This window comes from Oratosquilla oratoria, chromosome 3 (genome assembly GCF_046742065.1).
Source record: "Oratosquilla oratoria isolate Oo_2021 chromosome 3, ASM4674206v1, whole genome shotgun sequence".
Lineage (NCBI taxonomy): Eukaryota > Metazoa > Arthropoda > Malacostraca > Stomatopoda > Squillidae > Oratosquilla > Oratosquilla oratoria.
In genome coordinates this window covers 15,417,918-15,490,006 of record NC_134779.1, presented here as the reverse complement: position 1 = coordinate 15,490,006, position 72,089 = coordinate 15,417,918, and the positions used below count along the sequence as shown (strand labels likewise).

The following is a 72,089-nucleotide window of genomic DNA, read 5'->3' as shown; positions in this document are numbered from 1 at the left end:
CGGAAGTGCTGTGTCTGTAGAATTCTGAGGTGCTCTTTAGTCACCTTGAAAACAATTTTAATAGGAAAATCCGGCCCTTTACATGGTTGTTGTTAGTTCATAAATTATTTCTTATATCCCTTTTTATAATGTATAATATATCCAGGGGGCAAGGGTTGATTACTACTGTGTTATCGTGTGTTATTCGGAATTGGCGATTGACCGCATTTATGTGTGCGTTCGTATGTCTGTGTGTGTATCTTGGTTCCGAGTGCTCGATAACTGCTAGGTCAGCTTTTCTGCGAAAGTGCTGGGTCAGCTTGTTAGGGCGGACGTGTCTGGCGACAGAATGTCTGGGTGATGATTGTGACACCGCTCACATGATTTGTGGGAATGGTGATGTGGTTATAGTGATGTATACACCATATATAACAACTCAATATCACATTAACTTAAACTACCTTAGACGATCACACCCAACAAAATGCACAGCTCAGTATATTCCACACAAACACACACACAAAAAAAAAAAAAAAAAAACTCCCGCCTCAAGGAAGACTAAAAGGCAGTCACCCAAAGCCAACACACAAGAAAAGAATATACATACATACATACATACATATACCAAGGCTTTTTACCCCTTACAAGGGGGGTAGCCAAAAAGAAAAAGGAATAAAATCATTCCCACCCATTCCATCCCTGAATACACTCCACACCCCTCCACCCTCCCTCTTATCTTAGCACCTCCTGAATGACGGGTCATCCCTGCACCTTGTCCACTGCCCTGGGTCAGAAGCAGTGTCGCAAGACACAGCACATCCACAGCAAGGCCGCTTCATTAAATCGGCGACCCCCCCTCTCCGTCCCCCCATTGCATAAAATGAGAGGACGGGGAGAAATCCCTTCGGGCTGCGTCAAATCTTACACAAAATTCAAGAATGACACATCCTTAAGATAAATTAACAAAACTTCCCATAAAAAATAGCCATTTATTATTTCATACCATAAACAATAATTGAAACCCATACACGAAAAGTAATACTTACCATCTCAAACATACATTGTTTTTAAATTAAAAAATCAACTTCATTGAACAGAGAACAAAACCCACAGATTTCCATAATCAATTTATAAGAGTGATGATACGTACAACAGCATAATTTACAAAAATTACAATTACATACACAAATAATATAGCCAATAATTATTCACAAAAATCGACATGACATCAACCTAACAAATACAAGTAACAAAATTATCGAATAGATAAACACATTTCATCCCACCAATTAATCATTACAGATATATTACAACAAACAAGCCAATCAATTTTGTGCAACATTATAATAGATGTTAGATACTTAAAACAGAAACAACAAAATACAGAAATAACTAGAGAAATCTATTAGAAATAATCCCAAACTCCTACACTATAGTCCTACCTGAACATTATGTAAAATAGAACATTTATATAATACACACACACTGAGATCTATATGTTCATTCGTAAAAATGTGAAATCTCCCTTTACAAAACGATGCATTTATATTTTATATTTTTAGATCACATTACAACAAACACATTCTTGTAGAAGCTTCACGAACAAACTAACAAATAGTGATATTTTTAGGATGTCTTACATTCATTAAACTAAGGTAATCAAGTGAAGTGCTCCCCTTTTCTCATAGAAATAATGTAAACGGAAACTGAACATCTCATTGAAAAGAAATCCCGAGCTACAGTGACATATTACCAATCGTTCTCATTGAAAAGAGAATATACGTGCAAAGTGAAATGTTTTCTTAGTGCAATTTTTCCATAGCTTAATGAATGCATTCCAAGATATACGTAAACCACCTCCCTTTCACTCATTATAATAATGAATTTGTACAAGTCAGTGTCTCCCACTAGTGACATGATGCATTATCTTATATTTTCCTTGCAATTTTGTATGCCAAACCCCACAGTCTCGACCTTAACCCAAAGTACGACGACATACCTCAAGAGGTCGAGGAGGCAATGTATTTCATATAGCATTACTAACATACTGATAGGTCACATGCCCCAACACGTAATCCACATACATGCAAGAAGGTACCCATCTTTACCAATATCTCCAATCTTGCTGACTACACAATTTCATAATAAAAGCATCTGGCTCAGAGAATGCGAACATATCACAACACCATCACACCATTGTCCAGCAAGGAACCGACACAAGTACCTAATGTCACCAGACAGTTCATTAACCTTTCCTTATACCTACCAAGCTACATAATTGTAACGACAGTCCATACACCATTTCATGACACATTAACGAACATAAATACAGTACTTAAAACCTGGGTCAGAAGCAATGTAACAAGACACAGCATGTCCACAGCAAGGCCACTTTACTTAATTGGCAACCCCCTCTCTCCATCCTCTCATGCAGAAAAAGAGAAGACGGGGAGAAATCACTTCGGGCTGCGTCAACTCTCCTAAAGAAAGTAAAACCTTTCTGCTGTATCCTCACCAGGCTATGTGACGTCTCTCGGCAGGTGGAACATTGGGGTCTCCCCCTGCACCCAGAATCAATCCACTATGAGATGATCATCTAGAGTCCTAGACAGTATAAGCTCTGAACAACAGTCATTGACTGTACTAACTTCTCGTCCCCCCACCCTCCCCATTTTTTCAGTGCTAGTGCAGCTTCAGACTAAAAATCCAATCCAAAAGTTCTATCATTCCTGCACCAACCTAACGCTTCAGTTCCACAAAGAGCACACCAGACCCTCATGGATCTGGCACATACACTCACCCAAGTCTCGGATCGCTCGATGACCCCTGACCTAATTGGAATAAATGCATACCAGTCAACCTCAAAATTAATTTATTGAATCCAGCCCTCCCCGATAAATACCAAGGACAACCCAGCCCCTCCACAGTACATTCTCAAACCCCTTCTCATGGAATACTGGCATGGTTTAGCCATATGGAAAGAATGAATGAAGACTAGATTAAAAATTGTGGGAGTAGAGGACGGGGCAAACTGATTAAATTTGTTTGTTAGAACAAGATTAAGGTGGAATGACGGAGTGATATGGGTATTCGATGCAAAAGGAATATCTGTCGAGCAGGGAAGGGAGAGGGCTAGAGACAGGTTTGAGTGAATAGATGTGAATGGACGAGGGAATGGCGTGGTTGAGTGTCGCCATGTAATGAAGTGATGGGGGTAAACCAGCTTTAGATCTCAGACCCTGCTATGAAGTGCTGTGTCTTGCTGCACTGCTTATGACCCAGGCTTGGAGCAAAAGTAGACCTCATCCACAAGGAGCTAAGATGAAAGTGACAACAAATGAATGGTGGATGGGTGAAGAGTGGGTGTATGATATGGCATGGTTATCCATCCACCCTCCTCCCTTTCTGAAGGGATTTTTATTTTGTTTTATTTTATTTATTTATTTATTTATTTTTATTATTATTATTATTATTTTACATGTAATAACCTAACCCTCCCTTCTTCACCAACCTAGGAAATGCCCAATAGTGTGTAGCCTTACAGGCTGCAGAGGCTGAGCTATAAGGTTCGAATATCTTAGGAGCCCGCCATTATACATTTCACCTTTTCCGGAAATGAGAAACATGGAATTTGGAAATAAAATGAACATAAAAATAAAAATGAAATGTTCCTGTAGTATTCATAATCAATTGAATTTAAGGATAAATGGGCCCCAATATACATGCCAAGCCCATAAAATATAAATACGTTTCTGGATATACCTTATTGGGGAAATGTCTTCGTTGTCCTTAGCCTGGCCTTCTCCTTTAGGGTGACAAGCATATTAGACTGCCAGCTAGAGCTTGGATTAGGTAATAATAATTTCTGTCTCTCAAACTGCTTCATAAAAAATCCATATTTTATAATGAATACTAGGTTGACATAATTTCTTCCATACGTTCAGTTAGTTCGTAATACACAAAAGCACAACCACCACAAAAAGAAGCCACTTCAAAAATAATTTGTCGACATTTGCAAGGATAACAAAAAATTGCCATTTCACACTGAATCTTGGAAGTGTAAAATATTAGCCCATATTGGAAAAATAGCTGATATCGAAAGTGTTTTCACTTCAGTTATTGGTAAAAATCATCCGAATATAATATTCAAACTACGACAAACATGGTGCTCTCAGGTGAGTACTAACCCAGCAATACTGTCGTTATTTTACGCCAGTATTATGTTTAATACAATTAATTTAGAAAATAAAGAAATGGAGTGACTACGGTCGAAAACCCGAAAGGTTAGCTCTCCAATGCCATAAAGTCGGGAATGGAACACAAGTGGTAACAATAAAATACAAAAGGTTTAGCAAAACTGCAGTATATTTTCATTTGTCTTGAGAAGGGAAAGGTGAGGAGCGGTGTAGTTTAAGACGTGTAGCCTTTAAATGGGAATGTGTAGGTGAATGGTGTGCCAGTTGAGCTTGCAAGCAGGCATTCGAATTGTTGGAGTTTCCTCAGTTTGGGATCAGCCCTCAACATTTCTCACCTGGTCGGCCACCAATTTGTAACACAATTAGTACTGGACCAGCATCCCAGCATTTAAATTTGACACGCCTGTATCATAGTTCTAATATGATATGTTTGATAGTAGATCTAATTTTGTGTAAGTTCGCGTCAGGGAATAATGAACGTGTCGTAGCGGGTATTGGTAATGTCTTGAATTTTGTTAGAGAGGGGCTTTCAACGACATGGGGTGATAAGGAGTTCCAAGAAGAACTTGAGAATCTCCTGCGAGCTTGTTTGATAGTAGATCTAATTTTGTGTAAGTTCGGGTCAGGGAATAATGAATATGTCGTAGTGGGTATTGGTAATGTCTTGAATTTTGTTAGAGAGGGGCTCTCAACGACATGGGGTGATAAGGAGTTCCGAGAATAATTCGGCAGAAGAATTTAAGAACCTCCTGCGAGCTTCGTTCAAATATTTTGTAGTTGTTTCCGTGGTGTCTTGAGTCGATGTAGCTGTCGGATTTGGTGTATAGATGTCTGGATTGGTGGGATACAGTAGTGGTTGCTGGATTGGTGTAGGTAAGAGGGGTGATTCGCTGTTTTTGTAGCTTTCAGCGAGCATTTTCTTTGACGAATCCTGTTTTGGGAGGGATTAGTGGTTTGAGGGAGCATGGGTTGGTGGTTCTGTGGGAAGGGGTTTGAGGCTGTACTGTGGAGGGGCTGGGATGTCCTTGGTATTTGTCAGGGAGGGCTGGATTCAGTAAATTAATTTTGAATTTGACTGGTATGTATTTATTCCAATTAGGTCAGGGGTCATCGAGAAATCAGAGACTTGGGTGAGTGTTTGTGCCAGATCCATGAGGGTCTGGTGTGCTCTTTGTGGAATTGGGCCATTGGGTTGGCGCAGGAATGAGAGAAGTTTTGCATTGGATTTCTTAGTCTGAAGCTGCACTAGCACTGAAAAAATGGGGAGGATAGGAGATGAGATGTTAGTGTTTGGAATGGGGCTGTGTGACTCAAAGAGAACCCTGTGTGAGTGTGGCTGCAGTTTGCTCATTTGGCAAAGTAAGGCAAAGAAAACGACGTGCATGGGCTGAACAGTGGATACATATGCCTACTGGATGGTGATGCTGTTCTTTGCTTTGAAACAGAAACGTGGACATGGGTCATACTCCCTTATATCATACTATATTGGATATTTGGTGTATAGGTGAATTGGAAGTGGGGATCTGTCAAAAGTCCATGTCTGTGTAAGGGCTAGGATATTTGCACCACTTACTCATTACTGTGTTTGGTATAGTCTTCTGATTCTTTGATCTGAGAGCTCTTTTAACAGTTCTGACTCTGGGTAGTGCTGCAATTGTAGGAGACTGAGTACTCCTGTACTTTTAATGTTGCATGTCACTCTTTCTGGACTGAGTCATTAGCAAGAGGTTTAAGGGATTGGAGTGATGCCATATTGGGTTCTTGATTTTTATTCCATTATTAAGGATCCATTTTCTTGCAGTCAAGTTTATTAGGATTTTCTGTGTGAAGTGACAGTCTCGATTCACTTCAAAGGGGTGCTGTGCAGCATGAAATGGACCACTGGCAATGTTTAGGACCAGGTCTTGGGAAATCCAAGGCAGGGTCTTCTTTGGGTTAATATGGGTCAAGATGGAGGTGGGTGGAGCAGGGCAAGTACAGTCAAAAAAAGGATTACAAAGGCAGAGCATGCCGACAGGAGACCTTTTGGTCCATATCAAGGTCGGATGCAAAAAAGATATAATAATAATAATACATACCAAGGCTTTTTCCACCTTACAAGGGAGGTAACCAAAAAGAAATAGGCATAAAATCATTCCCACCCATTCCATCCCTAAATACACTCCACTCCCCTCCACCCTCCCTCCCATCTTAGCACCTCCTGGATGACGGGTCATCCCTGCACCTTGTCCACTGCCCCCGGTCAGAGGCAGTGTCGCAAGGCACAGCACATCCACAGCAAGGCCGCTTCATTAAATCGGCAACCCCCCCCCCCTCTCCATCCCCCCATGCAGAAAAGGAGAAGATGGGGGAGAAATCCCTTCGGGCTGCGTCAAATTTTGCTCACACATACTACCTCACCCCCCATCCCACCCATTCCACCTCATGCATCACAACATCATCCATATACAACCATTCTCCATTCACCCCTCTTCTGTCCTCTCCCATCCTTCCTCAACAGACATTCTCCTCTTCCCCAAAGCCCCCTTCACCCCATCCATCCATCTCATCCTAGGACGTCCCCTCATGTTCACTCCCTCCACATCTGCCTTCCATACCTCTTTTACTAGTCTTTCTTCACTCATTCTTTCCATGTGTCCAAACCATCCTAATACTCTTTCAGCAACCCTATCTCCCAGCTCCCTTTCCACCTTTGTTCTCCTCCTCACCTCATTTCTCACTCTGTCTAGCTTACTAACCCCCATCATACTTCTCAGACACCTCATCTCAAACACATTCAAACTCCTTCTCTCTTCCTCTCTTATGTTCCATGTTTCTGCCCCATACAGTGCTGTTGGCACAATCAATCCTTCATACAGTCTCCTCTTAGCATCCATTCCCAAATGTCTAATCTTCATTACACTTTTTAATCCACCAAGGCATTTACTCACTTCTCTCAATCTACATTCTACCTCCACCTCCACTCCACCTTTTCCTGCCACATTTGCACCCAAGTATCTAAAACTATCCACTTCCTCCAGTCACTCTCCCTTTATGCTCACTTCCAGACTGCTGCCACTTTCACCCCTTGTACATCTCATCACCTTTTACCCACATTTTTCTTCAGCTTTCTTCTATCACACACTCTCCCAAACTCTGTCACCAACTTCCTCAATCCCTCCGATCCTGCCACAAGCGCAGTGTCGTCCGCAAACAACAGCTGGCTCACCTCCCACTTTTCTCTATTTTCTTTAACCATCTCCAATCCCTGACCCACCACCCTTGCATTTACCTCTCGCACCACCCCATCCATGTACAAGTTGAACAGCTAGAGCGACATAATGCATCCCTGACGAAGTCCCACCTTTACTTCGAACCACTTACTCTCTCCATTTCTAATCCTGACACATGCTCTACTACTTTCGTAAAAACTCTTGACAACTCCTAGAAGCTTTCCTCCTATCCCATATATCCGCAAAACCTCCCATAGTGCCTTCCTGTCTACCCTGTCGTAAGCCTTTTCCAGATCCATAAAAGCCCAAAAAACATCCTTCCCATTTCCTATAGCTTTCTCACATATCTGTCTTACCACAAAAATCTGATCTACAGAACCTCTACCCGTCTTAAATCCACACTGTTCCTCACCAATTACTCCCTCTGTTCCTCTCCTAATCCTCTCAATCAAAATCCCATAACCCTTCCCAACTACACTTAACAGGCTAATCCCTCTGAAACTACTACACTCACACTTGTCCCCTTTTCCCTTGTAAAGTGGAACTATACAGGCACTCCTCTAGTCCTCCGGTACTCTACCCTCTCTCCATCAAACATTAAATAACCTCACCAGCCAGTCCACCATCACTGTACCTCCTTTTTTTAGACGTTCTGCATGGCATCCATCCAGACCAGGTGCCTTACCTGCTTTCATCATCTTAACAACTGCCTTCACTTCATCCTTCCTTATTTCTCCTCCATTTTCCTCACTCATCACGGTCATTTTCTTAGCATTTCCCACTGCAACTATCTTTCCCTCCCTATCCTCCTTCACATTTAGCAACTCCCTAAAATATTCTGCCCATCTTCCCCTTACTGCCTTCTCTTCCATTATCATCTCTCCATCTGCACCTTTTACCTTTTCTTCTCTACTTGATTCGCATCCTCTTCCTCTCTTAATTTCTTTCCAAAACATCTTTTTATTACTTTCAAAAATTTCTGTCATAATCTTACCCCATTTCACATCTGCTCTCCTCTTTGCCTCCTTTACCTTGTGCTTTACTTCTCTTTTCTTTTCTTTGTACCTCTCATATGACTCCCTCGTCCTATTTTGTAACCAATCTGTGAAAGCTCGCTTCTTCTCTTCTACAACCTTCTTTGTTTCCTCATCCCACCATTCACTACCCTTCCTTCTATTTCTTCTTGTCCTTCTTGTTCCACACACCATCTTTGTACACCTTGTGACTCCCTCCTTGAACCATCCCCATTCCTCCTCCACTCCTAGCTCTACTCTATCCTTCACTCCCTCTCACTCCTCTCTTAGCTTCTTCTTGTAGTCCTTTACATTTTCATTTAGAGTTCACTCTAAGCACCTCCCTACCTTTTGTTCTTTTCCTCTTTCTCCATCTATCCTTCACTCTCAACTTACCTTCCACCAAAAAATGATCTGATATTCCCCCACTCTCTCCCCTTAGCACATGTAAATCCTTAACTCTTCCTATTATACTCCTATCTACCACTACATAGTTCATTAATGCTCTATCTACCACCCTTCCATCCACCAACCTCTCCCATGTGTACTTATGCTCGACTTTCTTCCAAAACACTGTATTTGCCATCATCAACTCTCTTGACACATCACCATCAACTCTCCACGACGATTCTTTCTTGGAACTCCACATTTCCCAATCACTCCGTCAATTGGTTCATTTCCTACCCTAGCATTAAGGTCTCCCAGAGAAAGGGTGGCTATACTAGTACCGGTAAGTGAAGAGATAGGTAAACGTGTAGTGGAATGGAAGGAGGTTTCCTCAAGGATAATGTGGATGAAGGTGAAACTGGGAAAGGAGATGTGGGTTTTTGTAAGTGCATATGGGCCTGGTAGTGAGAAGAGTGTAGAAGAAAGGGAGGCTTTTTGGATAGATTTAAATGAGTGCATAAAGGGATTAGGGAGAAATGTCAATGTAATAATAAATGAATAAATAAAAACTATAATAATATAAATAAAATACATAAATGCATAGGTATAGTTAAATAATAAACAAGCAGGTAAATAGTAAATAATAATAAATTGACATATAACTAATAATAAATGAGAATCAAATAGACAAATGATAACAAAACAAAAATAATATAAAATAAATTATAATCATTACAGCATCTTCCTTAGGTGTGTATCTAAATGATTTTTAAAGCTTCGAACTGAACTACATTGCACTGCCTCTGCAGGAAGTTTATTCCATTCATTAACTACATGGTTGGTGAAGTTGTTTCTACCCACTTCCAAATTGAATCTATTTCTGGATAGTTTGAGACCATTGGTTCTTGTCTGATTCTCATTCAGTGTGAAAATTTTGTCACTTTTGATGTTGTCAATTCCCTTTAGAATTTTAAAGACCTGTATCAAGTCACCTCTGAGTCTACACTTTTTTAGGGAAAACAGATTCATATATTTTAGTAGATTTTCGTATGATTTATTTTTTATACTGTATTTGGAATTAGTCTTATGGCTCGCCGTTGCGTTGTACTTTTTCCAGTCTGTCAATGTCTATAATGAGATTCGGTGACCATACGGAAACAGCATATTCCAAATGTGGATGAACTAACGATTTATATAGCTTGTTAATGAGTGATGGACTTTTGAAGTCAAAAGATCATGCAATCAGTCCTAGAATCTTATATGCTTTCTCAGAGGCTGAAATATACTGTGTAGATGATCATCTCATAGACATAGTGGATTGATTCTGGGTGCAGGGGGAGACCCCAATGTTCCACCTGTCGAGAGACGTCACATAACCTGGTGAGGATACAGCAGAAAGGTTTTACTTTCTTTAGGGGACTTGATGCAGCCCAAAGTGATTTCTCCCCATCTTCTCTTTTTATGCATGAGAGGATGGAGAAAGTGAGTTGCCAATTAAGTAGTGTCCTTGCTGTCTTGTTACATTGCTTCTGACCCAGGCCAGTTCGTGAGAAACCTGAATGCCCCCTCATCCATGAGGAGCTACGATGAGAGGGAAGAGAGGTGTAGCAGTATTTGGTTGGGGTTACAATGGAAGTGCCAGTGGGGTCTCTTCAGATGAGCGTGGGTACTCTTGGACTGCCACTGCCGGCAAATGTAACAGGTTGGCTACATAAAGTGGCTTAGCGGGTAATGTAAACTTTCTTCGGTTTTCTAGGTTTTATTTGTAAAGATGATCTGGGATTACAGCTTGGGGTATAATCTTCCAAAGGTGAGGCTAGGGAGAGTTTCTCCCCTAGCTCCTCTCCTAATTTCCTCACCTAGGCTACCCTCTCTGGCAAGTGTGGTCGCTGTAAAGTATTCATTAGTTACATCAGTGTTTTTGTGTGGGGTTGCCTATACTTATCTTCTATAGTAACACAAGTGGATTAGTTGTATTGCAGTGGAGGTTTTAAGTACTGTATTTATGTTCGTTAATGTGTCATGAAATGGTGGATTGATTGTCATTACAATTATGTAACTTGGTAGGTATAAGGAAAGGTTAATGAACAGTCTGGTGACATTAGGTACTTGTGTCGGTTTCTTGCTGGATGATGGTGTGATGGTGTTGTTATGATATGTTTGTATTCTCCGAGTCAGTTTTGATTAGGAAATTGTGTAGTCAGCAAGCTTGGAGTATTGGTAAAGATGGGTACCTTCTTGCATGCATGTGGATCACATGTGAGCTATCAGTATGTTAGTAATGGTATATGGATACAGAGGGTGGTGGATGGGAGTGTAATGGGTACTTGCCTTTTTACTTGGTTACCTCCCTTGTAAGGGAAGAAAAGCCCTTGGCATATAGATAGGAGGGTTGCTGATATCTCCTCATTTTGATTTCTTCTCAGTTTATGTAGCAGCTAAATTGACCTTGCTGAGGGTGACTCCCCATATTTTGAAAGAAGCTATGTTTAAGGCATCCCCTCAAGCCCCTTCCCCATATGGGGCAACCAGAGTGGATTTTGAAATAGGGCTGCTCAGTCATGCAGGCTGCTGCCAAAATGTACTACCTTTTCAGTCTTTGTACTGTACACCTAGGTCTCTTAATCCAGCACTTGCTAACCACCACTTCTGTGGACGTTTGGACCCAAGACTTAAACTCACCTCAGGAATTGGTGTTTTATGGCCTGGACCAATTCCCAAAGTGGGCTTCTGTCCTGGGCCCAAACATCCACACAAGTTTGGCAAGTGTTGCATTAAGAGACCTAGGTGTACAGGGTGACTACTAGGCCTGCCCTTGGTGCTTCTGGAAATCCCCATCTCCTGCCACCAGTATAATGTATCTTTGCTGGAGGACTGAGTTAGGAATAGGAAGAATGACATTATTATTAGATAGTTGGAGGAAAGTTTTGACACAAAGTTAATATACCTCACACATAGCATCAATTTCTGTCATGTTAAGCACCATAGGGAGGTAGTAATGTAGCACTTTTCCTCAAGGAAGGAAGATCTGGAGGAGGAAAACCTAGCCCCCTTCATCATTGGTTTATAAGGACTACATACTCCAGTAATCCCTCCATTCCTTATTTGCAAGTAGGAATAAAATTTTGCTAAGAAACACTACCTAAAGTAAGAAAAATTATATAGATAAGTTATTAATATTTAAATATGTATACCATAAGCTGTATCATAGCTACGGTACACATATATGAACAGAAAAGGTGATAGGAAAGCTTGGGCTAGTATTCTTGATGTTTCAACTACATTTGTGGAAATGTCAGTAACTAGTGTTCCTGATCCAACATGGGCTTTCCTACATGCACACACACAAGTCTCACCTTTATACAAATCCACATATGCAAAGGTTAATAATATGGTTGAATTAAGCATCAAAATTATATGATTTTTTATTTCAAAAAGGACAATGCAAAAAACAAAAAACAAATAACATTATCCATTTACATCTGCTGATAATACCCCTCCTTATACCTGTTCAGATGTTACTACAAATTTACAATACTTACAGTGTAATACCATTTCCCTTTCCCAGTAAGTGTGAGCCTAAAATAATAAATCTTTTTCCTCCCTTAACTGTTTATCTTCCATAGACTTTATGTTGAAATTATCTTTTCCTGACAGTGAGAAATTAAAGAATAAATAAATAAAAATGAGAGAAAATTGGGGGAGACTTGTCCCTCTGGGCTGTTTGCTCCTGTGATAATGTGCATCCCAGGCCAACAGCACCTATCTTTTTAACATTCACCCAGCAACTATGTGCACTAATGTATCTTACATACACTGGAAGCAAGGGAGAAGGCTTTAGCTCCCAATAGATAATGGGCAGCAAAATATTATAACAATGAAATCTAATTTTTTGCCAAAGTAGCACTTGTACTCATGTTACACTCGTTCAATAAACCATTACCCACAATGTGAGGTGGCTAGGAACAGGATAGGAACATTCTCATACCTTTCACTCCCATTGCATATATACCTTTCATTTGTTCATAGCAAAACAAATGTAAATATTGCACCCCACCACTTGCCCAGCAATGCTGCTGGTTCATCCCTGGTGAGATTAGTAACAGGTACCTGCAAGTGGTGGTCCTTCAGAAGAATGGTCTCCCTGCTGCTCGTCTTCAAAAACTCATCAACACCCTCGTCTCCATCTGGAGATGCAGCCCTGAAGAGCCAACATTTGGTCTCTGGATCAAGCCCATGATCTTCCTTTATTACATATATTTCCTCCACCTTACAAAGAGAGTTGAGAGCTGGTGACCACACCCTCCTCCTAGCACTATAGGTTATGACATCAAAATGGTTCCACAATAATACAACAGTCAAACATTTCATCCCATGGATCTACTGGAGGGCCTAAGAACTATTGATTGCTGTCCATACTGGGACTGGGTGTCCAGTCATTGAGGCTTGGTGCACCCTTCTCATGGATAGGATCATTGCCTTAGTTACTTTCTACATCCATGATACTATGTTTTTCCTTTCCCCCCCTCCTTTTCTATCATCTCCATTTTATTTTGTAAACTCTTGATGATTTCCCAACCTTGTCTGTCCCATCACTCTCCTTCCTGTTCAAAATTTTCTTGTTTGCCTTGATATTTCTTCACATTCTATAATTATGCTTTTGAATTTTACCCATTCTCCTTCAACATTACATTCTCGCCCCTTTTAATTTGTTTTCAAACTTTTTGACATTTTCTATAAGCCATCTCTTCCTTATTGAAATCTAACATCACTTTCAGTATTGCCTTCCCTTTCTGATCCCCACACAAAGTTGGATTTAGATTTCACCCATAATCTCTACAAAGCACACTGAAATCCATGATTCTTTTCATTACTCATCAAGTCATTACTATACTCATAAACCAATTACTCAAACCAATAATTTTCTCTCTCTTCATGGTGCTAGCAGGTTTTCATTTACCAGTACCTCTCCTTCTCTTTAAAATAATCTCAATGTTATCCTTGTCTCCTTTCAGTATAATATTCTAATGTCTTTTATTTTCAATCACAGAAGCCACTCTGCCAGGTCTTAAATACATTCACCACTCCCGTGTACCTCTAGTATTTAACATTTTGCTGGCAATAACCAGCACTTCTATCTTTGAGGACAATATTGTGCTGAAGGTGTGGAGTCATAAATTTGAGGAGGGCAGTAGAAAGAAGGTAAAGTAGAAGTTAAAAGTGAGCAACATTCTTCTTTCAGTGGATATTAGTTTCCACTAATAAAAGAAAGTTGTGTGACTTTGGTCTATGAGGATGTCACTAAACTTACTTGCACAGTCAGTATCCTAGATGGGGGTTCAACATAGAGTATTTACATAAATAAATCTAACAAATCTGTAATTATGAGTTTGTGCTACATGTAAGCTCAATGGTATTGTGCAAATGTATATCAACCATTAAATAATCAAACATGCACAAAATAACAAATGTGCTCCACTCAATCAAATGTATGTATATGCATACCTATATATACCAATACGTTATCAGTGTATCCATAAACACACTTGGGCTCTGTATGTACAAGTGTTATGTTCAAGGTACATTAATAACTATCCTGGTTTCAGAATTCCAAAATATACAAAACACATCCTATCAAAAAATCTGTACATAATATAGGTTGTCAACACACACACACATACACAAGTCTTCACAATTTGCTCCTTGTTTTCCAATATCATCCACATGACTGACTTCCCTTAATCCAGCTCACAACTAATGACAATATTTCCCTTCTGTTCCTTCTCTAAATTAGTTGTGTTCATTTTAGTTTCTAACTTAATTTTCTTGTTCTTGGTAGGTGCCATGATGTAATCTGTTCATATTTTGCTAGAAACACTTCCACCATGCAATAATAATGAAACACATCACTGTTCTTTACTGTGCCAGATTGAAAAGTAGCAGCACATCACTGCTTTAAGAAAGAAAAATTTTTGAGTTGCATATCCATTTTCACAAACTAGGTAAATTTAGCAATGTTTAAGAATTTAATTTTTCTGGTAGATCTCACATAGTAGGTGGATTGCAGGCAGTGTAAATTTGTGAAATACAAGGTCCTGTTTCTTATAATTAAGTCAATATAATTAGGTAGACATACACCACAAGCATAGCTCTTCTCCTGTACAGTATACTACAATTTAGGTAAACACTGGATAAATACATCATATTGGCTCCCAGCCTTACATATAGAACTTGTGAAGAGAGGTCAAGAATACTGGGCATACCAGTGTTGAAGGGAAAAAGTTAGACAATAATGCAAGTAGAAAAAATTGATGTAAGGGCTCTTCATTTCGAATGGGAGACTAGAGTATCATGAGGTCATGGGAACAAATTAAAGAAGTACTGGAGGGTGTTACAAAAATATATATATAATTTTCCATGAAGATGTTTCCCTCTCACTAAAAGAGAAACAATGGGTGACAGATAAGAGTGGGATGGGTGCATGCCTTAGCTGGCTACCTGTCTTGTAAGGGGGAAAAAGGCTTTAATATATAGATTGGATATAAAGATGTACCATCTCTATGAATAGCTTTAAAGATTTCCAAGTGAAACCCATAAGACAAATTGAAAAGTATGATAGTTGGAGAAAAAGTGAAAAGACTCCAGAGGCATTTACCTAATTGTATTTGGATGCTTGCTGGTTAAGTGGCTAAGAGTGTTGCTATCTGTGGTGGAGGTTGAGGTGACAGCAATTCAAACACTACCACCAGCAAGTTGGACCAAGGGCATGGTTAATTAAATTCCATGCTACAAAGTCCTCTGCCAGAGGCACCATCGAAGCCTCCTGATAGGGGGAGTTTGTGACATCAAACTGAATCATCATCATCAGTGAGCAGGAAAGGAGCTCTGCTCTTTGGGTTCCTGGTTTTCTTAAAAAAAAGTTAATGCCTCTATACAAAAGACTGTATCATGTCATCCTTCTGGCATATGGTTATCTTCAATTTGTTCTCATGATCTCATGATGCCTTTCCATTACAAACTGTGTATACCTATAAATTGTGGTACTTTCTTGTATTTTCTGAAAATGTGAATTAAGTACACTTTATGCAAATTCACACCAAAATTTCCTAGACCTCATATGTTACATGTATATAAGGACTGGTGTAAATATGGACCATTAATGTGTACCTGCCCATCATCTTGTGAGATGAACATCCATATACACAGATATTAATACAGCATCGGCTCTCCCACATATTGCAATATAGAGAAACAAAGAAAAAACCCTTGAAACATTTCTTTGCCCGATAGTGTCTCAGAAGCAAATGTGTATAATAAAAACAATGAAAGATGGACAAACAGAGCTACACTGAGAAAATGAAATGGCTTAAGCTTCTTGTAAGTGGTGTTGAATTGTTGAGAGATGATAATAATAATAGAAATAATGAAAGTTGTTGCCTCAAGACTGAAAACCCACATCCTGAGAGTGGCTGGCATGTTCCATGGGTCCTCTCATAGATTTCTCTGGGAAGAAACAATGGACTGTTGTATTTACCTAACTGGAAATGTAGGAAAGGAGTTACACACATTGTCCCATCACTTTTTCTCCATTGATCAGATTTGGTTTTAAAATGGTTTGTGGTTTTAGACTGGATTATGACCTTTAATTCCAAAAACTGACACACCTATACAGTAAACTATTAGTGTGAAACTGTTTCTATGTTGTTGGCTTGTAGTAGTAAGCAATAACCAGGTATGAACATTCCTTAATCCTAAAGGTAAAATATAATTTTAAGTTGGTGCATAATGAGAACTTCATTGCAGTCTGAGACTTAGTGCCAGTCCCTTGGAGCTGCACCTCAAGGTGGAAGTGAAGATGTTGACAGGTTTTGAAGATGGACACAAGGGAGATTGTTTTCTCTTACGTTCATCTCACAGGACCACCACTTGCAGATACCCATCACTGGTCCCTGTCCAGAGACGTGGAGAAGTAGAAGCAAGAGCTTCATAAAGAATTAGGACTAGCTCATAAGCAACTATGATAAAGGATGGTTTCACCAGTTCAAACATCATCACTGCATAGTTTCAAGAAGTATGTAGTGGAAAATATTCAGCAGAAATGGAAGCCACAGTGCATTTGTTGATGAATTCACAAAGTAGTTTGTTATGAAAAATTAAGCTCCATTATATATACATAATCATGCAAATAACAATTGTTGCCCCAAGTTAACGACTGGAAGCTGACAGCCCCACAGCAACTGGCAACAGCAGACCCTTCCATCAATGTTGTTTTAGTATAATATTGTTTCTACATCATTGGCTTGTAATAGGTGGAAAGACATCTTAAGTAAGCAGAGAAAATATGTGCACAGTCCAGAGATTGAGCATCAGCCCCTTGGGGCTGCACCTCTAGATGGAATCAGGATGTTAATGGCTTTGAAGATGAGCACCAGAGAAAATATTTTTTGACATCCAACTTGCTGGACTAAGACCTGTTGGTACCCATCATTGGTCCCTACATGTAATAACAACTTATCTTGAGTTTCACTGATTGGAAACCCACAGCTCCATAGTGGCTGGCAACAGGCCTTGGGCCCTCCCTCTCTGGGAGAAAATGCTGGACAGTTGTGTTGTATTAGTGTAAGACTTGTTACCAGTTTAGAGGTGAAAGAGGGGAGCAGTTACTGGTTGCCTATTCACCTTGTGTGAAATAGTGGAGGAAATGAAGTCAAAGTCAAAAGAGAATTTGGACCAAACCAGAGACCAAGTGCCAGCCCTTTGTGGTTGCACCTCTAGATAGAGGTGTGGAGATTGACAGGTTTTGAAGATGGATGGCAGGAAGGACCACCTCTTGTATGCATCTGTATCAAGAGCCTTTTCCCCTTTGTAATGTAAGAGGGGTGGCCAAGTCAAAGTCTCAACTCTTCACAGAAGAAAAATACCGAGAGGGGATCCCCAGTCCCCTAACTCTATCCCCAATGAGTCGTCTTTAATGACATATGGGAACAAGATGGTGGCATTCTTATCTCTTCCAGAGCTGCAGTAAGGCAAATACAGATTGTGTGTATATGTGTGACCCTTAGATATTTTTCCACTCTCCAAACATGTATTACATTCCTCAGATTGCATATCTCAACTGCATTCACCTTGTTTCAGCTGCTAACACCCAAACTGACCCTTTATATCATTGACAATGTTTACCCCATCTTGACATTCTTTGGTGCTCTTGCTTTTTTGAAATCAGTAGTCTCTAATTTTCTTCCCAGCATTATTCTACCTCCATATCCAGTCCAAACTATTTTCATTTTAACTTAATTTTTTGAGTCTCTCATAACTCTTTCTCCATCCTCATCACTACTGATATTTATTCTCGGCTTCCTCCTTTAAGAGCTCATCAAGGATTGCTGCCAATTCTGGTGCCTCTTTCAATATTTCCCATCAGTACATCTTCATATATACATATGAATATACACAATTAAGTAAATACAATTACATACATACATGTCTTTTCATGCAATTGACTTTTGCCTCTCTGAAAGACATCGCTTGTGCCATCTCCACAATTGTGAAGCTTGTCCTCAAAGCCTTAATGGTAAAGGGAGGCCAGAACTAATTTTGTCATGTTACTCTTTGGTAGAACATGAATATGAAACTGATTACAATGAATGAGTACAATGATAACCCACGAGTTCACAGTTAGGCTGGATTGAAAACAATAAATAGGTGAAAGAACACATTAATAATGAAACGCACAAATGACTATGTTAGCTCAGCAACAAATGTTGCAATGTGTCATTTAGACATTTATCTACAACTTTATACTATCTATGAAGAAAGTTTATGCCCTTAAATACTTGCTTGGTGAAGTTGTTTCTACCTACTTCTAAATTAAATCTATGTCCTGAGAACTTGAGGCCTCTTGTTTCTCATCTGATCTGTATTCAGTGAGAAAAAATTATGCGAGACTATCAATTCCCTTCAGATTTTCTATCATGGCGATGCCCAGGTGACATACTTGGTATGTTTTATTTTGGCTCGTGTCACAGTTTTATCCAAAATAAGGTTCTGAAAGTTTAAGACTCAACTTATCATCACTGCCAGTCATCCTAGTATTAATCAGAATAAATCTGTATTAAAATCTTGTACCTCCATCACATCCCCAAATCTCCACTATTTTAGAGAAAACATGCATCAATATTTTGAGCAGTTTTCACATAATTTGTCTCCAATATTTGGCATCTGTTTAGTAGCTTGCAGCTATATCCTTTCAGTCTGTTTTTGTTTTTAACAAGATTTGGAGACCATTCAGAAATAGCATATTCCAAATATGGACGGACTAATCTACATAGTTGTTAATGACAACTGGACTTTTAAATCAAAAGTTCTTGAATCTTCAGCTTTGCTGAGGCAGAAATGAAGTTATTAGGTAATTTAAGACATTTACACAAAGATTCTTTCCACTCTCAACTTTAGTTTTCCCGAGCACTGAAATTTTTACCTATGTGTACAGTACTAAGAGTCAAATTTCATTACCCACGTTTTAGAGTAAGTTTGTGTTTCTGCATATTATATATACAATTGACTTGAATGGTCATTTGTTATTCTGCATAGTTTTGTATCATGTACAAATTTGGATGCAGTAGATTTCTGTCTTATGACTTGTTGGTTTTTATGTAGAGTGCACATACCTGAACATTGGCTCAAGAATGAAAGCCTGAGTAATCCAGTCATACCATCCTTCCAGCCAGAGGTTTTGCCATTCAGAATAATGCACTGTTATCTAATTCTAATTCAAGAAAGTACGTTTTTTTTAATGCCAAGCATTGCAAGTTTAGTTAGTTATCTCTTTGAGACAGTATAAAAAGATTTTTCAAAATCTATATGTAATCTATAATGTTCCTTTCATGATAGCTTAAGGTACCTAAGGTACCTACATTGTAAAATTCAAGTACTGGAGAGATAGTTATGAAGAAGGGGAGGGGGAGGAAGTCTGGTGGTGAAGCGATGAAATGAAGTAATGGTATGGGATCTCAGGAGGTTGTGAAAGAGGAACAGAATTTAACTATGTTTTCGATATCCTTCTCAAGAGGGATAAAGGACAATGGGTTTCTGCATATGTTATTTCTACATGACAGGTATCTGGAAGGATCCTCACCTTGCATCTTGTCTATGAAATACATCAACATCCTCACCTCATCCTTGAAGGACAAGCACTCCATGTCCACACAGGGTCTATGAGTTCCCTAACACATGAAATTTCTATTCTTCTTCCACTGCACTTTTCACATATGAAGAACAGACAACCAGTGGCTGTTCTCCACCACTTAACTACTGACACAGAAACAGCCCCAAACAACATGGTAATATATTTCTTGGAGACCTATGGGAAGCCAAGGAGATTAGCTGCAATGGGGGCATAGGTTTCTGGTAGGAGAAATATAAGGCAATAGTAAGAGTGGAAAGGGACAAGGAAAATAATATTAACCTCCCCTGTTCCTTTAGTTTGGGGAACAAGTAAATGCACTAGTTATGGTAGGGGGTTGGTGATCTCGCCTCTTTGTGTGATGAGGTGTACATGGTCAATGGATTAGTTCTAATCCCCTTTTCCCCAGTTCTGGCCTCCCTTTCTCCAAAGAGCTGAAAAAAATATGAATGTCTGGACAGTCCAGTCCAATCACCCAGCCTTATTCCAATCCTGGTTCTAACAAACTTCTAGCTATGGGGGTTCCAACACTTTGGTTTATGGGTGTGGGTGTGTATACACACACACATACACATATGCATATAGTACATAAAACTTAAGTATTCTTTTATCACAAAAAATTCTTCAGCCCAATATAAATGTGGAAAGCCAAGTTAATATAATTTTTATTTCTAAATTGTGCAACCTATATATATATATATATTTTTTTTTATGAATGTATGAATATTTCATTCATGAGATATAATTCAAGGGTTTTGATTGCATAAATTATTCGACTACGATATGTTGAACTGATGACTGATCTAAAGTTCAACTAAACACTAGATTCCCTTTCCAAAAGGGCGAGCCTCCTGACATCATACTGCAAGACCTCCTCCTGTTGCCCTAATGGTGGTGGTGATTGTTGCCATGGTGATTTCTCAGGGTCGTCTTCTGCTGATGGAGAAAGAAGGGAAATATAAGTCTGAATGTTTTGGTTTCACACTGATCAGTACAGCAAATGAACAACAGCTGGGTCTCCAAAACTTAAAATCCATTGTATAGCTCCTTAGACTGACAAGAACATTAAAAAATGTACAAGAAAAAAGTAAAAAGAAACCTTGCAAAAGCCAACTGGATGTTATGCAGCACACTTAGGAACAAAGAGAAAGGGTATTTGTGATGAAAGCAACACACATCAGATCAAGCAAGTTTTTGTGCAGACATACATGAACAGTGACTTGCACAGTGAACAACCAGTAACAAACAATTTTATGCAAGGCGCTGAAAATTATGCTGCCAGAATAATAGGTCATACAAATGCCACACTTATGCTGGGCTGAAGGGCACAACCTTCTACGCTTACCCTTTCTTCCCATCCCCCTTTGTAATGCTGCAATTGAAAAAAAAATATAAATGGAAGAAAAAATCACTCTTGAATAATGGTTTGAAAAAAATATTTCAGAAGTTAAAAGTTTAATTTCTTCCCTCTTGCTCCTTACGTAACAATTCTAAAAATACGTTGGGTTACTGGGACAAAACCTATGTATAAACAGGTCCAACCATTGCCAAACAAACCAAATTAGCACACAGTGCACAACAAACTTTTCCATCCACCAAATATGAAGTGATACCACTGCAATGTACTTTTAGGAGACAAGTAAAATATATCAGTATGAAATATATAATATAAATCATACTACTTCTGAAGGCACAATGGGTTGTACTGGTATCACTGGAAAGTATACTGTATAGATGTGTACAGAAGTCTGATGAAATAATAAGTTGTCAGCTTTCTTACAAATATTACTGTTTGTTCTTGTATGTAACTGGCTACATATTCTTATTTGGATCTAGATAAATTGTCTTTTTCTCCTTTAACCTTTAATTAAAGGAGAAGTTAGTATACGCTAACATGTTTAAACTTAAAATATCGAGCCATGCAGTAGTAGCTCACAGCTAGAAGAAATTGGGGGAGTGCAAATATATACTACACAATAACAAAACACATCAAAGGGAGCTAGTGATTGGGAAATATCTTGTGTGTTGACATTGTGTTGCACATATTTGCAGTCCCTACATTTCACATCATCATGAGCCACTACCAGAACTAAGATATGTTGCATTATTACTTTGTTGTACTCTTCTTACCAAAAGGGTACCGCACAGCTAAATGAAATTGTCGGGTATGAGCCATAGTAAAATGACAAATATCCCTCAAAATATAAAGGGCTCATCAAAGTCAAGTTCAAACCTTTGTTCCTACAATAGGAATACCTTAAAGCAGAACAAAATTACCATTAACCTAAACAGAATGTCAAATACCATTTGAAAAAGGAGTTAAGACACATCAATAAAACAGCAGTACCTAAAGCCTAAATAAATGGAATAAATTGGTATTACCCAGAATAAGAGAGAGAGAAGTATATAAAAGTATCTGGCATACAGTGTCTGTCATAAAAGAGGTTACCAGATTATCAGCTATAAAAGGGGCACAACTTCTGATTGAAACTATTCCTTAAAAAACCAAGATGGAGTCCTACATCTTTGCATAATATGAATACAGTGGAAATAATTTTGCATCCTTCATGATATAGATGGGATAGACATTTGGCTATCTGTGTACTTGCCAAGGGAAAGTTTGATTCTTTTAGGTGAAAGGTTACCTGGTTCACAATTTGAGATAATCTTGTTCAGACTGGCTACTGTAAAATTCTCTTCTACAGAGACTACTTCAAGTAGTATTGGAATATGGTAGTCCTGCACAGCATAGCTTGCTCTCATGTAAAAACTAGGCCCATTTGTGATATTTCATATTTCTTCCAAATATTATCACTTCACCCTAAGCTGCAGAACATCCCTTAAAATTATACTTTTATTCACATCACATACCACTGGCTTTTTCCCCTTTACGTGGGAGGTAGCCAAAGTCAAAAGGCATATACCCACTCCCACTTACCACCCCTCCACTTTTATTCACAATTTCTATAAAACAAAATCCAGTCTGCCCACATAAATAAAGAGCACACAAAGATCCCCATTTTAGCAGACAGACCATACATGGAAAGATCCAAAGTATTGAAATAACAATAATTATTGTCTTAAGCTTCACTGACTGGAAACCCACAGCTTCACAGTGGCTGGCATCCTCTGGCCATCCCATCGATCTCTCTGGGAAGAAACTTTGGACTGTAGTCTGTATTGTAAATTTATTAGTGTGGGACTGTTTCTTTGTCACTGGCTGAAAGAAGCACAATTGATACTCAGAAAGCACTGTTACATTCCAAGAGAGGCTGCCTTATTCAAAACTCTTATTTAAACATAATTTCCTCATAAGAAACAATAGTAATAGGGGAGGGTGACATTTCTGCACTTTGAGATAATTTACTTAATCTGGAACTTGTGCTACTCTAACTAGGTCATACAAACAAAAACACACGCTCGTCGTCGCTGTCGTCGCGCGACCAAGAAGAAGAGGATTTACGACGAAAAAGGAAAACCTGGTTTGTACTGTAGGGGTGGGGAGTGAACGTGAGTGCCCGAAATGGTATCTATGCAGTGCTAGTTAATTGTGTTAACTCGAAATTAGCAAAAATGAATGAAAACGACTCGAAAGCCAGTTGCGAATCAGAGCCATCTGGCGGCAATCCACTGAACCGCGATGTAAACAATAACAAAAGAACGTATTATGACAATGATTTCTTAGGGTTTGGTAAGTACGAAAGAAAGAACTTAAGTAGATTATTAGAGATAGAGAGAGAGATGAGCAAAAATAGGACTCGGTGGGAAAATGAAATCATGGACTTAAGAAAAGAGGTCATTGGTTTAATTGATTGTTTATCTAAGACTAACCATGAAATTTCTGACCTGAAAAAAGCTAACTTGGATCTTACAAACGAAATTAAAGAAATGAAAAGAGACATAAATGAACTGAAGAATGATAATGAAAAGAAAACTAATGATAATAATAGCGAAAATCTAAAGCAGGAAGTGAACAACAAATTACAAGAATTGACACAAAAGATCGAAGAAAACTTAGGTGGGGACAGTATCCAGGAAATTAAGAAGTGGAAAGAAAATATTGAAAATAAAGAAATTGCTTTCAAAGAAATAGTCAAGCAGCAAATGCAAGATAATGCAAAAGACACAATCATTCAAGTGATTAACGAAAAAGCAAATTGGGTCAGGGACACAGTAGATAGGAAGAAATGTATTGTGGTTTATGGGCTTAAAGAAAAACAAGGATTGGCGAGGTACATGAGAGAAAAAGAAGAAAAAGAGACAGCAGTAGAAATCCTTAATGAAATTCAGGGGGGAGATAGTGATTCAGGCACAGACTTAGAAGAGACTTACAGAATTGGTCGCTATACTAAGGATAGGAATCGACCTCTAAAGATAAAACTAAGGTCACAAGTGGTAGTAGAAGACATATTTGAAAAAGTAGGTAACTTGGCAAAGAGTGAAAAATACAATAAGATATGGATAAAAAGAGAAATGAGTACCGAGGAATTAGAAAAAGAAAGGGCGCTAAGAGAAGAAGCAAAGGAAAAAAACTTGAAAAGATCGGAGACAGAATGCAAAGAATTCCAGTGGAGAGTAATAGACTTGAGATTAAGACAATGGCGCTTCAAAACGAACAAAACAAGGGAAGAAGAAACCAGGGAGAAGGAAGAAAATTAAAAGTGGCCTATACCAACATTGACGGACTAATTTTGGGACTGAACGAACTCAATGATTATCTGTTAGAAGCAAAACCAGACATAATGGGAATTGTAGAGACTAAACTAAGAGGTGAAATACCATCCACTGTTATCGGACAAGGTTTATACAACTACTGGATAAAAAACAGGGACAAGAAACAGGGAGGGGGAATCATGTTCTTGGCCAAGAAAGACCTAAAGGTGACAAAAATTGCAGAGGGCAAAGGTAATGCTGAATTGATCATGATAAAAGTCGAAGGCAAGAATATGAAAAGTAGAAAGTTTGTGGTGACTTATGTGCCTCCAAAAACAAGCGCTTGGAAAGAAATTGAACATACAAAAATGCTAGATGACACAAGAAAATCACTCAATGAGATACTAATGGGTAAGGGTAATCTGGTAGTTATGGGGGACTTCAATTGCAAAGAAATTTGTTGGGACAGCATGACAGTGCAAGGAGGAGATGACTCGTGGGGCAATGTACTGCTAGATATGACCATGGAGTACACAATGACCCAATGGGTCCGTGAAAACACAAGGTACAGAAATAATGAAGAGCCATCGAAACTAGATCTAATATTTACAACAGAGCCTGAAATAGTGCATAAAGTCCAGTATGAGACACCAATTGGAAAGAGTGACCATGTACTCATCGAAACTATACTAAAGGAAGAAATAGACATAGAGAGGAACGAAAAGCATAGGAAAGGAAGACTGAGGTACAACAAAACAGACTTTACAAAACTAAAGACATTCTTCCGGAATGCAAACTGGGAAATATTTTACAGGGAAGAAACAGCAGTGGAAGAGAAATGGAATATATTGATGGAAAACTACAATGAAGGGGTAAACAGGCATGTACCAAGACAAAAGCGAGAGAGAGAGTACATTAAATGTTGGTTCAACAAAAGATGCAGTGAGGCAAAAGACAGAAGGGACAAAGCTTGGAAAAAGTGGAGAAAAGACAAAAAACAAAGCAAATGGCAAATTTATGTTAACTATAGAAATGAGTATGTTAATGTGAGAAGAGAGGAGAAAAGGAACCATGAGAAGGATATTATAGACAAATGCAAAGAGCAACCCAAACTATTCTATCGGTATGTGAATGGTAAACTTAAAAACAAACAGGAATTGGTGAAACTATGCCAAGGAAACATAGAATACACAGAAGATTTAGAGATGGCCGAAGTCATGAACAATCACTTTAAATCTGTTTTCACCAGAGAGAAAATACCGAATTGTGACATAGACAAAAACAAGAAATCTCCCCTCATGAATGAGTTTACAGCATCACTAAAGGAAATATCAGAACATTTATCAAGGCTGGATGTCAGAAAATCACATGGCCCGGACGGTATTGCAAATTGGATTCTAAAGGAGTGCAAAGAAGAACTAACAGACAAAATACACATCTTAATAAACAGCTCACTCAAAGAAGGAAAGATACCCGAGGACTGGAAAAACGCTAACATTGTACCAATACACAAAGGAGGAAACAAAGAAGAACCCACCAACTATAGGCCAGTATCACTAACAAGCACCATAGCCAAAATTTGTGAGAAAATCAAGAATAGATGGGTAAAACATCTGGAAGACAATGACATATTAAACCCAAGACAATTCGGATTCAGACAAGGAAGATCATGCTCCACAAACTTAATATGCTTTTACTCAAGACTAATAGACATAGTGCAAGAAAGAAATGGATGGGCTGATTGTGCATTCCTAGACTTGCAAAAAGCCTTTGACAATGTACCACACAGAAAACTACTAAAAAAACTGGAACACATAGGAGGAATACAGGGAAACCTACTAAAATGGATAGAGGACTTTCTGACTGGTAGAAAGATGAGAGTAGTGCTCAGAGAAAAATATTCAGACTGGAAAGAGGTGATCAGTGGAGTACCGCAAGGATCTGTGCTGGCACCAATAATGTTTGCTATCTATATGAATGACATGGATGAGGACGTGAACTGCTACATGAGCTTCTTTGCCGATGACGCCAAACTGCTAAGGAAAATAGAAACTGATGAGGACTGTGAAGCACTGCAAGAAGACCTAAATAGGGTATGGAACTGGAGTCAGAAATGGGAAGTGGACTTTAATACTAAGAAGTGTAGCATAATGGAGTTTGGAAAAAGCAAAAACAGAATATCAGGAAAATATAAAATTGGAACCAAAGAAGTAAAGAAAGTAGGATCCGAAAAAGATTTGGGAGTAATTATCACGAACGACTTGTCCTATGATATACAGATTAACAAAATTGTCGGGGAGACTTACAACTTGCTAAGATCAATAAAAGTGGCGTTTACATACTTGGACGAAGACATGATGAAAAAAATATTGGTTACATTGATAAGGCCTAGATTAGAGTATGCAGCGACATTGTGGTCCCCCAGTACCAAAAAGAATATAAAGAAAATAGAAAGAATCCAAAGAGCAGCTACAAAAATGGCACCTGCACTTGCAAACCTATCATACGAAGAGAGATTGGCTAAACTGGAGTTACCGACACTGGAGCAAAGAAGAGAGAGAGGTGACCTATTGACCATCTACAGAATCATGAAAGGCACAGAGGTACTCGATAGTGAGAACTTACTTAACTGGGACAAAAGAAACACAAGAGGACATGGAAAGAAAATAAAAAAACATAGCTATAGAAGAGAACTGAAGAAAAACAGTTTTCCTCATAGAGTTTTGGACACTTGGAACAAACTGGACAATGAAATAGTATGCGCAAAAACCATTCATGAGTTTAAAAACAAACTAGACACTGCAAGATACAAAGGCGGGACAACACGAGCATAGCTCCCCTTCCCGCAAAATACAACTAGGTAAATACAACTAGGTAAAATACACATCTTCACTTTATTTACACTATATTGGAAGACATCATTGACCATTTGGAGCTACTGCAGGTTGAAGTTCTGGCTCTCATTGCACTGCTGTCCTTCTTGTGCTGTCTCTGATCATTGATTTGCCATACTTCCTCTTCTGACTTCCATGCTACTGGTGACACAGACAACACCCTTAAAGTCTGTCTTCTATAAAATTGTTCCAACTTCATTGATGTACAAGCAAGAGCACTAGCATAATCTGGTCTTCATTACTCCTGATGACACAAAATGTGCTCTCACTAAGACCCATGGTATGGGCAATGATGGAGGTTTTCTCTTATCTTAGCATTCCAAAACTTCTATCTTCTTATTTGTAAGAATCTTCCTGTTCTTTTTGACAGAATTATTATTATTTTTTTTTTTTTTCATTTTTTTCCCAGATGAGGTGGAGAAATGCTTGGGTGCCACTGTAATAGATAATATCTGTGCCATACCAAAAAACTTGGGTTAAAAGAACACTAACACTACTCAAAATGCTCTAATCATAGTGCATCCTCACTTCAAACTGATGCTCCCACCGAGGTGGTGTGGGTGTAATGTTGCTTTGTGAACACTACCCAGCTTAGGTTAGTCCATGGCACATTGCTGATTTGGAAATAATCCACAATAACAGGTTTCAATGCCTCCCCCCCCCACTCTTTTGACCAGTATTGCCTCACATTTTTTGACCTGCAGTGTAGTAGTCTCATCAAACTTGAAGTAATTGGGGTGTCTGACAAATCCTCCAATTTTCTCTCTTGAATATGGTGCAACATCAAATCAAATGCCTCTCCTCTGGGACCAGTACAAATGGTCTTCCAAGATAGACACTAAACTCATTCTTCTAATGAATATACATTTGGTTGTGAATCCTACCTGTCAGTTGTTCCCTACATTCTTCAAGTATCCAGTATTCCTATCAGACCCTGAAGCTTTCCTCACATTCATGTTTCCAATAGTTAATAAACTTCATTTGCTTTTTTCATACCTTTTAACCCAACATTCCTGTTTCTATCCTTCTCATTTGGATACTTGGAAACTTTCATTGTCTCAACTAATGCAGATGCCCATTCACTGACCTCATCTTCCAGGTTTAGATTAGGGATTACTTTCATCATGTCTAAAGTCTATCATTGACATACTCGTATCTGTAGAATAGTTCAAGTTGATCTTTAAATTATTGATATTATCTTCTCCAAAGTTCTTTCCTTCCTCTATCTGGACTCTTCTGCATTTATTTGTAGCTGTTATGTATTCATCATTTATTATATTGCTTCTTTCCTTTTTACATTTTCTCCAAGCTGCCTCACATTTTTTGTTAAACAAGTCCTCTATCCAACTCTATTTCCATTAATCCTTGGCATATACTTGCTTCCACCTGAGTTGCACTGATTTAGAAAGATATCCCACTCCACTTCAGTTTCTTTTATTCATCAATTCACTCCAGTCTTGGGCTTTCTCCTTTGTAAGGGTATACAAAACCTTCCAGTCTACCTATTAAAAAAAGTGTCTTCAACCCTGCAAAATTCATTCTACCAATTTTGTATCTACTTTGTTTATATGATTCATGTTTTGGTTTGAGTCTCCATTCAGCAACTGAAATTCAAGAGCTACATGATTACTGGTACATTTTCCTATGGAGTGTGAATACATACATGCTATGTCAGCCACTCCAAACATGCACACATATTGCACATAAATGAAAGCACATCCACATGAATATGACTCTAAATGTCCTCAAGCATGAAATGATTAAAAATCCTGAGAGCTCAAAACTAATTCTTTTCCTTTCCTATCAAATAAAAGAATGTTGATCACTTCAATTTTACTACCTCTCCTTCACCATCTCTATCACTTCACCACTTCAGTGTGATACTGTCCCCAAGGTTAAAATTCAGGGAACTTAAAAGAAAAGCTTTATATCTGTTACCACCATAACTATTCTTTCTAGTGGTGAATTTTTGTTAAGTCTCTCCAAAACTCCTTGAGTTATGTTCGTGAGAAGTGTTCTGGTTGTGTGGGCATCCTTGAATCCATGTTGGTTTGGGAAGGTGGGCAGGTTAGTTATGTTTTTCCTGAGGTCATTCTTCCATCAGCTTGTATGTGGTAGATAGTAATGAAATGGTTTTGTATGATGATGAGTTTTCTGGGTTTGTTAGGTTTTGGTACAGGAATCATTATGTACTATTTCCCAGATCGTTAGAATTTTGTTGCACAATGTACCAACAATGGATACTTGCAAGTGGTGATCCTGCAAGGTGGACATCAAAGAGTATGATCTCTCTGGTTATCATCAAACCAGTCAACATCTTTACCTCTGTCTGGAGGTGCAGCACTGAGGCTATCTGTATATATCAAGGGCTTCTCCATTATGAGAGATGTAATCAAGTCCAAAGGCATGTACATACTCCTACCCATTCCACTCCCATCCATCACCCTTTCCTCCCTCTCTTACCTTAGCTCCTTGTGGAGCCTTTATTTTCCAGATGTGGGGACGTCAATTAAGTGAATCGGCCTTGCTGAGGATTTACTATGTCTTGCTGCATTGCTTCTGACCAAGGGCAGTGGGCAAGAGCCAGGGATGACCCATCACTCATGAGGATCCATGAGCCCTGTGGCACTGATACATAATCTTACTCAGCTTAGAATCTCTATCAATTTCAACTGTATTTCTTCCATCTTTTCACAACTAGTGATTACTCTCTTCCTCCTAACTGCTACTACTACAAGCCAGTGACACAGTCAAATTATTTCTTCTAGAGAAATCTGTGGGAATGCCTGAGGATCATTCCCAGCCATGTTGGGGATGTGGGACTTCTGCCAGTAATATTTGAAGCAACAATTATCAATGTGGCCACAGATTGGGTAACCTTACTGGGAGTAGCTCTCTAGCCTACCCTTCTTTCACCTGTGTTAGTGCAGCCCATTATTATTTTATACCTTTATTTTGAGTCGTCTTTTTCTTAATTGTTGGATTCTATGCTGTGGGTGCATAGGTGTACTTCTTTTAGGGTTTTTTTTTATTTGCAGTGAGAAATATTCCTACTGTCCAAATGTATTTACTCAATTATAATATAAAGGAAGGGAGCTATGCTCATGGGGTCCTATCTTATATTTGCCAATTAATTGTCAAAGGGCCTTTTTTTTTTATATATTTATTTATTTATTATTTTTTTTTTTTTTTAAGGGGGTTGCCAAATCAAAGCATACACATCTCAAACCAACTCTGCACATATCCCACACCCAATCAAAACTTGTTCATTATCCCTCTCCCGTCTTAGCTCCTCATGAAGGAGCTAAGATAAAAGGGAAGCAAATGGATACTGGGTGCATGCCTTGGCTGACTAATTCCCTTACAATTGGAAGAAAACTTTTGGCATAGATACACTCTGCTTCAACATTCGTAATTTATACAGCAGTCTCTCTTCAATTATGTACTTTGTATTTTGACATGGACTGAAGGGATTTCTCCCCGTCTTCTCTTTTTCTGCATGAGGGGACAGAGGGGGATCACTGATTATATGGAGCTGCCTTGCTGTGGATGTGCTGTGTCTTACTGCATTACTTCTGACCCTGAGCAGTGGGGAAAATGCAGGGATGACCCATCATCCAGGAGAAACCACAAAAAGAGGGAGGGATAGATGATGAATGAAAGTGGAGTATGTGGGGATGAAATGGGTGAGAGGAGATTTATGTCTTTTGACTTTGGCTACCTCCCTTATTAGGGGGAAAAAGCCTTTGGTATATGTATGTATGCATCTCTTAAAAACTCAGAATCCAGATCCTTCCTTCCTTTTACTTCAGTCTTTACTGCTGAACTTTCTGCTATCTTTGCTATTTTACACCTTATTCATAACTCCCCTCCTTCACCCAAAATAATCATCTCTGACTAGCACAGAATCTTGCAAGCACTCTCAACCATCAACTCCACTAGAGCAGAACCCACTTATGTACATTTAAAAGGAAGATAATGGGAGAGAGAATAAACTTATCTATGTATATATAAATGGCAGATGGGAGAGAGATTATTGTCAGATAATAATGACTGGTATTTGGTTCTTGATAATGTGGCTATTACAAAGGAGGGGCATATTGGAAGTAACTAGGTGATTTGGGTAGGTGTTGTGATTAGAAGGACATTGTCATACCACATGGACAAGTGCAGTGCATGCATCTGTCTAATTATTGAAAGCTTGAAGGGCTTACAAAGAGTGTGAAAGACTGGGGTAGTTAGAGAACTCCTGTGAGGCAGCTGCCAAGGATCAAACCCAGAAATGGATTCTCTTTGAACAGTTGGAGGAGTGTTACCCAATCTTATTGATGGAGTGTCCTTGCAGCAGCAGAAGCAAGATCTACAGAAGTGCACAGACTTATTTTCAGGCTAAAAAACAGAACTGTGGCCTTCAGCTTACTGGTTTATAGGGAATACAGTTCTTTGTCAGTGTGAATAGTGTGGACCAGGTAGGTCCCATTGCAGAATACAGCTAGATCATCAATGCAAGCTGATGGTCATTTTTTTTTTCCAGAATATATTTGGTTAGCCCAGTGGATACCATGTTAAAACTTGTGAGTTTGATTCCTGGGACCCATTATGGGCTCTGTTGCATTAGTTTCCAACACACCCGGCAAGACTAGACAGGGAGGAGACCCAAATTCACCCCCCCCCCCCAAACCAGGGTTTCCCATTTCCCACTGCATGGGCTGGATGGCGAGTTTAGAGTATATTGTTCATTGCTATGGTGAAAAAGAGGATGCTGAGGACACTTCCTCAAAGGACTTTGTTGGATATTTAGAAGGGATAAATATTTTCATAAGTGTATGGCTTGATGGGACAGGAATTTGGGATTGCAGATAGGCAAAGCTCCACAGAAACCTAGGATGAGTTTATGCTGATTCCATTATTTCCAGGTCATGCCATATCCCCTTTCTATGTCAAAGAATACAGCATGGACATACTGTTTGTTTGCAAATGCAGTAGGAAATATGATTTCTTAATATTTTATTTAGAATGAGGCATCAGCAAGGGCTAAAAGGAATAGGACTTTGTCATTTTGGGTTCTTGATTCCAGTTCCACTATTAGGTGTCCATTTCCTTGGGGCCTTATTTGGTGGGATTTCCTGCACATGTTGATAGTCTTCATTTATTTTAAAGGGCGACTTGGCTGCAAGAGATGGTTCACTGGTAATATTCAGGACCAAGAATCTCAAGTAATCCAACTCAGGATCAACTGGTAACTAGTAGGGTGGGGCAAACTCTGGAATGCAGTTTCACTTGCCTCCTCCCCATAGGTCCCGAGATCAGATCCTTTATAGGGCAGCTTACTTGTGCAGACTGGTACCAAGTTGTACTCCCTCTCCTAGTATGGGACCACTGGGCCTGCACTACCTGCCATGTAGACCAAAGGCTTCCAGATATCACCCTCTCCTTCCCCCATCATCATGCTCCATCACCAAAAGACTTTGGACTGATAATGGGAAGACTGAAGGTACTGTTCTAGTTGGAGGAAAAGTTTTACAGCGATCAAGTATACTGTCAGTCGCTGCCTTCCACTAAGTATCCACCTCCTTGATCCCAGAGGCCACCACAGGATGATGAGGCTTGGGTTTCCTCCAAATATCTTATCTCTGACTTTCATTTAAAAAGTTTGCTACCCTCTTCCTAGCGTATGGCAAAGAGAACAGTGAAATTCAAAACAGATACGAGACACTAGAGCAAGTGATGTTCAAAATCTTATGTGGGTCAGATAACCTAAAAGTATGAACTTTCTTTACAATAGAAATAAACATATTTACAGTAAAAGATACACAAAAATGGCTGTATACCGGTTGATTTCTGGATGGCAAATTTAGGAATTTTGGAAAACATGTATCATATGACATGCTGAAAAACCATAATCCATATTGGGGCCAGATACAGAATAATAAACATAGGAAAAAAGAAACAGGTGAATAAAACACAAAAACTGGGAAGTAAATAGATAAAGAGACATTACAGCATACTGCTTTGGTGTTTATTCAACTGAATCTTGGAACTTCTAACTTGTTATATGTCACCACCTCTGTAGAGAGTTCTTTCTGTTCACTGACTATGCAGTTTGGATAGTTGTTCCTGCCTACTTCTAAGTACAGTGCTTACTGCTTGAGGCCAATGTTTCTCAGGTAGTTAGCATTCTGTGTGAAGATATCCTTAGTTGTGTTAACAATTCCTTCCAAAATATCTAACTCTATAGGGATGCATAATACCATCAATTGATACTCTGAATTTTGCCTCCTTTAAGGAAGGATAGGAAACAAACTAGGAAGGTTTCAAATGACTGTAAAGCTATTTGGCACATGTCAAATATTTGACACATTGCTAGCCTCTCCCCTTATTCCCTTAACTCCCTTCCCCACTTTCCTTAGATTCAATGAGACTCTGTTTCAGTTTGACATAATAGTCTATCATGGTACTACCTTCCTGTGTACCAATCACCATAGAACTATTCTGTACTATAGAATGATATGCATGGTGGCCACACTTTAGGAACTTTTATGAAGCACCCTTAAGGAACAAATCTACACATTTGTCTACATTAAAGAAGAAGGGGAAAAATTGTTCACAGAAGATTTATGAACCCCGCCCCCCCTCCTTTATTTATTTATTTTTTTCCTTCTTTACTATCACTGCCCCTCCTGTTGCATCTCTGACTTTATCCTTTACCACTTCAAAGTCTCTATCTCTTCCTTTTTCTATGCTCCTGTGATGGGAAGAAGAATGCCACCATGTTCCCATGATTGTACAAGGCAATTAAATGGGGCAGAGTGAAGGGACTAGAAATCCCCTTCTCTGTATTTTTCACCAGCAAAGAGTCCAGGAAGAAGAGAGTTTGGATGGAAGACTTCAACCAAAACCCTTGTAATTGAGTCACTGAATATATGTGGATGAGGAGATGATTGATATGTCTGTGAGAAGATGGATGCGTTAGCCATGAGTGAAACTAAACTGAAAGGGAGAGGTGAGTTGGAGTTTAGAATATTAATAAGAAAGGTATCAAGAGTAAAGAGAGGATGAGGGAAAGAGTGGCATTGTTGGTAAATGATGAAATTTGTGTGGCTGAATGAAAATGAGTGTTCGTGAATGCAGTGTGTAGGATGAGGGGGATGGGTGGACACAGAAGAAACATCAGTGAATGGTGGAATGGAAAGAGATGGGCAGTGATGGCAGAATTTATGCTTAATATAAGGAATAGTTGTGAAGAAGGAATGAGGAACCATAAGAGGTATAAAGTACAGAGGGTGGAAGTAAAAGCACAAGATGAAGCCACAAGAAAGTTTATGTGGAGTAGGTGTTTGAAAAAGAATTTTGAGAATAAAAATATTTTTTGAAATGTAGTGATAAGTCTAAAGAGCAGAGTCCAGCAAAGAGAAGGAAAAGGGTGCATATAGACAGCTTTTAATGAAAGGGAAGGCAAGTGAAAGATGAAGCAGAGTATTTCAAGTTGTTGGATGTAGAGGAGGATAGGGATGTTTTAACTATTGTCAGTGATTGATGCCAGGAGAATGAATGTTATGGGAGAGGAGAATGATAAATATGAAAGACCAGTAGTAGTAAGAGAAGTGAAAACTGGGGAGAAACTTGATTTTGATGGTTGTTATGTGGAATGTCAGTCAGGTTGACTATTATTGTGGAATGGCTAGTGAGACTGTTTTGTGTGTCTTAAAGAAGGAAGTGTACCAATAGATTGGAGATGTACATGTGTAGCTCCAATATACAAGGGGATGGGAGACAAGTATGAATGCAGCAAAATTTTTGCAGTCAATACCCCATACATATTACCATTATGTAAATATACACTACTTTCTCTCCCCAAATCAGTGCAACATTGATCCTCTCACATGTGCAAATGGCCCAACAATAACACAACATTAGTAGTACAAGATAGCTGCCAAAACACTCATACTTCACAGAGCTGGAAGTAATGATCGACACAAAATGGAGTGCCTGTTTACCCTCACATTTTTCCAATATGGGTCACCACAAAGTGCCATGAATCAATAAACCACCAGCAGTCAAACTCAGAAATACTTACATACATATACCAAAGGCTTTTTTCCCCCTTACAAGGGAGGTAGCCAAAAAACAAAGGCATAAATACCATTCCCACCCATTCCATCCCTAATACACTCCACTTCCCTCCACCCCTTACCCTCCCTCTTATCTTGGCACCTCCTGGATGACGGGTCATCCATGCATCTTCTCCACTGCCCTGGGTCAGTAGCAGTGTCACCTTGGCTCCACATTTAAAATAAGTACAACCTTCATGCCCCACAGAAAAGCCCTCACAGGTAAGGCAACTAAATTTACAATACTAAATATACTCAGAAGACTTGCTATCACATGATTTGGACAACAAAGAAATACTCATCAATGTACAAACAGCTTGAGAACAACATAACTATGCTTCTGCATTTCTGACACCCAACAATAAAGAAAACAAAGAAAAACCTCAAACAATACAAAACAAAATCTCAACAATAAAAGCTATATACATAACAAAAGACCTTTTTCCCCTTGCAAAGGGGGTGGCTGAGTCAAAACATAAACCAATCCTACATGCTTTGACCAAAACAACTCCAACAAGTATCTCTACTTCAATACCTAATTTCTCCCCCATGAAGCAGCATATGAGAATAATGGCTACAAGATTTATACTGGACCCCTCAACAAGTGTCTCCACACAGTGGTCTTGTGAGATGGACCTCAGCATGTCATCTCTGCCATCAATCAATCTGTTGCCCCTGGTCTCTCTTGCAGAAGACCCGTGGTTTCATCCCTCTCTCCTTGCCACAAAACACATCAGTATCCTCAGCCCTATCAGAAGGTGCAGCCCCAACTGAGCCCAAAATTTCTCTGTCAACTTCTATATTTACTCCATATTTTCACACAGGAGTGTTGACAACCACCAGTGACTGCTCCCCTCCTCCAACTACTACATACCTGTGATGAAGAAACAGCCCCAAACTAATACAATGTAGACAGATACTGTGGGTTTCCAGTAAGAGAAACTCAAGGCAACTATTATTATCTTCAACCATACACATTCAACCTTATCCAATTTTTAATATCTCCACACTCAATTGTCCAGTCCCACTACTTTCCCATATTTCAACTTTGTCATTGCTTCCATCACTTCTTTTTCACCAATTTCTGCCCACTCATTCAACTACTCTTCATTCTACATTTCATCACTGATATTTCAACTCCCCTACCCTCTATCACATTTAACCCTTCTTCACAGTACTAATCTGCAGCATTTTATTCTATTAAACCATTTCTATTCTTGTCTCTCATCTGACCCTACATTGTGTCCTTGGGTTTCATACATCATTCATCTGCTTCCAAAATAATGTTTTACTCTCTTTAAAATTTTGAAATACCCTATTACACCTTTTAGAAAATATTAAGTAATATTTCTATGGAAAAAGTTATATATATTAAACAGCAGTGGCTTGGCTCTATTCTCTAGCCTTGACTATGTTAGTAATACCATTACCAACCAATCACACTTAAGTATCACAAACTTGCATAGCGACTAAATTTAGGTCACTAGGAAGACGGACAACAGCAAGACTGCCTCTAGGAGTACATGAAATGAAAGGTAAATTTCTGCATAAACTACAAATAAAAGGGTCTAGTCGTTTGGACTGAATTTCACAATGTTTTGAGGAACTAAGCAAATGGACTGTTAGATCCTTAGGGTCTTAAGCTAAAGGCAGAGGAGTGAGATTATGAAAAGGAAAAGTAGCAGAAATGGTAGGGTAAAAAGGAGGAGGTAACACACAACATGTAAACATGGGAAGATGAAGCATTTGATTTTAAGTATGCAGGACACCAAGACTACATCACCCCCATGTCATGTTCAACATCCACAGGCCACTGAATACAAAAATTTCATACAGTTAACACTAATCAATTTTCTGAATTTTATTTGGCACAATATGCTGAATAATATATTTGTTTCCATTTGATGTGAATATAATAAAACATTAAAACGTGTGGATGCAGACATAGCATGGCAAACCCAAACATACATAATAATTCTCCCTAATATCTAATTGCATCTGGCTAACCTTTTACCTACGTCTATTTCATCTACACTCCGCTCTGCTTTTCATCTGAAAGTGTTTATTGGAAAACAAAGGTTAGAAACAAGAGGAGGAAGAACTTGCAATGAGAGAAGTAAGACATGCAATGGCTCATAATGTGTATGCATTTCACAATAGGAAAATGTACCATTACCAAAAAAAAGAAGAAAAGAAATAAAAGGATTCTGATGATTTTGTTAAAGCTAGTTACACAGAATCATTACATACAAGACTACAAATCCAAGTGCTGTACATGGCAGACTTTGGATTTATAAAATACTGTACTTTAACTACAACAAGGATGACTGCAAATTAACTCATCTTTCCTATCACCGAATTGCTGTCAGCCAAAGACGAAGTTATGTTCATCCCCCAAACCCAAATACTCACCTGCCATGAGGTTCTGAGTCTCACGGGGCTCCTCTGTTGTTGCCACAGTTGCATTGTTCTGCTTTTCTGTAGGTTCTCTTAGTGGTGATCCAGGAGTTCCCTTATGGACAAATGAGACAATTGGGTTAAAGATTGTACCAACAGTACAAATACAAGTCAAGTTTGGCACTCATCAGAACAAATTTAATTTTTAATTATAATATGGAAGGAAGGAATTATGCTTGTGGGGCTCCATTTCTTCCTTTCCCCATCTATATACATACATAACAAAGGGCCCTTTCTCCTTTATAAAGAGGGGTGGCCAAGCAAAACATGCACATACCCTTTTGTTGACCCTCTTATCTTAGCCCCCGATGAATAAAGGACCATTCCTGCCCCACACCAAACAAACAAACATTGGAAAGAATACTATACAGGTTTGAAGTGTTTGTGGCTAAGATAGGACAACAAATGGATGAATCCAGGATGGGCATCAGGTGGGTGTATGCATTGACTTATCCAATTCCCATGTGAGAGAAAGGCTTTTTGGTACATATATGCATGTGTGTACATAACCTTTTATTCAATCAATTGATCAATCAATTGCCCCAGGTCTCTAAGAATATGATAACAACCTCCAATCGGGACCATAAATCACTTAGAGACAAGATATTGTGTTATTCTCTGTGTATAGTCAATGTCCCTTACTCAAACTGATACAAACAAAAGGACCAAAGATGGGCACTTGTCAGTGACAGTCCTGCATGACATGTGTCTGAGAAAATCATGTCAACACCTCCTCTGCCTATCTCCAAAACCCATCAACACTCGCCTCCATCTGGAGGGACAAGATCTCTTTTTATCAACCTCAATTACTCCTACGCTAACATCTTCACATAAGAAATTATATCTTGTGACTGCTTCCCCACCCTTCCTTCTCCTGGCCATTGGAACATATACATAGCACACCCAAACTATTCTAACATGATCATTGGTAGATTTATAGGAAGGGCCAAAGACTGCTGTCAGTTTCCAGTCAAAGAAAACAACAGTAACACTATTACAGCAAACAATAATAATATACATACATACTGTACACACCAAAATACGTCTTTCCTCCCATGGGGATGGCTGGGCCAAAGGGGCATTTACCCACCCTTCAACCATCCCACACCCATTTGTTGTTCATTCTATCCTAGCTTCTTGTGGATAAAAGATCATCCCTGTCCCTGTCCCCTCAGGTTAGAGGAAATCGATCAGTTGTTGCCTTGAGTTTCACCTACAGCCCCACAGTTGCCAGCAATGGTCTTTGGAACCTCCCACAGATCTCTCTGGGAAGAAACTTTGGACTGTTGTCAGCTCTTCATGTGTGAAAAAAAAAAAAAAAAAAAAAAAAATGCAAGTAATATAGCTTAAGTTGATAGAGAAAGATCTTGGGCCCAGTTCCGAGATCGAGAGTCAGCCCTTCAAGGCTGCACTTCTTGAGAGAAGTGTGGGGATGGATGGGTTTAAAATGGATAGATTTGCTGTCCATCTTACAGGACCACCTGTCACTGGTCCTGGTCAGAGGCAATGTAGTATCACAAATATCTATGTAACTGAGAGATTAAATTATAGATTTAAGAGACAATGATGAGATTTTAGAATGGAGTCAAGATATAAGGGAGGGAGGGAAGGAGGTGGATGGGAGTGGAGTATCTGGGGATGGAATGAGTGGGAGTGGTTTTTATGCCACCTCCCTTGTACATGCATACATACATACATATACCAAAGTTTTTTTTCACCCTTATAAGGGAAATAGCAAAAAAACAAAGGTATAAAAGCCACTCCCATGCATTCCATTCCTAACATACTCTACTCCCCTCCACCCTCTTATCTTGGCTCCTTCTTGATAATGGGTCATCCCTGCATCTTGCCCACTGCCCTGGGTCAGAAGCAGTGTTGCAAGACACAGCACATCCACAGTGAGGGGGAAAAAGCCTTTGGTATATGTATGTATGATAACTGAGGGGACAAAGAGGGGGGTTGCTGATTAAATGAAACAGCCTTGCTGTGGATGTGTTGGTCTTGCTACACTGCTTCTGACCCAGGGCAGTGAACAAGATGCAGGGATGATCCATCATCCAGAAGGAGCCAAGATAAGAGGGAGGAAGGGAGGAGGGTGAATGGGAATGGTGTACGTAGGGATGGAATGGGTGGGAGTGGATTTTATGCCTTTGTTTTCTTGGCTACCTCCCTTGTAAGGGGGGAACAGCCATTGGTATATGTATGTATGATAATGGTAAGATTAGTAAAAGAGGTGTGGAAGGAGTGAACATGAGGATGAGATGGATGGATGGGGTAAAAGGGGCATTGGGAAAGAGGGGAATGTCTGTTGAGGAAGGAAGGAAGAAGACAGAAGATAGGGGTGAATGGAGGATGGTTGTGCATGGATGGGAGTGGGTGGGGGATTGGGGGAGTATGTGTGAATGATATTTTGAAGCAGCCCAAAGGGATTTCTCCCCATCTTCTCTTTTTCTGCATGAAGGGATGGAAAGGGGGACTCGCTGTGGATGTGCTGTGTCTTGCGATACTGCTTCTGACCCAGGGCAATGGGTGAGATGCAGGGATGACCCATCATCCAGGAGGAGCCAAGATAAGAGGTGAGGAAGGATGGTGAATGGGAGTGGAATATGTGGAGATTGAATGGGTAGGAGTGGATTTTATGCCTTTGTTTTTTTGACTACCTCCCTTGTAAGGGGGAAATAGCCATTGGTATATGTAAGTATGATAACTGTGTGAGTGGAAAACAATTAAGAGACATTTCAATTGAATGCTGATTTGGGAACAAAGTAAGGTTTGGTGGATTCATGAATGGACGAGGATACAGATAGATTTTTTTGGAGAAAAGTAGAACTCGCCAACCTGAGGTGAGAACGGCTAAAAGGTAATATCTTTGAGTCATGTATCACTGGTGACGGAGGATAAATCGGGTCAGACCATGGAAAATGTAGTTGGAGGGAGGTATATGAAACCAAAAGAGTTCATGGTCAAGATGTTAAACAAGCTAAAATATGTATGGATGAGAGTTGAGAAAAAATGACTACATACATATACCAAGGCTTTTTCCCCCTTACAAGGTAGGTAGCCAAAAAGGAAAAGGCATAAAATCATTCCCACCCATTTCATCCCTGAATACACTCCACACCCCTCCCTCTAATCTTAGCACCTCCTGGATGACGGGTCATCCCTGCACCTTGTCCACTGCCCTGGGTCAGAAGCAGTGTCGCAAGACACAGCACATCCATAGCAAGGCCGCTTCATTAAATCAGCGACCCCCCCTCTCCGTCCCCCCATTGCATAAAAGGAGAAGACGGGGAGAAATCCCCTCAGGCTGCGTCAAATTTTGCTCACACATACTACCTCACTCCCCATCCCCTCGCCCATTCCACCTCATGCATCACAACATCATCCATATACAACCATTCTCCATTCACCCCTGTCTTCTGTCCTCTCCCGTCCTTCCTCAACAGACATTCCTTCTGTCCTCTCCCGTCCTTCCTCAACAGACATTCCCCTCTTCCCCAAAGCCCCCTTCACCCCATCCATCCACCTCATCCTAGGACGTCCCCTCATGTTCACTCCCTCCACATCCGCCTTCCATACCTTTTACTAGTCTTTCTTCACTCATTCTTTCCATGTGTCCAAACCCTAATACTCTTTCATCAACCCTATCTCCCAACTCCCTTTCCACCCCCGTTCTTCTCCTCACCTCCTCATTTCTCACTCTATCTAGCCTAGTAACCCCCATCATACTTCTCAGACACCTCATCTCAAACACATTCAAACTCCTTCTCTCTTCCTCTCTTATGTTCCATGTTTCTGCCCCATACAGTGCTGTTGGCACAATCACTCCTTCATACAGTCTCCTCTTAGCATCCATTCCCAAATGTCTATTCCTCATTACACTCTTTAATCCACCAAGGCATTTACTCACTTCTCTCAATCTACAATCTACCTCCACCTTCACTCCACCTTTTCCTGTCACATTTGCACCCAAGTATCTAAAACTATCCACTTCCTCCAGTCGCTCTCCCTTAATGCTCACTTCCAGTCTACTGCCACTTTCACCCCTTGTACATCTCATCACCTTAATTTTACCCACATTTATCTTTAGCTTTCTTCTATCACATACTCTCCCAAACTGTCACCAACTTCCTCTGTCCCTCCTCCGATCCTGCCACAAGCGCAGTGTCGTCAGCAAACAACAGCTGGCTCACCTCTCACTTTTCTCCATTTTCTTTAACCATCTCCAATCCCTGACCCACTACCCTTGCATTTACCTCTCGCACTACCCCATCCATGTATAAGTTGAACAGCCAGGGCAACATAACGCATCCTTGATGAAGTCCCACCTTTACCTCGAACCACTCACTCTCTCCATTTCTAATCCTGACAAAAGCTCTACTACTCTCATAAAAACTCTTGACAGCTCCCAAAAGCTTTCCTCCAATCCCATAATATCTGCATAACCTCCCACAGTGCCTTTCTGTCTACCCTATTGTAAGCCTTTTCCAGATCCATAAAAGCCCAAAAAACATCCTTCCCCTTTCCTATAACTTTCTCACATATTTGTCTTGCCACAAAGATCTGATCTACAGAACCTCTACCCATCCTAAATCCACACTGTTCGTCCCCAGTTACTCCTGTTCCTCTCAATCAAGATCCTCCCATAAGCCTTCCCAACTACACTTAACAAGCTAATCCCTCTGAAACTACTACATTCACACTTGTCCCCTTTTCCCTTGTAAAGTGGAGCTATACAAGCACTCCTCCAGTCCTCCGGCACTTTACCCTCTCTCCAGCAAACATTAAATAACCTCACCAGCCAGTCCACCATCACTGTACCTCCTTTTTTTTAGACATTCTGCATGGCATTCATCCAGACCAGGTGCCTTACCTGCTTTCATCATCTTAACAACTGCCTTCACTTCATCCTTCCTTATTTCTCCTCCATTTTCCTCACTCATCACGGTCATTTTCTTCGCATTTCCCACTGCAACTATTTTTTCCTCCCTATCCTCCTTCACATTTAGCAACTCCCTAAAATATTCTGCCCATCTTCCCCTTGCTGCCTTATCTTCCATTATCATCTCTCCATCTGCACCTTTTACCTTTTCTTCTCTACTTGATTTGCCTCCTCTTCCTCTCTTAATTTCTTTCCAAAACATCTTTTTACATATATATATATACATATACCAAGGCTTTTTCCCCCTTACAAGGGAGGTAGCCAAAAAGGGAAAGGCATAAAATCATTTCCACCCATTCCATCCCTGAATACACTCCACACCCCTCCACCCTCCCTCTTATCTGAGCACCTCCTGGATGACAGGTCATCCCTGCACCTTGTCCACTGCCCTGGGTCAGAAGCAGTGTCGCAAGACACAGCACATCCATAGCAAGGCCGCTTCATTAAATCGGTGACCCCCCCTCTCCGTCCCCCCATTGCATAAAAGGAGAAGACGGGGAGAAATCCCTTCGGGCTGCGTCAAATTTTGCTCACACATACTACCTCACCCCCCATCCCCCAGCCCATTCCACCTCATGCAATCACATCATCCATATACAACCATTCTCCATTCACCCCTGTCTTCTGTCCTTGCCCATCCTTCCTCAACAGACGTTCCCCTCTTCCCCAAAGCCCCCTTCACCCCATCCATCCACCTCATCCTAGGACGTCCCCTCATGTTCACTCCCTCCACATCTGCTTTCCATACCTCTTTTACTAGTCTTTCTTCACTCATTCTTTCCATGTGTCCAAACCATCCTAATATTCTTTCATCAACCCTATCTCCCAGCTCCTTTTCCACCCCTGTTCTCCTCCTCACCTCTTCATTTCTCACTCTATCTAGCCTAGTAACCCCCATCATCTTTTTATTACTTTCAAAATTTTCTGTCACACTCTTACCCCACTTCACATCTGCTCTCCTCTTTGCCTCCTTTACCTTTTGGTGGAAGGTAAGTTGAGAGTGGAGGATAGATGGAGAAAGAGGAAAGGGACAAAAGGTGGGGAGGTGCTTAGAGTGAACTCTTTAAATGAAAAGGAAAAGGAGAAGGAGTACAAGAAGAAGCTGAAGGAGGAGTGGGAGGGAGTGAAGGATAGAGTAGAGCTAGGTGTGGAGGAGGAATGGGGATGGTTCAAGGAGGGAGTCACAAAGTGTGCAAGGATGGTGTGTGGAACAAGAAGGACAGGAGGAAATAGAAGGAAGAGTAGTAAATGGTGGGATGAGGAAACAAAGAAGGTTGTAGAAGAGAAGAAGCGAGCTTTCACAGATTGGTTACAAAATAGGACGAGGGAGTCATATGAGAGGTACAAAGAAAAGAAAAGAGAAGTAAAGCAAAAGGTAAAGAAAAAATTACTAGCTACTTATTAGTTTGTCAACAATAGCCAGTGTTCCTAACCTTGGTGACAATATTACACTGAAGAGGTGGGATTGGAGGGGTGGTAAAGGAGAAATTTAAGGAAGGTAGCAGAATGAAAAGACAGTAAAAGGTTTAGTTATAAGCATTCTTTTGAGTAGAGATTAGTATTCAGTAATAAAAGAATGGTAAGTGACTTGGTCCACAGGGATGTAGCTCAAGTCTCTAAAATACTGGCTGCAGAAAACAGGCAGTCAATATTCTATACAGAGATATACAGGCTGTGGTTACAATCAATCCCATGAAAGGAGTGCATCGGGGACAAACTGGTAGCTATCTATCTCTATCTCAAGGGTTTCTCCCCCCTTATATGGGAGGTAGCCTAGTCAAAGCATGCACCCACCCCCATCCACCACTCTCATTTCCCTCTTAGCTCCTCATGGATGAAGTGTCATCCCTGTTTCCTGCCCAATACCCAAGACAGAAGCAATGCAGCAATATACACAGCACTTCCACAGCAAGGCTGCTTCACAAATATGGCAACCTCCATCTCTGTTTTCTCATGCAGAAAATAGAGAAGACGGGGAGAAATCCCTTTGGGCTGCGTCAAAATATCACCCACACACAACCACCCTCCACTCACCCTTATCCCCCACCTTCTCCCTTCCTTGCTCAAAAGACATTTCCCTTCCTTGCTCAAAGCCCCTTTCACTCCATCCATCCATCTCATCCCTGATTGTCCCCTCAAGTTCACTCCACCCACCTTTGCATTCCACACCTAACTCATTCTTTCTGCTAGCATTGCTGGGAAAGAAACAAGATGTAATTTCCCCACAGTTAATAAGAACTTGCATGAAATCAGTCATAATTAAGCTAGAAGGTGTCTATCCCACAACAAAAAAGAAATGGTGATCATTCAATAAATATAAACTGACAGGAAGTAATTATCTAAAGAGAAGGGATATGATGTATATACAATCAATCAAAACCCAAAACATTATTACCTGTGGTGGAGGTTTTACACATCTTATTGAGAAGAGTGCAAGTGCTCCAAGAATAGGAGGAATGCCTGCACAGAGGAATGACACCATGTAGCTCTGAAGATTGTCATATAGGAAGCCTGTGGGAAACATCAGTATTAAACATAATTCAATTTGGGTACACTGGAATAAAAACAGAATCCCTTTCAGCAGACATAATAGAGAGTATATCCTGTCATCCACAAGGAGCTAAGATGAGGGGGAGGAAAGGGTGGAGGATGGGAGTGGGTACATAACTTTTGACTTGGTTACCTCCCTTATACATACATACATACATATACCAAGGCTTTTTCCCCCTTATAAGTGGGAAAAACCTTTGGTATATAGATAAATAGTATTTCAAAGATATCCATCACTTCTATGGATGTGAAGATGGTGTATGACAGGGTTGACAAGAAGGCATTGTGGGATGTGTTGCAGATGTATGGGATAGGGTGGGAAAGTAATTGTATTTACCTAATTACAACGCTTGTTGGGTCCCATTTCCTACTCTCCAATTTCTTCATACCTAGTGTCATATTCATGTACAGTTCCAACTTAATCTATATCCTTGATTTCCAATTATCATATCATTAGAATTCATGTATCGTTTGAGCTTGGGCTATATCACTTTCTAAGCTATTCCAAGTATTTATGCATCTAGGAGGAAAACTATTTCTTTACAATCTTTAGATTTCATTATTTGTTCCCATGACCTTATAATGCCCCTTCATCCATAATCAAGAGATCTCTTCTGTCAATGCAATCTATCCCCTTTAGTGACCTGAATACTGTAACCATATCACCTCTTTTTCTTCAGTTTTTTGTGGTTGGCAGACCCAATGCTTTTAGTTTTTTCCTCATTTAATTCATCTATCAGGCAAGGGACCAGTTTAGTTGTTGCCCTTTGTATTCTCTCAATCCAGCTTCTATCCTTCACTCTGTGTGAGGCCCATATTACTGGCACATAGTCCAGTCTTGGACGGATCAGGATTTCTACGAGTTTTTTTTATCATAACTTTGTCCATGTAATTAAAACCCATTTTAGTTTTCTGCTGGAGTCTGTATGTCTCCAACAATCCTGCTGATATGTTTGTCAGGTGACAGGTTGTCTTTTAATAACATTCCCAAATCTTTCCCCCTCTGCTTTTGTAATGGGTTCTCTTCCCAAAGAAATGTTAAACCTCTTCAATATGAGTTGAATATTTGTGCACAAGTGTTAGGCTGCCTAATGTACAATGATTTGAACGTTTCACCATGACTATTCATGGCACCCTTATCTCCTTTATTCATTCATGTAGTACTAATCAACGATTACTGAGAAAATATTTTTAGTTTATGACAAGCTTGCATAAACAAACTTATAGTTTATAGCTCTACAGTGCATATGTGTACTCACACAGGCTTATCATATTTTTTCCTGCAAGCTTCCCTCTATTATCATTCTTTTTCTCCCTCTCTTGAGTCAACCTTTTAGTTGCTGTAGTAATATGAGGCAGGAGTTGTCTGCCAACTTAGAAAGATCGAAGAGAAAGAGGTGATACGATTACAGTATTCAGGTCCTGATTAAAGATGGGAGAGCCTTGAGAAGTTCTGGGAGCAAATTAAGAAAGACCTATGTCTAAAGGATGTGAAGAAATACATTTTCCATGTAGATGCATAAATACTTGGAATAACCTATAAGTGATATAGCCCATGCTCAAACAATACACAAGTTTAATTCTAAATATGATGATTGGAAATCAAGTATACTTGATAATAAAAAAAAAGAGAGAGAGAGAGAATAAGAGATGGGACCCAATGAGCAGAACTGTTTTCCTGTATACTACAATTAGATAAATACACACACACACACATTTATGTTTGGGGATGGTTGGATGACATGAAGAGGAGTAAAGCACAATAGTTCACTGAGCTATAACACCTGCTTTTGATCCATCACAGTTATAGCTGTAATTTTTTTTTTTCTCTCACCCTGAATGTGGATAACCACAGAAAATGCTAGCAACCCTGTCCATGGTCAACTTCTCTCTATGTAAAAAAGAATTAGTTCACAAAAAGAGGGTGGGGGCATGATCAAGCCTGTAATATGATAAATTATTTTCTTTATCTCTCTTTCTCTACATGAAAAAGTGGAAAAAGAAGTAATACACAGAAGTCCACTATCTGTTATCACCAGCTGAAATAACCCAACACAAAATGAGGCTAGGGCATGATCTAGTTGATTTATGTGATTGATGGGAACTGAAATGGTGGGTGGAGCAGTAGAACCTCAAGGGTACTATATGGAATCTCCAGGTATAGCCAACACAGAATATGGGATCACTTGGCTACAACTACAAACTAAATATAATCAGGACACTGACATCGGCTTCCTTGTATGCTAAGGTTTAAAGATAGGCTTTTGCAGCTATTGCCAATTTCCATTACTTACATTTTTTAGTATTGAAATTTATTTCCCATTCTTGGCTCCATGCAAAAACAGTGTCTAGATCTTTTTTGCAATTGTTTACAATCCTCCTTGTTTTTCTCTATTCTCATGATTTTTACATAAGTCAAGTAGTAGAACTTGTGTTAGGATAAGGAATGGAAAGAATGAATGGTTTGAGGTGAAGGTTGGGGCTACATCATCATTATTCAGTATGTACAGGGGTGGGGTGATATGAAAGGTAATCACAAGGGTGATGGGTGGGAGTTTTGAGCTAGCAAGTGAGAGTGGATGGAAATAACAGGCAAGCCAGTTGTTGTTTGCAGATGACACTGTACTCACAGCTGAGTCCGATGTGAAACTGAAGGAGCTGGTGACAAAGTTTGGGAGGGTATATGAGGGAAGAAAATTGAAAGTAAATGCTGGCAAAAGTAAGGTGATGAGAAATACATGGAGAAACTGCAGTGAGCTGGAGGTGAATTTTAAAGTGGAGGCTGAGGGAAGTGAAGAGCTTTAAATATCTAGAGACACATAACCAGGAATGGATGGATGGGGATCAATGTACATTATAGAGTAAGGGAAGCAAGTAAATATTTGGGAGGAATGAAGTGTTATAAGAAATGAGTATTTGGGGATGAGCACAAAATGGAGACTACAAAAGGGTGATCGTGCTAAAAAAAGACTGAGTAGAGACTTGGAACTTTAAGGAGGCAGAAAGGAGGTTTCTGAATGTGTTTGACATGAAGTATTTAACAAATATGGTGGGGCTTATGAAGATGGATAGAGAAATGTGGAGGCAAGACAGAGAGTAAGGGTGAAATGAGAGCAGGTACATTTGATCATATAACATTGGGATGGTTTAGACCAATGGTTCCCAAACTGGGGGTAATTGAAGAATTCTAAAAATCGAGAAGCCAAGAATTCCTTAACTAGCTTCAAGCATGGAACACCATCCATCCCACCAATGTTCTTGACATTTTTGGCAATAGTCATTAGAGATGCACAAAATTCAAATATGAAAATATCTAGTGTTTTGATTTAGCCATACGTATTAAGGTTGACTACATTTCGTGAAAGGGGTAACATGCTTAATGTGGCATGTTAAATTGGGTAACAAACTGAAAAAGTTTGGGAACCACTGGTTTAGACATAGAATGAGTGTCATAAAAATAATAAATTGTCAGCAGTCTAGATAACACTATCTTAGTTTCTGGGTTGTTAAACTTTTTTCGTAGTCAAAACCAATATGTAGACATATCTTTGTACTATGAAACTGCTGAACAATAAGAAACCCTACAATAAAAGAGACAAATTCACAACTTTTTCCATACACATACCAAAGGCCCCTTTGCCCTTTTATTTTCCCTTTCGTCTTATCTCCATGTGGATGAAGAGCCATCCTTGTTCCCACCCACTACCCAAGTCAAATGCAATGCAGCGAGACTCAGTGGCACTAAACATCATGTATTTACCCATTTATAATCAGACTGACCTGCAATTGCTGGGCCTGCTGTGAGAGGAATGGAACACAAAGTGAGAAGAAAACCGATGGCTTGTGATGCTCCTGTAGGTCCAACAATATCAAAGGCAATAGGGCCCAACAACGAGATGAAACATCCATCGAAGAGTCCCATGCCAAGTGATATGGCAATGAAGACGGGGAAGACATTGGCAGCACTGTAAAGCATCATAAGTGTGCCCATACTGAAGAAGGAAATCTGCAAATAAAGTTTGAGCTACAGACTTCACGACAACTTTACATACATATTTTAAAAGTCTTTTTACACCTTGTAAGGGGGGGGGGGTGGAGTGGCCAAGTCAAGCACACACTCACTCTACACCTACATACATACACCAATGGCTGTTTTTCCCTTACAAAGGAGGTAGCTATAAATATATATATATATATATATATATATATATATATATATATATATATATATATATATATATATATATATATATATCCATCCTAAGGGCTTTTTTTCCACTTACCAGGTAAGTAGCCAAGTCAAAAGGCATATACTTACACCCATTCCACTCACATCTACCTCACTTTCCTCCCTATCTTCTCTCCTCATGGATGGGTCATCCCTGTATTTTGCCTACTGCCCTGGGTCAAAAGCAATGCAGCAGGACACAACACATCCACAGCAAGGCTTTTGCACTTAATCGATAACCACACACCCCCAACCCCGTCCCCTCATGCAGAAAAAGTGATGGGGAGAAATCCCTTTGGGCTGTGTCAAAATCATTCGCACATAACCCCTCCCAAACCCCCCCTACCTTCATCTCTATTAATAGACAGGCAAACTGTTCTTTCTTTTTCTTATTCTATTTAAAAAAAAAAAAAAAGAGGTGCTTGTAAAAAGAGTAGGAAATTAAGTAAATGAAGGCACACATATACATACATACATACAAGAATAGATGGGTAAAACATCTGGAAGACAATGACATATTAAACCCAAGACAATTCGGATTCAGACAAGGAAGATCATGCTCCACAAACTTAATATGCTTTTACTCAAGACTAATAGACATAGTGCAAGAAAGAAATGGATGGGCTGATTGTGCATTCCTAGACTTGCAAAAAGCCTTTGACAAAGTACCACACAGAAAACTACTAAAAAAACTGGAACACATAGGAGGAATACAGGGAAACCTACTAAAATGGATAGAGGACTTTCTGACTGGTAGAAAGATGAGAGTAGTGCTCAGAGAAAAATATTCAGACTGGAAAGAGGTGATCAGTGGAGTACCGCAAGGATCTGTGCTGGCACCAATAATGTTTGCTATCTATATGAATGACATGGATGAGGACGTGAACTGCTACATGAGCTTCTTTGCCGATGACGCCAAACTGCTAAGGAAAATAGAAACTGATGGGGACTGTGAAGCACTGCAAGAAGACCTAAATAGGGTATGGAACTGGAGTCAGAAATGGGAAGTGGACTTTAATACGAAGAAGTGTAGCATAATGGAGTTTGGAAAAAGCAAAAACAGAATATCAGGAAAATATACAATTGGAACCAAAGAAGTAAAGAAAGTAGGATCCGAAAAAGATTTGGGAGTAATTATCACGAACGACTTGTCCTATGATATACAGATTAACAAAATTGTCGGGGAGACTTACAACTTGCTAAGATCAATAAAAGTGGCGTTTACATACTTGGACAAAGACATGATGAAAAAAATATTGGTTACATTGATAAGGCCTAGATTAGAGTATGCAGCGACATTGTGGTCCCCCAGTACCAAAAAGAATATAAAGAAAATAGAAAGAATCCAAAGAGCAGCTACAAAAATGGCACCTGCACTTGCAAACCTATCATACGAAGAGAGATTGGCTAAACTGGAGTTACCGACACTGGAGCAAAGAAGAGAGAGAGGTGACCTATTGACCATCTACAGAATCATGAAAGGCACAGAGGTACTCGATAGTGAGAACTTACTTAACTGGGACAAAAGAAACACAAGAGGACATGGAAAGAAAATAAAAAAACATAGCTATAGAAGAGAACTGAAGAAAAACAGTTTTCCTCATAGAGTTTTGGACACTTGGAACAAACTGGACAATGAAATAGTATGCGCAAAAACCATTCATGAGTTTAAAAACAAACTAGACACTGCAAGATACAAAGGCGGGACAACACGAGCATAGCTCCCCTTCCCGCAAAATACAACTAGGTAAATACAACTAGGTAAAATATACCAAAGGCTTTTTCCCCCCTTACAAAGGAGGCCAACTTCTATATTGTCAATGAACACCTGAGCAGTGTGGCAAGGGCCATGGGTGACCCTTTATCTATGAGGAGCTAAGATGGAAGGGACAACCAATAGGTTTTTGGACAATAGGCAGAGCTGGGAGAGTGAACATGAGGAGGAGACCAAGGATGAGATGGATGGATGGGGAAAGAGGGGAATGTCTGTTGAGGAAGGAAGGGAGAAGAAAGAAGATAGGGGTGAGTGGAGAATGGTTGTGTATGGATGATCCTGTGATGCATGAAAGGGAGTGGGTGGGGGATGGGAGGGTGAGGGAGTATGTGTGAAAAATAATTTGATACGGCACGAAGGGATTTCTCCCCGTCTTCTCTTTTTCTGCATGAGGGGAGGGAGAGGGGTTGTCAGTGATTAAATGAAGCAGCCTTGCTGCTGATATATATATATATGAAAAAGGTGGAAAAAGAGAGTTGTGGGTTTTGTTCCGAGTTTATTCCTGACCAGTTTCGCTTGTAGCTTCTTCAGAGGAATGTTACTCTGAGAATAAAGCTGGCAGTATACATAGTTGGTTGACTTTGCGTTCCCTCTTTGTGGGGGTCCGTTGGAGTTTACAATGAATTATTGTGTGAGTGCAGAAACAGTATGTGTGAGGTGTTGATCTATAATGTGGCATATTGTTATAATTTCATGAGTATGATATGACTTGTGTTAATCCAATAAACCATGATGTGAAATGTAATTAAAACTAACAAACCAGAAATCGAACAGATGTATGTCTGTTCGATTTCTGGCCAAGATATATTTTTCTCTCCTTCCCAAAAAAGGGTCAAATTTATCCCGTACCCCCTGTATAAGAGAGGAAGATAGAAAGAGTTTAAATGTGTTTGAGATGAAGTGCCTAAGAAATATGGTTGGGGTTACTGGGCTGGATAGTCAGAAATGAAGAGGTGAAAAGGAGAAAGGGGGTGGATAAGGATTTGGGAGATAGGGTTGATGAATGAGTTTTGGGATGGTTTGGGCACATGGAAATAATGAGTGAAGAAAGGTTTGTGAAAGAGGTGTGGAAGGCAGAGGTGGAGGGAATGAACATGACCACGGATGAGATGGATGGATGGGGGTAAAAGGGGCATTGGGAAAGAGGGGAATGTCTGTTGAGGAAGGGAGAAAACAGAAGATAGGGGTGAGTGGAGAATGGTTGTGTATGGATGATACTGTGATGCATGAAAGGGAGTGGGTGGGGGATGGAGGGAGAGTATGTGTGAATGTTATTTTGATGCAGCCTGAAGGGATGAGGAGCCAAGAAAAGAGGGAGGGAGGGAGGGAGGTAGGGGAGGGGTGGTAAATGAGAGTAGAGCATGTGGGGATGAAACGGGTGGATTTTATGCCTTTGTTTTGGGCTACCTCCCTTGTAAGGAGGAAAAAGCTGGAGGTAATTAGTGGAGTTCCAATAATGTTTGCTATTTATGTGAATGACATGGATGAAGATGTGAAATGTTACATGAGCTTCTTTGCAGATGATACTAAACTGCTGAGGAAAGTGAATACTGAAACGGATTGTGAATCACTACAGACCTAAATAAGGTTTGGAAATGGAGTCAAAAGTGGGAAGTAGACTTCAACATTAAGAAATGTAGCATAATGGAGTTCAGAAAAAGTGAATAATGAATATCAGGACAATCTAAAATTGGAACAAAGGAAGTAAAGAAAGTGGGATCTGAAAATGACCTGGGAGTATTTATCTCAAATGACATGTCCCCTGATAAACAGATAAACAAAATTGTCAGAGAATCTTACATCTTGCTAAGATCAATAAAGGTGGCTTTTACCTATTTAGATGAAAAATGGTTGAAAAAATAGTAGTCACACTAATAAGACCTAGACTGGAGTATGCTGTGACACTAAGGTCACCCAGTACCAAAAAGAATATAAAGAAAATTGAAAGAATCCAGAGAGCAGCCACAAAAATGGCCCCAACACTTTTAAATCTGTCATATGAGGAAAGACTAAATTGAAATTACAGACTTTGGAACAGTGAAGAGAAAGAGGTGACCTGCTGACCATCTACAGAATCATGAAAGGCATGGAAGTACTTAATAGAGAGGACTTACTAAATTGGGATAAGGGAAATACAAGGGGACATGAAAAACTCAAAAAAGGACAGCTACAGAAGTGACCTGGAGACAGAGAGAGTTAAATCCACACAGAGTGGTGGATATCTGGAATAAACTGGATAAAACAATAGTGTGCAAAAGCTATACACGAATTTAAGAGCAAATTAGACACTGGAAGAAACAGACAGGATACCAAAAGCATAGCTCCCCTTCCCGAAAGATATACATACATATACCAAGGCTTTTTCCCCTTACAAGGGAGGTAGCCAAAAAGGGAAAGGCATAAAATCATTTCCACCCATTCCATCCCTGAATACACTGCACACCCCTCCACCCTCCCTCTTATCTGAGCACCTCCTGAATGACGGGTCATCCCTGCTTGTCCACTGCCTTGGTTCAGAAGCAGTGTCACAAGACACAGCACATCCACAGCAAGGCCGCTTCATTAAATCGGCGACCCATCCTCTCCGTCCCCCCATTGCATAAAAGGAGAGGACGGGGAGAAATCCCTTCGTGCTGCGTCAAATTTTGCTCACACATACTACCTCACCCCCCTTCCCCCCGCCCATTCCTCCTCATGCAATCACAACATCATCCATATACAACCATTCTCCATTCACCCGTCTTCTGTCCTCTCCCGTCCTTCCTAAACAGACATTCCCCTCTTCCCCAATGCCCCCTTCACCCCATCCATCCACCTCATCCTAGGACGTCTCCTCATGTTCACTCCACATCTGCCTTCCATACCTCTTTTACTAGTCTTTCTTCACTCATTCTTTCTATGTGTCCAAACCATCCTGATATTCTTTCATCAACCCTATCTCCCAGCTCCTTTTCCACCCCTGTTCTCCTCCTCACCTCCTCATTTCTCACTCTATCTAGCCTAGTAACCCCCATCATACTTCTCAGACACCTCATCTCAAACACATTCAAACTCCTTCTCTTATGTTCCATGTTTCTGCCCCCATACAGTGCTGTTGGCACAATCACTCCTTCATATAGTCTCCTCATAGCATCCATTCCTCATTACACTCTTTAATCCACCAAGGCATTTACTCGCTTCTCTCAATCTACATTCTACCTCCACCTTCACTCCACCTTTTCCTGCCACATTTGCACCCAAGTATCTAAAACTATCCACTTCCTCTAGTCGCTCTCCATTAATGCTCACTTCCAGTCTACTGCCACTTTCACCCCTTGTACATCTCATCACCTTACTTTTACCCACATTTATCTTTAGCTTTCTTCTATCACATACTCTCCCAAACTCTGTTACCAACTTCCTCAATCCCTCCTCCGATCCTGCCACAAGCGCAGTGTCGTCCGCAAACAACAGCTGGCTCACCTCCCACTTTTCTCCATTTTCTTTAACCATCTCCAATCCCTTGCCCACTACCCTTGCATTTACCTCTTGCACCACCCCATCCATGTATAAGTTGAACAGCCAGGGCGACATAACGCATCCTTGACGAAGTCCCACCTTTACCTTGAACCACTCACTCTCTCCATTTCCAATCCTGACACAAGCTCTACTACTCTCATAAAAACTCTTGACAGCTCCCAGAAGCTTTCATCCTATCCCATATATCTGTATAACCTCCCACAGTGCCTTTCTGTCTACCCTATCATAAGCCTTTTCCAGATCCATAAAAGCCCAAAAAACATCCTTCCCCTTTCCTATAGCTTTCTCACATATCTGTCTTACCACAAAGATCTGATCTACAAAACCTCTACCTGTCCTAAATCCGCACTGTTCCTCACCAATTACTCCTTCTGTTCCTCTCCTAATCCTCTCAATCAAGATCCTCCCAACTACACTTAACAAGCTAATCCCTCTGAAACTACTACATTCACACTTGTCCCCTTTTCCCTTGTAAAGAGGAACTATACAGGCACTCCTCCAGTCCTCCGGCACTTTACCCTCTCTCCAGCCAACATTAAATAACCTCATCAGCCAGTCCACCATCACTGTACCTCCCTTTTTCAAACATTCTGCATGGCATCCATCCAGACCAGGTGCCTTACCTGCTTTCATCATCTTAACAACTGCCTTCACCTCATCCTTCCTTATTTCTCCTCCATTCTCCTCACTCATTTTCTTCACATTTCCCACTGCGGCTATCTTTCCTTCCCTATCCTCCTTCACATTTAGCAACTCCCTAAAATATTCTGCCCATCTTCCCCTTACTGCCTTCTCTTCCATTATCATCTCTCCATCTGCACCTTTTACCTTTTCTTCTCTACTTGATTCGCCTCCTCTTCCTCTCTTAATTTCTTTCCAAAACATCTTTTTATTACTTTCAAAATTTTGTTATACTCTTACCCCATTTCACATCTGCTCTCCTCTTTGCCTCCTTTACCTTTTGTTTTACTTCTCTTTTCTTTTCTTTGTACCTCTCATATGACTCCCTCATCCTAGGTAAAAGAACAGAATTTTTAGTATCTGACCTGTTGTAGTAATATTCTGTTGACCCATGACTTGTCAGCAATAAAACCAAAGAGAATGCGGCCTATCCCAGAGGTTGCTCCAATACATTGAAGTAGAATTTCAGGTTTTGTGTCTGGACCCAATGTTATTTCCACATACTTCACCTGTAAAAAGAAAAAATATCACTGCACTTACATCATACATTTTTACTGGATATCAAAGTGTATATCTCACTGTTCCCTTATTAATTTTAAAGTTTAAAGGGTAATCAAGCAGGTACCAAATAAACACGTAACTCAAATGAGGTTTCATGACATACACAATATTACTATTCTGTCCATCTACATCTACAGCAATAAGAGGAAAATAGGCTGAGTATTTTAGGGAGTTGTTAAATGTGGAGAATAGTGAGGGAAAGGTAGTTGCAGTGGGTAGTGCTAAGAGAATGACAGTGATGAGTGAAGAAAATTGAGGAGAAATAAGGAAAGATGAAGTGAAGCTCCAGTTATTAGGCCCTGCTGAGGAGAAGCTCTCTCACTGCACTGCCTTTGACCTGAGAGGTGTGGCAAGGAACAAGGACATGAGGTGCTAAGATGCAAGGGACCATAAATAGGTTTTGGAGAGGTGAATGGTGGATGTGGAGTGGGCCACCCTCTTATGAGGGGGAAATAAAGCCATTTACTACATATGTATGTACATACATATACCAAAGGCTTTTTCCCCCTTACAAGGGAGGTAGCCAAAAAACAAAGGCATAAAAACTACTTCCACCCATTCCATCCCCACACACTCCACCCCCTCCCTCTTTTCTTGGCTGCTCCTGGATGATGGGTCATCCCTGCATCTCACCCACTGCCCTGGGTCAGAAGTAGTGTTGCAAGACACAGCACATCCACAGCAAGGCCACTTCATATGTATGTATTTTATAAATATATAAATAGTATTCAGTATAAGTTAAAAAAAAAAATGTATATTGCGATTCCAAATTTTGCTATGATATACATGACTTCTTACCAAATGTACATATGGGACAAAGTATCCAAACAATGCAGATGGGATAGCAAAGGTCCATATGACATATCGCTTATTCTTCCAAATTTCAAAGTTGATAAACTGCGACCAAAAACTATGACATCTTGATTTACAGGTCTTCTTCTCTTCATATATCTGCTTTGGTGGTGGCATATCAGGCATAAGTGGCTTGAAAATTAGGGCACACGCCTGCAAAAATATGTACATCAATGAAAATAAAAGAAGACAAAAAAAAAAAAAAAAAAAAAAAAAAAAAAATGAATATAACAAAAATTTCATACCACACAGAAAATCATAAAGAAGTGTAAGGGTGGGACAAACTAAGGCACCAGCATCTGGAGGCACAAAGCTAGATGGATGGTGGCCCAAGTCCTGCTTGAGCCAATGCATAATGACAGAAAGGGTATATAGTTTTAACTCCTTCGACAATGGTAGTGGTACCCATTCACCTCAAACTTTTGGATGAGAAAGATAGAGGGAGAAAGGAGGTTGAGAGGGACAACACATTGACCACTCCTTCCTCTGTACACTGCCAAATGGGATCAAAATACTTCAAACTCTCCAATTCATCATCACATTTACTTGCAATTTCCTCCTCTCACACACCATTAACATCCTCAGTCACCAACCACTCCAGTCTCCTTAGAATCAGTCACAAACAACTGGCTCACTTCCCATGTCCCACCATTCTCAATCACAAAACAACTGACTCACCTCCCATGTCCCACCACTCTCAATCGCAAAACAACTGACTCACCTCCCATGTCCCACCACTCTCAATCACAAAACAACTGACTCACCTCCCATGTCCCACCACTCTCAATCGCAAAACAACTGACTCCCCTCCCATGTCCCACCACTCACAAAACAACTGACTCACCTCCCATGTCCCACCACCCTCAATCACAAAACAACTGGCTCACCTCCCATGTCCCACCACTCTCAATCACAAAACAACTGACTCACCTTCCATGTCCCACCACTCTCAATCACAAACTCAAAACCTCTGCTTAGTATTCTCATATTTACATCCCTCACAACCTAATGCACATGTGCACTGAACACTGTAATATAAAAAACCCTGACATCCCAACATTCACCTTAATCTATTCACTCTCTCAATTCGTCTTCTGTACATGTAGTATTTGTGTAACACATAAAAATGGAAAATAATCTAGTTAAATAACAAATACATTCTGTTCACAGTTTCTGTTCAAATTTCATTCAAATTTCAGCTTGCTATACAAATTCTATTTTTGTGCATCATTCATAAATGGGGATCCAAACCTATGTAGATGGAAAGAGATGTCATCCCTCCCTCTCTCCCTCAGGGCCCCAACCCACCATAAAGACCCACAAAGGGAGACTAATTATTGGTTTTATAGCCTAACTGTACCAGGAGCTATCTATACAATGTTACAAGGTACCAGTAGAATGATGACATTTGCAGAAAAGAGGGAGAGCAATAAACAATAAAAATACCTTACTTTTCTGAGACAACTAAGAAATAAACTATGAAAGGGAATGAATTCATCTCATACCATGAGAGCTGCCATCATCCCAGCCAGAACCTGAAAGGTCACTTTAAGTCCTTCTGTCTTTAGGAGATACTTCAGTAGGAAAGGCATAACAATGGTAAATACAGATGATCCAGCTGTTACAAAACCATTGACCAGCCCCATCCATTTCTTGAAGTAGTGACCCAAGATCACTAATGATGGAGTGTACGCCAATGAAGCTCCACAGCCAAACATTATTCCATATGTAAAGTACATTACCTCTATCTGTAAAGAAAGAAAAAATCCATTATGATTCAACATACTGTATTTTTCACATTTATCTTTATTGTACATCCACATATGAAAATTGCAAAACATATAATAAATTAAATTTACATGTATAATTACTATTCAATCCATGCTCCTGAGCATTGTCAACAAGTATGGTTAATATAATGGCACCTAAATCATTCAAAATATGGCTCCATGTGAATGCATTTCTACCTATTCTACAGGAAAGAAGCAGGCACTTTCCTCCTTATAATAGGGTTGGCTTAGTCATAACACACACACATTTCATACCATCCATATAAAAACCCATGTAATGCCCCTCCCCTCCCATCTCAGCCTTAGCACTTTGTGGATCAGCCCTGCCCCTGCCACACTGCTTGGGTCATTGGCAATGCTGCAAGAAACCGTGATTCCATAGCAGGGCACAATAGCCAGAACTGATTTACCTTCACTCTTTCATTTTATGCTGACTTCCCTCCTTACCCAATTAACATGGATTATTAAATTGCACATAAAATGTTCAGAAACTGAAATGTGAGGTGAAGACATCATAAAACTGTTTTGTTCAAAGTACATAGCTTGTATGAATGGAAAGTATTTAGTGGCATATGCATTCATACATATATACATATACCAAAAGCCTTTTCCCCCTTACAAGGGAGGTAACCAAACTCAAAGGCATAAATCCACTCCCACCTATTTCATCCCCACATACTCCACTCCCATTCATCACCCCTCCCTCCTTTTTTTCTTGGTTCCTTCTGGATGACAAGTCACCCCTGCATCTTGCCCACTGCCCTGGGTCAGAAGCAATGCAGCAAGACACAACACATCCACAACAAGGCCGTTTCATTTAATCGGCAACTCCAACTTCTCCATCCCCTCATGCAGAAAAAGAGAAGATGGGGAGAAATCCCTTCAGGCTGCATCAAAATATCAACCCCCCACCCACTCCTTTCCATGCATCACAGCATCATCCATACACAACATTCTCCATTCATCCCTGTCTTCTGTTTTCTCCATTCCTTCCTTAACAACAGACATCCCCCTCTTTCCCAATGCCCCTTTTACCCCATCCATCCATCTTATCCTTGGTTGCTCCCTAATGTTCACTCCATCCACCTCTGCCTTCCACACTTCTTTTACTGATCTTTCTTCACTCATTCTTTCCCTGTGTCCAAACCATCCCAACACTCATTCATCAACCCTATCTCCCAACACCTTTTCTACCTCTGCTCTCCTCTTCACCTCCTCGTTTTTCACTCTATCCAGCCTAGTAACCCCTACCATGCTTCTCAGACATTTCATCTTGAACACATTTAAACTTTTTCTCTCTTCCTCTCCTATGTTCCTTGTTTCTGCCCCATACAGTTCTGTCAGCACAATCATCCCTTCATACAATCTCCTCTTAGCATCCATTCCCATAGGTCTATTTCTCATTACACTTTTTTAACCCCCCAATGCATTTACTTGCTTTTCTCAATCTACATTCTACCTCCACTCCTCCCTTTCCCACCACATTCGCCCCCAAGTATCTAAAGCTCTCCACTTCCTCCAGTCTCTCTCCCTTAATACTCACTTCCAGTCTGGTGCCACTTTCTCCCCTTGTACATCTTATTACCTTACTTTTATCCACATCTATTTTCAACTTCCTTCTTTCACACACCTTCCCAAACTCCATCATTTGCTTAATTCCTCCTCTCATCCTGCTATAAGTACAGTGTCATCAGCAAACAACAACTGGCTTATCTCCCATTTTTCTCTATTTTCTTTAAGCATCTCCAATTCTCAGCCCCATTACCCTTGCATTTACCTCTCGCACCACCCCGTCCATGTAGAAATTGAACAGCCATGGTGACAACACATCCCTCGTGAAGTCCCACCTTTACCTCAAACCACTCACTCTTTCCATTTCTAATTCTAACATAGGCTTTACTACTATTGTATAAACTCTTGACTGCTCTTAATAGTTTTCCTCCTATCCCATATATCTGCAATACCTCCCATAATGCCTTCCTGTATACCCTGTCATAAGTACTTTGTAAATCTATAAATGCCCCAAAAAATATCTTTACCTTTTCCTAAAGCTTTCTCACACATCTGTCTTACCACAAAAACCTGATCCACGCAATCCCTACCTATCCTAAACCCACATTGTTCTTCACCAATTACTCCCTCCATTCCTCTCAATCAAAACCCTCCCATAAGCCTTCCCAACTACACTCAATTAACTGATCCCTCTAAAACTACTACGCTCACACTTGTCCCTTTCTCCCTTGTACAGTGGAACTATAAAGGCACTCCTCTAGTCCTCCAGCAATCTACCCTCAAACATTAAACAACCTCATTAGCCACTCTACCATCACTGTAACTCCCTTTTTTAGACACTCCACATGACACCCATCTAACCCAGGTGCCTTACTTGCTCTCATTGTTTTAATAACTGCTTTCACCTCATCTTTTCTTATTTCTCCTCCATTTTCCTCACTCATCACTGTCATTTTCTTAGCACCTCCCACTGCAACTACCTTTCCCTTCCTATCCTCCTTCATATTATATGCATTCATAAGGACTGAAAATCTCATTGAAGGGTATACTAAAGTCAAGCGTTAGTATGTTTGATGGAAGCAAAAAATTTGTATAGACAAAAGGAAACTTAGTGAAAAAAGATATTACGTAAAGGGGTGACTTTTCTGTAGATGGCCATGACAAGGCTATCCAAGGTACTGTGGATCAAATATATATGAACACCAGAGGTACATGGCAACTCAAAACCTGAAACCTCTATATGTTTCTCCCAATTTTTCATGACTGTATTCTTTATTTCTGAGATTTCTTTGCATAGTAATTTAAGATGATTTTTTTTTTGTGAATCTGCCTTTTCACCATGTTTTCTTCTTTCTTTTACCAAGGAGGCAGTCTATGACATAGTGCACAGACTGCCATATTTTTCCTGTAGTCACTTGAAATTTGTATTCTACTTCCCTTCCACATGGTGCCTTTGATATGCTCTGCAGGTCTGTCTATAGATCAGACATTTTCAAAGTCTAATTCACTGTTTTTTCTATCTTTTTCTTGTGTGTTCAGCCACATCTCTTTTATCATAATTTATGTATATTGTTAAGGCACATATAGACCTATATAGTACAAAGACTCCCCACCCAGTTACTTAAATGGAGTTGGCACAGGAATTTCTTAAAACCTAAGAATATTTCTAAAGTTTATACTTGCACAATCGAAATACATGCCTTATACAAAATCTGGTCACATTATATTCTTAACATTATGTACAAACCTCCCTTGCTATCATCCCATCTTCATTAACACAGAAAATCATACATACCCTATCATAATAAAAAGATGAGCAAAACATGCCAGCAGCTGCAAGGGCGCCGCCAATGAATGTAGTGAGTCGAATACCCAATCGATCTGTCAGTATTCCAGAGAACATGGACAGAGCAAACGTCACCCCTATGGCTGATGATGTCATAACAGCTGAAACAGGAGACAGTGTTTAAAAAAAAAAAAAAAAAAAAAAAAAAAAAACAGCAATAATAATACTGATAATAACTGTTGTCTTGAGTAGTTTCACAGAGTAGAAACCTGCAGCCCCACTGTAACCAGTATTAGTTCTGAGGCCCTCCCATAAAATTTCTGGGAGAAATTTTTTGGACTGGTGTCTGTGTTGTATTAGTGTGGTATTGTGTCTATGTAAGTGACTTGTAGTAGCAGGAGGGGAGCAGTTGCCTGCTAACAGCCCTTCCTACAGGAAACAGTGAAGGAAATATAGTTAAAGTTATTCAGAGATCTTGGGTCCTGTCCAAGGACTGAGTGTCAAAGGGCTGCACCTCCTACTAGAGGAAAGAAGGATAATGAATTTTGAAAATGGACGAGAACATGTCTCTCTCCATTTCCAATCTTGCTTGACCACCACAAACAGGTGCCCATCATTTGTCCCACTAAGGAGGTACAAGATGAAATTCATTAATGAAGGAAATTACTTTGTGAGACTATTTTCTAATATACCAGAAGAATTAATCATTAATGATTCATTAATACCTGAAGAAAACCTAAAAGAATATTACTAATGTTACAATACAACATTGTCAATAACAATGAGATCAATTATGCAAATGCACATTTGTTTCACAAAAACAAATCGCAAAGCAGTATAAATTTTTTAGGAAACAAAACCCCTGCATTACATTTTGCTAAAGACTGATTTGGTTTTACCACTACACATTCATGTCATAACTTAAACATTGCATAACTTACCTAAATGGCCATTACCCCATTAAATATCAATGCCTATCAACAAATATTATGCTGCTTCTTATTACCTGGATAAAGACATTGAAAATACTCAAAGTCTAATGTAATCTATCTGGAGTAGTGGTGAGGTCTCCTCATGAAGTAAAAAGTATAAAAAAGACACAGAATACAAAGAGCAGCAGCTAAATCTGATCCCAAGCCTAGCAAATAAACCATCTTAGGAGAGATCAGATGACACATTAAACCTGCCATTACTAAATGACAAATGAGAAAGGGGTGATATGATTGCAATGTACAGGTCAATGAAAGGAGTGGATAAAACTGACAGACAGTTTGAGATGGAAGGATGTAATGAAGTTGCTGAAAAAAATCCTTGAATGACAAAAGTAAATAATTGGAATTGTGGCTGTCACAACACACAATATCAGCAGCCCACAAAAACCCTCAGTAACAATGCTCACCTCTAACAACCATGAATAAGAAAAACCTCAAACAATTTAACTGCACGGTCACTTTGTGCAGGTACCCTTTGTTGGTTCCACAGACAATAACACATTACCTTATGTTGCCCTACACTCATTCATTCCAGAAAACTTAATAATATTTTCACTGAGAGTCCTATGGTTTGATCTGGAGGCTATGACTGGATGCCTTGGGACTATGGGTCTAGCAAGAGAAACCCAAGACAGAGGAGTGATTGATAGCAGTAGTGGCAATGTTAGCAATGTTAATAAGGTATCAGACACATTCTCAAACCACATCACACAAGATCATTTATAGTAACATATGGAAATAATAAGAAATGGCTAACAAACCTTAGCATGGAAATTCAACTGATGCTAACCTCTTGAAAACTAACACTGTACTTTAGTATGAACTAACCAGGCCAGTACACGTATGGTCTCAGGTGAAGAAAATATCAAGGAAACCAAACAATAAAAGAGAACATAATAAGTAGCATATCCATGTAAGGTGTAAGTGAAACCATATGGAAAATCACACTACTCCCTCAAGACTTGAGGGAACAAGATTCTAGACCTGCATGGTGGAAATATTATCAGATAAAACTTAATCCACATTTTCAGGGGCACTGAATTATTGGACCACTTTATCCTTTCCTTATATGAATGTAATAAAGGTGAGTAAAATGCTCTACCAGCTCCCAAAATAATGGGGTAAATATTATCTGGTACAACAGGAGCTAAGAGGGTCATCTGTAGATTCCTTACAAATACAAAGACAACTCCCTAGGATCATACCGAGCTATAATCATTCACAATCCTACAGTGTAATACACAAGCCTTAATCCAATAATAAAACATCAATAATGTTTATTACTCACATGTTTTAAGACCTGGGTTGGTTACTCCTGCCTTCTCTAGCTGGGTGTTGACTTCAGCATACAGGACCCCACTTGAATTGATGGTGCCAAAAATTATGCCATTGCATAAGAAAGACCCCACCATAACAAAGAGAGCACGGAAACCACCATCAGGTGGTTGGAATGCCAATACGTGAGGAGGAACTTCAAAGGTTTCCATGGTAACCTGGACATTCTTTTCCACATCTGTTGTGCTCTCTGGAGGGTTACGATGCTGTAAGGGTGAGGTGGAGGTCAAACCACCTGATGCTATGACACCATTCTCCATGGGCATCTGTTGAGTTGGAGGTCGCCCATTCTCCTGGGGCATCACTACTGCTGCACCTTTGTCTCCTCCCACTAGGGGCTGTTGTTGTCCTTCATCACCGCCTTCAGCCATGATCACCGATTCTTCTTCAGGGACACAAAATCACAAAACATCCGGCACATTCACACAACCACCAATAAACTAAAACTTTCCATTTTAAATATATTAAATAAAAACTCTGTCAACATATATTATCTGTTCATCAGGTCTATATAATAAATACTGGTATACTTATTTCTATATAGTTTAAGGGTCACAAATAAATAACAGCACCAAATCACTAGGAACAATTAAGTTCAATAACACTTATGATAAACAAATCATTTTTGAAAGACTAGCACTTCAAGATAACACATCTAACTGCACAATATTCTCCTAAGAATGCATGATCTTCAATAGGCTTCCTGGTGTGGACCAACTAGGCTGTGTTTAATGCCCTCAGACCTGTGGACAGAAAAAAGAAAACACCATCAATCTTACTGAAAAAAATAAAAATAAAAGATAAATACTGTATGAAAAGTTAATATTTCTCTGCACACGACTATATTAGAGAATGGGAAGGTGAGTAGTGGAGGGAGGGAGAAGGGAAAGGAAGATGGAGCAGGAGAGGCAAAAATTAGAAGTGGAAGAAGAAGAGGGGGTGGAGAAAAGACAAGAGAGGATGAGAGAGCCACGGGATGTAGGGTTTTCTTTGCCATTTCACATTTTTTTTACACCATTCTTTTAATCAACTTTTCTCTCCACAAACTACTGCCACCTGAATTGTAGTCAACCTTTTCCATTTCTTTTGAGTTTCATGAGTATTTATGAATTCCTTCCAATTTGCTTCTTAAAATAAAAAAAATAAGTAAATAAATTTCCTTCCCAAAATTGGACCTGTCAGGTCTATGATTTATATCTTGATTCTGTATCTCCTACAGACCAGAATCTGTGCACTACATGGTCACTGTTTCCTATGGGGCACAAGTACTTCAAAGATATATTAGGGTCCAGGCTCAGTCTTATTAATGTGTTTCTTCTCCTATTACTCATATCACATCTTTTATTTTGTACATATAACTCACCACTCTTGGATCATGTTTGACTTCTGATCAACAGCTATTAACCTCCCAGATGAGAGCCCTGAGCATATGACCTGATTTTTGAATAATACTTTGACCTCACACACACATATACATATGAAAGCTTGAATAGGAAGAGGTGATATGATTACAGTAGTCAAGTCACAAAAGGGTATAGATTACACTGACAAAAAAGACCTGATTAAAGATGGAAGGGCTCTAAGATGTTATGGGAGTAAATTAAGCAATCCTGAAAGTTCAATTCCTGGGTAAGACTCAAACTCAAATCAAGTACATGTGATTGCGTGTGTAATTGTAATTACCAATTTGAAGTATACAGGAAAGGAGCAATGTTTGTTGAGTCCCATCTCCTACTCTCTCAACTTTATCATACCTAGCCTCAAATTGTACAACTTAATTGATATACTTGATTTCAAATTATCATATTTACATTTGAATTAATTCATTGTTCCAGGTTGGTCTATATCACATTCTAAGTATTTATGTATCTATTTGGAAAACTGTATTTCTTCATGTCTTTTAAATATGTGGTCTTTCTTAACTTATTTCCATGACCTCTTTAAGCCTTCCCATCCTTAATCAAGAGGTCTCCTCTGTCAATGCAATTTATCCCCTTTGGTGAACTGGGTATAGATTGCACTGACAGAGGAGATCTTTTGATTAAGGATGGGAGGGCTTTATGAGGTCATGCAAACAAATAAAAAAAGACCATATGTCTAAAGGATGAATAATTACTTGGAATCATGCATGTGTGTGTGTGATCTGTTAGGTCTGACAAGTGCTTTTCCTCACAAGTGTGGTCTTCCTGCTAATGTAAAATCTTTCTACAGGTGATGAAAGTGGAACTAAATTCAAGTGTGGTGCTCAGCTTCAGTTTCAAATGAAAGATATTCACCAAGACTGATGCAGGTAAGTCTATGATTCTCACTTGCACATGGTGACCCGTATCATGGCTTTCATAATTTTGTACAATTCAGCTTTGCCTTGTTGTGAAGATGTTTTGTCTTGCTCCTAACCCAAGTGGCGGGCAGAAGTCTGGGATGACCCTTTACTCACAAGGGGCAACAAATGGGTAAAAGGGGCAACAAATGGGTAATAGACAGGTGTAGGATGGTTGATGGTGGTGGGTGTATGCCTTTGCTGGGCCTCCCTTTCATGTAAGGGGAAAGGGCCTTTTGGTATATGTATGTGTATCATTCTTATTTAATATCCCATTTAATACAAATGTGTCATAACAAATGCAATGAAGGGTCCATATCTCTATTCTGGTTGGTCTCTCACTGTTGACTGAAGTGGTGAATCTTGGTACTACTAAAGTCCAACCACAAGGAGATTACATAACCATGTCCATATTTCTCTTTTATGTGCACAAGCTTTGTCCAAATTAGTCCTAATATTGTGTATTCTTCTGTAGAAGAAAAAGATGTTAAAATTGGATAAGCTACCTAAAACTAAAATTGTTACCTCAAATATATGTGGAATAACAGTCCAGTAATTCCTTTATGACTCAGTTTTACATCTGTCAATTTGTCTGCAAGAACAACTTCAATTGTCAGAAGGCATAAATTCTTACTGCAAAATATATTGGATAAGAAGTATATAAGGAAATACAGTTACTAAATAGGTAGTAGACCAATGGAAGTGCTGAGAAATACAGAAATAAATGTCTCCATATTCTAATGTTAAGTTTAGTAATACTATTGCATCCTTGATTTTCACCAAATATAAACCCACAGCCCCAAAGCAGCTGGCAGCAGTCCTCTATACCTGCCACAGATCTCTGGAAAAAATAGTATTGTCTGCAAGACCATTTCTGTCACTAGCACACAGATGTAGGAAGGGAGCTGCTCCCTGTTAATGGTTCTCCGTATGTATCAGTCATAAATCTGTTTCCTCAGGTTCCTCTTGCAGGAGACCCAAAACTCCCACATAACAGGCAACAACCACCAGATTGGCCAACAAATAACAAAACAAAGAAATATTGTGTTGTTTGGGTATAACTAATGAGAGGCCATGTAAGATGAGGTGCTCAGTGTCATCTGTGTAAAAAGGCAGATGAAATAGCCAAAACTGACAGTGATTCTGGATCCAGTCTGGTGACCAAGTGTCAGCCCCACATATGGTGTGGGTTTTGACAGGCAGACAGGCAGCAGGTTGACTGTTTGATATCAGTGTTGTAGGACCTCCACAAACAGATAGTATTGGGTTCTTAGAGCTTGCCTGAATTCATGATTATTATAAAACTGGTAAGTTATGAAACACTTCTGGCGTTGGATTAGGATATGAAAATAACATCTGTCATAAAGAACAATTCAATACTTTCACCACAATAACACTAATAACAAAGCTAAATTAGAAAAAAAAATAGTTGAATACACAAATCTAAAAAAATTGTCTGTGGCCTTGTTGTAGATATAACTGTCAGTAATTGTTACGGTTCTTTTTAATTAAGTTCTTTTACCTCCTGTCTTGCCATGTAATGTGAACTTATTATGTGGGGTCATGCACTGCACAAAACCAGTACTTGTACAGCTGTTCCACTCTCAATCAAGACGTGATTTATGTCAATCATGATTAATTTTTTTCCGGAATAAAAATTGTGCTTATTACTAATGGCAACTCCACCTTTTATGTACACTGTATTTGGGACTAATATCACGTTACTATTGTTGAACGGCAATGACGACATCGATCGTGTGATTCGTGTCTGATGACCTGTCGTAGATATGTTTTCTGACCATACTGCCATATTGCAACGGTCTCCCTCTAATTAAACAACCAGATAAAATCGCATGTATAATATTAATCATCGACAAGAACTCTTCCTCACTCATGCACCATTTTTTTTTCTTTCTATTTTTGGACGTTGTCTGCTGCAATCGTTTCAACGAATTTCTAATGTTTTGTTTTCGGCGAACGATGCAGACGAACATGCTTTCCTAAAAAGTTGAATCTCACCAATCCACAGTAATTACAATTACTTGCAAATATGTCTAAATGCTCATCGCAAGGCAAAAATATTTTGTTCATGATCAAATATGGCAAGACACACCACTCAAATAGCGCCTAAGGTAAACAAGTCCAATGTGATCTTAGCACGTTCTTCAGTAAAATGATACGAGTGAAAAGCGTGGAGACACATTTATGCGAGTATTCATCAGTATTACTTATTGTTCCAGTAACTTGTACCCTAACGATCGCTGCTCTCAGTATTCGCAGAAATACAGCATCCACGATGTTTACCCCCCAGTGAAAAAGACGGGAAGAGATCGTTGAGTCGCGCTCGCACACCCATGCAGCACGGTCGACCTTCCACGACTGACCAGTGAGAGCACTGATGTAAACAAACCGTTTTACTGCAGCATGCACTAGGCTCACAACCTGTGTCGCCACGAGAGACAGCCGACGCGTAGAATGTTAATCTAGTATGCCAAGGTGATCCAGTCCAAGCATGATATAATATTTATAGGTGTTCAAAAACAGTACACCAGAAAACACATGGTGTACACGTCAGACAGCCAGAACGACGTCGCCTACAGGTTGATCCTGTGTAGTGCGTAATGAAGTACGTACCCTTTAGTACGCACTCTTTAGTTTCTGAAGGATTGCCTTGTATTCTGTATGTTGCGAAGCTCCTTTGTTCATCTCTTGAGGCAGTACCACATCGTTTAGGGAAAAATAACCCTCGACTAAACTCTACTGTACTGATATGCTTTTTCATTTGGTTACCACACGATATGAATGATCTCCTAGGAGCACCCTACTGTCCCAAATTACATTTTCAAAGAACTATCATCTCCATTATTTCCACCTCGGTAGTGAAGTAATTACATTTGATCTCGCCCAATTCCTAACTTAAGTACCGAGTACCACTTTTGAGCTTGGCCGGTGACATGGGATTTAATTTTAATTTATCGGCAGCCGCAGAACCACGAAAGACATTAACGCAAGGACACGTAGGGGGGGGGGGAATCCCTGAGTGCAACTGCACTTAGGTGCCCTGGGAATAGGGCGAAGGAGAGGCCATATTAAGGTCACAGAATCCTCCCGCTAGGGCACGCGTAGATTACAGTACTTCCATCGACGTGTTGATGAGTACATTTCCTACGGTTTGCATAAATCCTGTATACAGGCTAAGCTTCGCATACCTACATAAATACTTGGAGTAGCTAGGAAGATGGTATTGCCCAAGCTGGAACAATACATGAATTAAAATCTAAACATGATAATTGGAAATCAAGGGTATGGACTCGTAAGTTGGAACTGTAATGAATTTGAGGCTAGGTAGCATAAGAAATTGGAGAATAGGAGACGGGACCCGACGAGCGTTGCTCCTTTCCTGTACACTAAAGGGAGGTGAATACATATTCACAAAGGTGATAAACAAGGTGATAAACCCATTACCCATTTATTCTTGTCTTTTTCTTTTGAACTCATTTTGTGTGTAAGTGTGTGTGTGTGTGTGTGTGTGTGTGTGTGTGTGGATGAAGGGCCGCCCCTGTCTTCCGCCTCAACGTTCGAGTCGGAAGCAATGGCATCACTATCTACTTCACGAAAATCCATTCGCACAAATACCTTAGTTTACAAATACACAAGCTCATCGAAAAGTAATAACTTACACTCATTAACACGGTAAATTAATTTTAGTTACAATATTAACATTATCGACAGTTAATAACACTGGGTTAGTTGTTCAGCGCTGTTACACCCCATGCCACCAACTGATCAGTGGTCCCAAACGCCGGTCAAGGTTTCAGTCGGTCTGCCGCGCCATCCCTTCCTCGCCGTCTCCAGGCAGATGCGAACTATCTGCCGTAAAAACGATATACGCAGACGCCCCCATCCTTTTTGTCCTGTGGGGAGAAGCGAGCGCACGGCTCCTGACTTCTGAGATTAGATTTTGCTATACATAAGGACTTGGTTTCAATAAGTTTATATTCTCAGTCAGAAGGGATTTCTTCTTGTTTTCTCTGGAAATTTTGGAATGGGTAGAAGGCGGCGGGATGTAGGTACTATATCTTTCTCGGCCAGGCCTAGTTTCCTTGTCCCAAATGTCCTCAAGCTTCCAATTGTCTTATTTCTCAGTGTGTACTTATCATTTAGGCCCTGTCCACAGTAGCGGTTTGAACCGCTCGAAAACATGGTGGTACCGCTTAGCAAAAAAAAAAAAAAAAAAAGCACGGTTGTGTATGAACCCGTTCATTGACTTACAGTTTAAGTGAACCGCCGCGGTTAAAACCGCTAGTGTGAACAGGGCCTTACAATTTTGAGTGCTTGGCCTTGGCTCCTCTGCAGTCTGCGAAAAGACACAGACAGACACAAACGGGATTTTACTGTCAGAGGACAGACGCTACACTTGCACAGATCCTTCTGGGACAGACCACATTTAGACAAAATCTACTGGGGCAGACCACACTTAGACAAAATCTATTGGGACAGACCACACTTAGAACCTATTGGAACAGACCAAACTTGGGCAGAACCTACTGGGATAGACCATATTTGGACAGAACCTCCTGGACAGACCACACTTGGACAGACCACCCCTAAAAATAGACCAAGTGAGAAAAGGCTCGAAGGGAGGGAGGGAGGAAGGGAGGGAAGGACAGGACCGTCAGGGCCCCATTGGGGTAGATTCAAGATTACATAAGACCCCCATAACACCCTTGTCTGTACATTCCTTTGAAAAATGCCTTTGTCATCAGACACCAGGCCCTATCTGAGATTCCTTTGACAGTGTTATCCTTTTTCTTTCTTAAGTATTCAGTGTCTGGAGTGTGCTTTAAATCAGGTACGGTCATGTAGAATAGTTCCTGAGGGTCAGTTTTCGAATAAAATGTCTCCTGTAATATTTGTTGGGATTTATTCCCGACACTCTCCGGGCGGCAAAGGAGCACGTCTAATTACAATTGTGCATTGTCAATCAGGGATTGCCTTAATCTAATTGCTCTTCGAGCTGCTTGTCTCATAGGACGTACTGAAGCTGTCTCATCCTCACCAATGGATTCTTCACTTATTAAGGGTGTTGGCTCTTGGGGATGAATTTCCAAGGAAACTAGTTTGTCTAGGGTTCTTCTACTAATCATCCTGTTGCATAACACA

At 39.9% G+C, this 72,089-nt stretch overlaps 1 protein-coding gene across 17 annotated transcripts; it reads right to left on the bottom strand.

Moving 5' to 3' along the window:
• Window positions 1-12,187: 12,187 nt before the first annotated feature.
• Window positions 12,188-69,379, bottom strand: LOC143020754 (monocarboxylate transporter 10-like). Of its 17 annotated transcripts, XM_076177489.1 has the most exons (12): window positions 69,231-69,298; window positions 67,452-67,518; window positions 64,560-65,349; window positions 62,289-62,440; window positions 58,697-58,939; window positions 57,138-57,344; window positions 56,144-56,287; window positions 49,357-49,582; window positions 45,422-45,537; window positions 38,040-38,139; window positions 21,315-21,341; window positions 12,188-20,905 (listed from the first exon to the last, which is right to left on the bottom strand). In XM_076177489.1, the coding sequence occupies exons 3-12, from the start codon at window positions 64,975-64,977 to the stop codon at window positions 20,784-20,786; spliced, it is 1,755 nt and encodes a 584-aa protein (XP_076033604.1). In that variant the 5' UTR covers window positions 64,978-65,349; window positions 67,452-67,518; window positions 69,231-69,298; the 3' UTR covers window positions 12,188-20,783. The 17 variants fall into 17 exon arrangements, with proteins under 17 accessions (XP_076033604.1, XP_076033684.1, XP_076033707.1 ...); XM_076177569.1 differs by lacking the exons at window positions 21,315-21,341; window positions 67,452-67,518 and adding an exon at window positions 37,635-37,679 and having other exon boundaries at window positions 12,188-20,902; window positions 69,231-69,379; XM_076177592.1 differs by lacking the exons at window positions 21,315-21,341; window positions 67,452-67,518 and adding an exon at window positions 37,642-37,679 and having other exon boundaries at window positions 12,188-20,902; window positions 69,231-69,379.
• Between the last annotated feature and the right edge of the window lie 2,710 nt (window positions 69,380-72,089).

What these genes read in the sequence shown, in the direction of transcription:
- LOC143020754 (XM_076177480.1), bottom strand. Translation starts at nt 64,977, where the DNA reads ATGGCTGAAGGCGGTGATGAAGGACAACAACAGCCCCTAGTGGGAGGA. An exon ending in AGCAGGCCCAGCAATTGCAG is followed by an intron (nt 45,538 to 49,356) that starts GTCAGTCTGATT and finishes TGTTTCCCACAG; the next exon opens with GCTTCCTATATGACAATCTT. An exon ending in GACTCAGAACCTCATGGCAG is followed by an intron (nt 21,342 to 38,039) that starts GTGAGTATTTGG and finishes TTTCAATTGCAG; the next exon opens with CATTACAAAGGGGGATGGGA.